We start from the raw sequence: 72,089 nt of genomic DNA, 5'->3' as shown, positions 1-72,089 counted from the left end.
AGCTACAGTTATTTGTTTGTTTGTTTGTTCAGAGCATCTCAAGGAGTATTTCCTTGGTCTCCACCTTGAACCAACTTTCTGGAAACTTTTTTTCTGCTGGTTTGACAGCCTTTATCTCTTACGAACACTCGTCACGCAATTATCATTAGGTCGTACTTCTGTACAATGATCAACTTTATCATTTTCATTGCTGTACGAATATATGCTTATCCAAATGTTACAGCCAAGTGATCCCAGATGATACAGAATAAAAGCAAAGAATATTCCTTCTCCTTCTCTGTTTCCCCATGCCTGATTCTTCTCAGATATTAATTCTAGAGAGAGTTAAATTAATTAGGAGTCAGTCCTCCATTTTCACAAAAAAACTTTTTGATCTAGGTACACATGGGATTGTATCAGGCCATTTTCTGCTACTGCAATAAAATATTAAAAGCTGCTTAACCTTTAAAAAGTAAGAGCGTTTGAGTTCATATTTCTGGCCCAAAGTTAAGGGCTTTTATCTTAGTGGTGGCATTCCTGTGTCTTCTGCTGCCCCTCTCTCTCTTTTTATAAGATCTCCAGCATTCAGTCACAGAGACATAACCTTAATGGTAACTTACTCATTCCACCCCAAGGGCCGCATTTGTGAATACCATAGTTGAATTCAGTCGTCATCCTCTCAATATGTCCCAAATAGGAATTAAATTGCCACATGTGAACATTTGGGAAGCATCACCCCGTTGGAACTCTTCTGGGGCTCCCATTCTATGGCAAAGTAGTACCTGGTCTCCAAAACTTGAAACCTTGATGGAACCCACATACCCTGTCTCCCCTGTGCTTTATGTACCTGGAGACTCAGTCATTTCTGAGCCTTCAATGCTTTCCCCAGAATTGCCTGCCACACTTTGTTTGCAACATTATAGGCTTTTTTTTTTTCTAGTCTGTTTTTCCAAACTATTCCAAGTGATGCCTGTTACTCAAAGCAAAGCTCTCCCATGTCTAGACATTCTTACAGTAATAGTCCCATCCCATGCTTTTCTGTTTCTGTATCATCCTTTCTAAATCTAGTCAACTTGATTCTCTGGCACCCCAAGGACATCACGTGGTGTGAGGAGAGAATGCAAGGTGACTTCTGCTTTTCTTTTTACTACTCCATTGATAATCCAACATATTGATAATCCCCACACGGTAACTTCACCCTTTCTAATCATTTCCCAGATAACCCATCTCCAAACTACATGGTGAGATTAGGTTTCTCCCCTCTCAATACCTCACAGTGGGGTTTATCAGCAACACAGGCAAATCATATCCAAGACATTGAAAGAGCCCTGGTCTCAGCATTGCACCAACACCACTGCTTTTTCATCCTACTGTAGAATTTACTGGGCCTTTCATATTGATACCTAGAAGCCCAGTATGCTCTATTCAATGATAGTCTTCAGAGTTATTACTCATTGATTTAGAATGCTCATGTTTGTAACTCATGTAGATTAGCTTCAATTTGACTGCTAAAACAGTGCTACAAGTTAGTATTCCTGTTCCTTGTCATACTGTATTCTATACTGTGAATACAAAGTATTCCTGGAACTCTGTCATTTGCAAAGCAGTCTGAAAAACAGACTATCAGAATAAAAGGCTAAGCGTGGCTGAACTGATTTCTGTTCTCTGTACTCACATTTTTTTGAAAACTGCTATTCACTCCCCGTGTGGCCATGACTGCAGGAGGTGAACTGATGCGAAGCCAGGAGTCAGGAGACTCTTCCAGGTCTGCAACTTGGATGAAGGATCCCAAGGCTTTGGGCCGTCCTTGACTGTTTTCCCAGGCCACAGGCAGGGAGCTGGATGGGAAGTGGAGCTACTGATGTTGTGCACCACTGCTGATTTGGGATTGTGATGTGTGCAAGGCGAGGACTCCAGTTATTATACTACCGTGTCAGGCCCTTGCTTTTATTTTTTATCCATTTATTTGAATATAATTTATCAATCTGGGTTTTTTTTGCCTAATATACATAACTTTTATACAAATTGTGTCTTGTAAAAGCATGGAAGCATCTTATTCTTGGGGGGGTGTTGTTCTGCATATTATTTCATCTATAATGTGGTTTGCTCTTCACTCATTTAACTTTGTGTGGTAACGCCTTTAGTATTTTATATCCATGACTTCTGCTTGTTAAGGCTTTAAATTCTTGATGCTCTTAGAATTATCTTTTTCAGCACTACAGTTCTCACTCACATGCCATTGGTTTTGCAGATGGTGTAATGTAGACATTTGCTTTTTTTCTAAGGATCCCTGTCCTCACATACTGAAGAAGTCCCATATTACTTTCCCTTGGCTGCACCTGTCACTCAGGGATTCCTGGAGTTCTGCGATATAAATATATATATATATATATATTTTTATATGCAGACAAGATGTGTATCCACAGGAAAAAGAATTACAGTTGTCACTGGCTAAGTGTGAGCAGAAAAGTGGCCTTGAAACTAGAGAATGGCAGAGGAGACAAATCCTTTCATTCCCCAGAAGCAACACAATTAGCGATGCAAATGAGAGATGGCTTTGTCGATTAATCCATCCCTATGTGCTGCATATGTAGCTCAGAATGTTTCTTGTAATAAAATGTGGACTTTTTTATCTGTTTGTCCCAGTGACAAATTCAATTCTTAAATATCCATGTAGATTTCCTAATTGTAATGGTTGATGATTTGTGCCACTACATGTAAGGGGTGCATGTACCTGGCTACCCCCATTTGCTCTTTTATATTTTATTTGTGATTGGGTGTTTATGTCCTTATCTGGTGGACACAGGTTGTGTGTGCAGAACTGGTCAACCCTCTCCTTTGTGGATGCACCTTAGATCCTTTCCCTAGAGGTAAACAGAGTGGGATTAACCAGAACAGCGTGCACCTGCCCTTTCCTGCATGCAAACCAGCATTCGAGGGCAATAGCTCTCTAGCTTGCAGTGGCTGATGGGGTTTAAGCCCAGGGTTACACTGCAAGGAGTATTCAGGGAAGCTTGTGTGTCAAATGCCAGCTTATTTGTGAAAAAAAAAAGGGTCCCTGCTTTCCTTTCGTCTACTAACAAGGAAGTGTTCCCCTGGGCACAGAACAACCTGCACAGGTTGTGCAGGTTCTTAGTGATGTTGCATGGTTCTGAACTGCTGTCTCGGGTCTTTGGCTGGGCTGTGCCACTCTGACCCAACCGACAGTGAGAAGATGCGGCTTCACGTATTGCACCATTGGCTTTGTTTCCAAGTCATCTGTCTCAATAATCTCTCTCTCTTTGGCAGGCATGAAGTTAGTCAGCACCTTTATTGGGTTTCCACAGCGTGTGTAGACACTTGAAGTGATGTATGAGAATCAACCACGGCATGCTTCTGCGAGGGAGGTACTGAATAAATTATTCTTTAATTAAAGCTTAAATCAAGGCTGATCATAAAATTCGTGTCTGCAGAGTTGGATGGTTTCCTCCTGAGCCAATTCGTCTGTAACTGTACACCACCACGGACAGCTCTCCTCATTGGCATGCCGGTGACTGTAAAAGGTGACTAGCCCAGTCTACGGACCACTGTAAATCAAGGACAGTGACAGCTCATCAGGCGGAGGCCTCTGCAACAGTTCCCAACACCGGCCGGCACGAAAAGACATTGTGTCCTTGCTAAAAGCATTATGCATGAAGTCTGGGCAGTGTCACCTCAGGCGCCTAAATGACAACCTGAGATCCGGTGGCTTTTGCATGAATGGATGGCACTGATGCAGAATCAAGATGGAAAAGGACCTGAATCTGGAGTAACAGATATAAACTTGAACCCAAACTTTACCAAATGTTTGCAGTTTGATCTTTCTGGAAAACCATGGGTTCTAACTTTAAATACATGTTTATATATTTATATATATTTATATATATCTTATAGGACCCTGGCATGTGCAAGGCGAGGACTTCAGCCACCAGACACCACACTGGGCCCTGCTTTCTAACTTTTAAAAACAGAATGTTAGCAGAAGGTAAGTAAGTCAAACGCATGGGAAATTTGTGGTTCGGTGAAAGCCATGGTGATAATGGCTTTCACTACTATTATATTATTTATTGTTAAAATATTCTTATGGTTTAAAATTAAAACAACGCTTTATTATGTCAAAGGCTTCATATTTGTGGATTTGACCCTAATAGGGGAATAGATCCTAAAGTCACTTCAACAAATAATGTGTTTCATAAAACACATTTTAGCATTTTCTGTTATTTTATTGCTCCTACATATTACCTTAAGCATAACTGTGGGCCCAGCATGGTAGCCTAGTAGCTAAAAACCCTCTCCTTGAATGTACCTTGATTCCAGATGGGCACTGGTTCTAATCCTAGCAGCTCCGCTTCCCATCCAGCTCCCTGCCTGTGGCCTGGGATAGCAGTCAAGGACGGCCTTGGGACCCTGCACCCGCGTGGGAGACCCGGAAGAAGCTCCTGGCTCTTGGCTTCAGAATGACTCAGCTGCAGCCATTGTGGTCACTTGGGGAGTGAATCATTGGACGGAAAATCTTCCTTTCTGTCCCTCCTCTTTCCATCTGACTTTGCAATAATAAGGCCTTGTTGGGGCTTTTAACTGACCGGATCTTTACTCTGTTAGACCTATCTTCAGACCATAGAAGGTCTCCCCAAGAGGCCACTGAACTTATCTAGACAATAAGATGCTGAACTTTATGCTAGGCATGTGTTTGCAAGCAATGAATCTCAACTGAACTTGAACTATGGTTATGCAACAAGGTGGAGGAATCCATCATGGGGGGAGGGGTATGGGAGGGGTGGGGGGAATCCCCAGCGCCTATAAAACTGTACTACATAATACAATGTAAGCAACAATAAAAAAAAATAATAAGAATAAATTTTTTAAACAAAGATTACATAAACGCTATTATTTGTTTTTTAATTTAAGATGCAGAGAGTGGAAAAGGGATGAGAAGCAGACAGAAGAAACAGGGATTATGTACCCATCATTGGCTAACTCACCGATGTTCACCTCGGCTGAGACTGGGCTGAAGTGAAGATGAGAGCTTGGAGTCAATTCACTTCTCCTTTTGCTTAGTTGCCACAATTGCCTTTCTTTCTTTCTTTCTTTCTTTCTCTCTCTCTCTCTCTTTCTCTCTTTCTTTCTTTCTTTCTTTCTTTCTTTCTTTCTTTCTTTCTTTCTTTCTTTCTATCTTTCTTTCTCTCTCTCTCTCTCTCTCTCTTTCTTTCTCTCTCTTTCTCTTTCTTTCTTTCTTTCTTTCTTTCTTTCTTTCTTTCTTTCTTTCTTTCTTTCTTTCTTTCTTTCAATAAACAATTCATTTACAAAAAGAGTTCCTCAGAAATGGTGGTCATGGGAGTTGGAGATCCTCCAATTGTTAATTCACTCACCGAATGGCTTTAATGCCCAGAGCTGAGCTAGGTTGAAACCAGGAGTCTAGAACTCTGAACTTCCTGTGTAGGTGCAGGGTCCCAAATCCTTGGGTCATTAGCTGTTTCTTTCCCAGACATGTTAATAGCAAGCTAGGTCAGCAGTGGAACATCTGGGACTAAAACTGATGTTGAGGTGAAATACCGTTCTTCCCATGTAAGGCTCACTTGTATCATCAGCCTCAGAGTTCACTTATTGTGTATGGGAACATATATTTTTACTTTTACTTCGTTTCTAATTTTTAACTATTTCCCATAATATCATGTAAATCATGAGATCGCCATGGTGATGGTATGGTGACAAGTTTTGCCTATAGCAACAGCATCCTTTATGGGAGCAACTTCATGTCCCACTGCTCCACCTTTGATCCAGCTTTCTGCCAATGACCTGGACAATGGAGGGGGGCCCAGCTTCTCGGTCCCCGCACCTATCACGGAGACCCAGAAGGAGCTGCTGTCTCCTGGTATTGGTTCAACTCAGCTCTGGTATTGTAGCTATCCGGGGAGGGAAACAGTGAATGGAAGACTTCTTCGATTTTTCCCCCCTCTTTGTAAATCTGCCTTTCAAATAAAAATAAGTCAATACATAGTTTAAAAATTTTAAGACCCTTACCTTTTACCCCACGTAAGAAAGGAACTTAAAATGGATTTGAAATTTGAATGTTAGATCTCAAAGCATGAACAATTGGAGACTAACCATGGAGAAACACCAGAAGGCATTGGAGGAGGCAACACTTTCTTTTTCCTTTTTAGGTAAAATCCCAAAAGTATAAAAAATGAATCCAAAAATAAGCAATCACATTTTTATCAAGCTAAGGAATTCTGCATGAAATAAAACAATCTACTGGGTGAAGAAGCAACTAATAGAACCAGTGAAAGTATTTCAGACTGCACAGCTCATAGAAGATTAATAAACAGAATGCCTCAGGTCCTAAAAAAAAATTCAACAGCAACGAAATAAGTAATCTAGTTAATGAAAGGACAAAGGGCCTTTGTAAACTTTTTTCTTTTTCAAAAGGAAAAATAGAAATGAGTAATGATCACGTGCAAAAAATAAAACTCAGGGTCATTAGTCATGAAGGAAAAGGAAGTAAAAGCCACAATAGGGCACAACCTCACACCTGTTATAACGGTTGGTGTCAGAAATTCAAATTATTAATGCTGGTGACAGTGGAGAAGAGAGAATGCGAAAACGCTGCTTCTGGAATGCTCATGAGTGCGATCATCATGGAAAGCGGAATGGGAAGTCTCCAAACACTAAAGCTAGGTCCACCATACCGGATTAAGTATAGGTAGCATGTGTTCGCAATGAAATCAGGTTCAGCTATAAGAAAGAATGAGATCCTGACATCTGGAACAAAATAGCTGGACTCGGAGACCACAATGCTCAGTCAAATAGGCCTTACCCAGAAAGACAAGTATTGCATGCTTTCTCTCACATAGAGTGTAAGAACGCAGATGCCAAAGTAGTCATTATAATGCTTGTCGGTGTTGTTTTTTTTACTGAATTAAATCACTTACATTATAACATACGCATGTTTCTCCACTTGATCGTATTAGTCTTGAAGTCTAGGTTATGCGACAGTAATTACTGTCATTGTCCCTGCCGACTTCAGATTTATATTTACATAATGTGTATTCAGTTCTCAGACTTTCCGATGTTTTTAGATAGCTCTGTCCTTTAGGTATAGTGTACACTTGCTCTTGCCAAGTGAGCCCTTCTGAAAATCTCTTTAAATAAGAAGTATTTCCTTAAGTATTAGGTTATAGGTTTCTAAGGAATGCATTTTGATATGTGAAAAGTGCAATCTGACTATACCGCCTTATTCTGCGGATAGAGTAGATGATTTTTTTAGTTCTTACTGTTGACATGAGGGACAAGGATGAAGACTCGATCTGCCCTGTATTGCTGACAAATTGTGGTCCTTCTCACACGTCCCTGTGTCTGAGTGGACCCATCCCCGCTGCATCCCAGGGTCTTCTCCCTCCTTCATATCAAGTCCATTGTCACAAGTTAATCAAAATGATCACAAAGTCATTTCCAACCTGGAATTAAACATCAATTTCACCAAGTGTCTGTTATTTTCTGTACTTAGAAATTTCTCCTGATATACTGTTTTGCCTAAATCTTTATAATCCTACAGATATCCTAGATAACATCTTAAGGTGAAGAATGTATGTCCCTATCTTCTATCTGCAAAAAGATTCTGGTAAGAGGAACGAAACATGCACACGTGTCTAATGTGTGAAAACATCTATCTTTTCTGTAAGGATGGGAGTTGACAATGGCCGTTGTGTAGTCGGGGACATCACCACCAGAGTTTTGGGATTTTTGTGGAAGGTAAGAACGACTCACACTGTCCACATGCGGGCACCAAGGCTGTCTGGGGCTGCCCAGGCTGCTCACGGAGAAGTTTTACAGCCCTGCACACTGTCACCCTCTAGAATCCCAGTCACTGAAAACCACTGAAAAGCGATCTACCAGCCTGGTGTTGTATTGTAGCAGTTTAAACTGTTGCCTGTGGCTGCGTCCCAGCTGTTCCTCTTCTAATCCAGCTGCACATGGGGAAACAGAAGAGGGTGGCCCAGGTAACCCATCCCTTCCAGGTGGCCCAGATACGCTGTCTCTCTCACCTCTATAAAAGATTCAAGTGCAATTCCTGGCTCCTGGGTACCACCTGGTCCAGCCCCTGCTGTTGTGGCCATCTGGGAGATAAACCAGCATATAGAAGTGCTCTGTCTGTCTGTCTGTTTGTCTCTCTCTCTTTCTCTAATTTTGCTTTTCAAATAAATAAATAGACCTATGAAAGAAAAAAAAGTGCGAAAAGAAAAATAATCTGCCCCATAACACACTCTGTAGAATCTAACAAATGTATTTGAGGTTCATAATAAACCTCACATTAACTTGCCAGCCTAATTCAACAGAAACAGTGATAATGAGCCAGATGAGTTCTGCATAAACTAAGCTTCTCTGAAAATATGAACAGTGATGTCCCTGTTAAGTGTCTTCTCTAACAATCATGTTTTCCAGCTTTCCTTCTCACATGAATGGAAGTAAATGTTATTTAAAGAATTCTGCTTTCTGTGTCCTTCCGCTGTAGTAGAAATGCGACTTCGGTTCTCCAGGACAAAAGGGTTATTAGAATAACAACAGCCTGTACATTTTCTGAAATGTCAGGATATTCTGAACTGATCTCTCATCATACCAGAATGTCTGGGGTGATGAGGTCAAGTCATGGGAATATTCAAATTCATCCCATTTTGCAGCAAAAGGGAACTATCAGCCTTGCATTTCCATCATCATTATTTTGCCCTTTTTCAGAAAAAAATAATACATGTTTGCTCGTAGGTAAAGTAACTTTTACAATAAAAACAATCAATCCCTCATTATGTATGTCATCTGGACTTTTTTTGTTTTTACATATTGTAAAGGTGCATCTGCTGATCTCAGACCGATGTGTACAAATTGCAGTTAATTTAGAAGCTCAGGTAAGCACAGAGTTGAGAGGAGACCTCTCAGAATATAACTCCGCCCACATCCAAGCTTCTCTTCCTTCCAGGCGGTAGCAATGAATGCATTCCCAACACAAAGAATCCTGCTCACTGCTGCAGAGTACGGGACCATCAGATGTCACCAGCATGGAGAGGGTAGCACTGATTTTTTTCCCCCCTTCCTATAAAGGGAACTTTGCCTTGTAGAAAGAAGCTGAAAGAGACCTGGGATTCTGTGAATTCTGTGAAGCTCCGGATGCAGAGAGAGGACACTGAGATATTTGGAGAGTGTGCCACTTGCCCTGGGCATGAAAAGAACCACGAGCACAAGTCCCCCACATTTGCAATAAGCATCCAATTTCTGGTGCAACTCTGAGCAGGTAGAAGCAGAGTCCAATGCCAGTCATATTTTAAAAGATTGCATCTTGGATGTCCAAGAATGAGTGGCTGTACTTGGCAGAGAAACACTTGCTATGATTCTTGCAGAAGAAAAAAGTGAGATGTCTCTTCCCCTTCGTGTCAGGGAGTAGGATCGGAAAGTGGGCTAAGAGCTGCAGGATGCAGCATGTCACAGCGTAGAGTGACAATACTGGATGAAGGATGCTGCTCGCCAGCCAACTGGGAGGAGGAGGCAGAGAGAACTTTTTCACAAAAAGAGAATGTCACGCCTTGACACTGACGGTGTCAGTTTCCAGAGAGCAGATGGGTCTCCTGATATTTGGTGTCTAGTGGGGACATGAGATCCATTGCCGCATACTCACCGCCCCTGTTCCGTAGCACACAGCTCACCCACTGACTCATCCCTCCTACTGTAAATTCAAGGGAGTCCACTGAAATGTGAGTTTGCAGATGCAGTTTGACAACAAGGAGCAGTCACCTGTTCCCCACCTCTGTGTACAGAGGAGAGAAAGAAATGAAACGGATGTCCATCCCACCACCTGCTGTACCTGAACCTCCTCTTCCTAATCAGAGGCCCATTTGGACATGCGTTCCTCTCAACCATATGAGCAATATTCAAAATGAAATTGATAAATAATAAAGCAACAGGAAAATAAAGGGGGAAGTCGGAAGTAAAATATAAGTTAATTGGTGTGCCAGCTGAAATCCATGCATTATCTTTTTTTGTAATACACATCTCCATGAACTTTGTGAAGATCCCAAATTTATCTTTCAAACTTTTAGGCTCCTTCTGCCACCTGTTGTGGGGATTAGAGACGACACAGAGAAGTCAACCTTAAGGAACCTGGCCTGTCACCATGTTCCTCCTCTGTCGCTACAGCAAGGGTCACTGTAGGCGACCCTTTCCAGTTAGCCACACAAAGAGCTCACAGCAAGACAAGCAGCACCAAATGGTGACAGCCTGATTCTTGACAGCAAAATCTGTCCAAGCAGAACGGGCAGAAGAATCTTCCAACACCCTCCAGGAGTGCACCACTGCTCCGGACAGCCTTGCCAGCCCTCAGAAACCGCAAGCCTCAAAGGAGAGCACATGAGTGGAAGCTCCTGAACTGCTCTTCCAAGGAGGGCCTCTGGTCCGGAAAACCTCAGTGAATCTTGGGGCTCATTGCAGGTGCCTTGTAAAATCCCCACTTGCAACAGAGCAGAGAGCAGCCTACTGTCATAAACCAAAACGAAAGCTCGCCTGTTCCGAGTGCTTCCTGTTTGCAACGTCTCATTGCTTGGAAGAACAGAGAAAGGCAGGAGTAGATTTGCTCAGAACAAGTGGACATTCTCACTCAGGGTGGAGGTGGTCTAGACCTACCCTACCTGCAGGCAGCCAAATAGGCTGAGGTCTTCTCCCAGAGCATGAGAATCACACCCTTAGGGGTCCACTTGAGCAGAATCTACAGGGAGTCTCATAAAGTTCATCAAGAACCAAAACAACTCAAACAGCTATGATACAACTTTGGGTATTTCACTGTCACTGACTGCGTGTCCCTCAAAATTCCTGTTGAAATCCTAACCTCCAAAATGATGCCGTTAGTAAATAGGGACTTGGTTGGTGATTAGTTCACTCAGGCCAAGTCTTCATGAGTTGCATTTGTGCCCAAAAGCTTCCTGCTCCTTCCAACAAGTGAGGACACAACAGGAAATCAAGTCTGCTGGCAGGTGCACCTTCCCCAGAATGCAACAAGTTAGCTCCCCAACCCCAGCCAGCCACTGTGCCCTAGCTGTGAGGACCTTCCCTTCCCTTCTTCCCTTCTCTCCCCTTCCCTTCCTTTCCTTCCTCTTTCTTCCCCTCCGCTCCCTCCCTCTCTCCCTCCCTCCTTCCCTCTCTCCCTCTCTCTCTCTTTCTCTTTCTTTCTTTCTTTCTTTCTTTCTTTCTTTCTTTCTTTCTTTCTTTCTTTCTTTCTTTCTTTCTTTCTTTCTTTCTTTCTTTCTTTCTTTCTTTCTTTCTATCACTCTGAGCTTTGGTGTAGCCACTCCTGGAGTATAGCAGGCTCACTGTGCTATTTTTACCTAAAATTTCTGAAATAGCTCTTATCTTCCATTAAATTACTGAACTACAGCATCCCTCCAATAAAATAGATGAATAGGTGAACGAGAGAAACAAACACACACATGCAATAAATGTGAGTAGAAAGGGTCAAAGACAATCATCTTTACTTTGTTGTAAGAATAAACACTAAATCTTATACTGATCTTATTTTGAGAAGATAAGCCTAAAAGACAGCCTCAGAGGCCCAGTGTGATGGCCTAGTGGCTAAATCCTTGCCTTGCAACTGCTAGAATCCCATATAGGTGTTGGTTTCTATCCTGGCTGTTCCACTTCCCGTCCAGCTCCCTGCTTGTGGCCTGGGAAAGCCTTGGGACCCTGAACCCACGTGGTTCAGGAAGAAGCTCCTGGCTTTAGAACAGCTCAGCCCTGGCCATTGTGGCCATTTGGGGAGTGAGTCAGCAAATGAAGATTTTTCTCTCTGTCTCTCCCTCTCTCTGTAAATCTGCCTTTCCAATAAAATAAAATAAAATAAGATAAAATAAAATAAAATGATAAAGTAAAATAGAATACATTTTTAAAAAGAGAGAGATCCATTGAAAAATTTATATTAAGTCCAGGGAAAACATATTATATCAAGAACGAATCCATTGCAATGAAAGCTACACATGCAAAGTTTTCAGCAGATTCTTTGTGGAGAAGGAGCATGTGTTGCATCTGTCGGTCATCAGATTTACGGAGCACGGAGTCGGTAAGACAGGATAGCACAGAGAGGTGAAAAGCTCATTGGGAAGCAAGTAGAAATAGAAACAAACACACTGGCTTAACATAAAATGTGCTATAGAATTATGTATGCATAATTATATGCATACATATGTAATTATAAACAAGGCATATTAAAGAGAAAAAGATCATTCAAAAAGCAAATTAGTAACATAGTGGACATTTGTGTGTGTGTGTGAGTGTATGCTGGGCATGCCAAAATGCACCTTTTAAAGGTAGAAGTGGCTCAAAAAAGGAGGGAAATAAAATGCTGCTCCCCGTAAGAAAGCTGGAGAAGCAATTATATTTCACCTGTTCTCTCTGGAAAGAGGCAGTGGAGGCCTGTGGCTGAGGTTGGCCATGTGGATTCACAGCACTGGGTTTTGAATCCTGTGATAATTGTTGCACTGGTGGGAGTGAACCAGCAGGGGGAGGATTTCTCCCTCTTTCTCATCTCCCTTCCTCTCTTGCTGTCTGCCTTTCAAACAACTAAATCTTCAAAGGGAGAATCCATACTTTGGGAAGATGAGCCAGTTATCCCTCACCCACCAAAAAGAGGGAAAAAAAAAAAGGAAAGAAAGAAGCTGCTTTGGGTGGTTTTAATGCTTTAAAAAAAAAGTTGAAAAGCATAATTTGCACACCTGTGGCTAATAGTGAGCATACTGGACAAGCTCTGGATAAGGCATGCTCACTGGGGGGGTTATCTGTGGGATTTCTCAGAGCTGTGAGATACCAGCATGAAAGGTGTTCTCCAGGAGGATGGCAAAGTGTACCCTTGATGTCTAGAGCTATTGTAGCAGGGAGATGTGTTTCAATGCACCTGTTCATGTTACTGCCACCTAACACACTAGTGAATGCTAAAATAGCTGTGTTCTTCTGCAAAGTCATGGTTACCAAGATTGAGCAAGCAATCCTTTATGCACCATCCACTCTCCCCTCAAACTCACACCCACACGTACACATCCAAAGTGCGTACCACAGCAGGAAAACCACAGTGACGTTACATTTTTCTGGAACACCATTGAGCCTTCACTCACGAGAGAGTCATGTGAGGACAGTCTCATGTTTGGCGGGCCTGAGAACAATTTAATAAACAATGGATGTCTTACGCCTGTTTTGTTTATCTGTGAAAAACATTTATATGTCGTACTTGATAATCCATGAAAAACATGGTGTGGTTGAACCAAGCAATACTGTAGAGTGTAATACACACTCTGGTGATAGGGAACTTGGGAAACCTTTGATTTGTCAACAAGAGAGACAGCCATGTGCCCTTTCTGTTTTATGTGAACTTAAGAAAACTCTACAACAGCTTTTATTCACAAAGCCATGGCTGGGATGTTGACCAGGGAAATGGCATGCATAATTCATAGCTTGTGTGTGTAAAGATCACCAGAACTCCTAGAAGACAGCTTTGGCATTGAAGCTCCTGTGTGGGTTTGCTAAGGGCAAGTGTCTGAAGTGACACGGCTCAGTGTGTTAAAAGCTGCTCAGGTGCAGTCTCCTGAGACTGCTTAAATAAGGGAAGAGCCCGAGTCTGTACACAACCTTCAAAACTTTCACATTTTAGTGACATTTTAAAGCACCTTAAATGGTGTGAAATACACAGGGCTCTTAAACGGATGGAGCAAACAAGCTGCCAAGTTCTGGAATGTCAGTGTGTAAGCAGATGGCTGCAGAGCGACATCGGGGGGTTGTTGCTCTGGTCTTCGTTGGCATTTGTTGTTATAGACCCCGACCATATGCAGTGGTCGTTCCCAGATCCATTTGTATCTTCTTTTAGCGAGATAGGACAGTCGTGGCAGACGTGTGTAGTGAAATCATTCCACCAGAGTCATGGCTGATTGTAACAAGGTTAGGCAGAACTGGATGTTGTCCACCAAACTGAAAGTTTACTGCATCCAGTGCTAGAAGAAGTGAAGTGTGCATAAATAATTCCTTTTCTGTGTTTGAAATAGATCTAATTAGATACTTTGATTTCACTTCTTGTTCTTACTTGGCTAATAATGTTACTAAATTTGTACAATTATATAGCACTGGGACAAAGTCTTTTAACCCAGACGCCTGAGACCAGAAATATTTTAGAACTTGTATACATATTATATAATTGTATGTATATTTATATCATGTCATAAACACATGTTTTATATATATATGTTGGTATATCTGAATAGTGGTAACATACTATATACATGATATGTTTGTTATGTGTTTCCAGTTATTAAACAATAAAATATAAACATATAAATTTGCTTGCATGAGAAAACTTAAGGTTTCGTTATTTCACATCAGCTGACTAATGAGTTCAGGGAGGGTGAGCTGAGTCTATTGCTAATTTTTCTTAAAAAAAGAAAAAAGAACTACTAGCTGTCTGAACTTTACCGACTGCAGATTTTTGTATAAATGATTGTGGGATGATATTGCCCTTTGGAATGTTCTTTGATATTCAAGAGCGTGCACACGGTCCTTGTTTTATGCAGCAGCTGTGTTACTAAGAAAGAGTGTGTATATATAAAACTCGGTTCTTCTGCATTGAAATGTCAACTCCTCCTTCTCATTTGTAACCAGCACCAACCAACCTCTCTTGAGGCGGTAGGGATTCTGTCTCAGAGAGGAATAGAACTAGAAGTCTATCCTAGAGGGCAGAATGTGTGTCCCATGGATGTGCACAGGTGCCGAAGGTGCTGGACTCCGGAGCTGTAGTGTGAGAGTAGCAGTCGGTGCCTCCGGATGTCCACAAAGCATGTGCAACCGAAAGAAAGGGCTTGTTTCATCCAAAAATATTTCTAAATAATAAATAGCTCTGAATAAACACATGGACAGTTGCAAAAGATGGCCTGTTTTAGGATTTTTTTGGAAGAAGTAGGCAATGCCAAGGAGAAATTTTAAGAAGAAAAGAAAAATTGAAATAGGGGAATGTAAGAATGTAGTCACAGCATAGTAGACCTCAGCAGCATCACCCGTGACCCAAAGTCCAAAGACGACGTTTTCAATACAAAGGCCTCTGTTTCTCCAAAGGAATGGAGGCACTTGAGTCAGACCCCTCCATATAGACACATACACACAAATGATATAAATCATTTATTATTATATGCATGTGTGTGTCCATGTATGTATATGTGCGTATAGCTATATATGCAAACATACACATACATATGATAACAGTAATACTATATTATATGACAATATAGCATAATATAGAAATGTATAACATATGATCAAATATATGATCATATATAATAAGATAGTATAACAATATATGGAAATAAAATATCAAAATAGGCAAATATAAAAACAATAAACATATATATGTATATTATATATTATCTTATATATAATACAATATATAATCAATCAGGGGTGGAAATTTGGGGGGGCAGGAATCCCAGACCCTTCGTAACTGAATTATAAAATTTTAAAAATAAGAAGATGGTCCAGGTTTGGGACCCCCGTTGCCCTCAAGGGAGACCCTGGTGAAGCTTCTGGCTTCAGCCTTGGCTCTGCACAGATCTTTGGGACCACTGGGACGAGATGGGGAAAAGACAGTGGATGGGAGATTCTCTGTGTCCCCTTCCTTTATTTTGACTTTCCAAAAAAGTATTAAGTTGGAGCTTTAACATTGCACAGTACAGGACAATGAAGACTATTTCTAAAATGTTTTAATGGATTTATTTGAGACACAGAACCAGAGATTCCCCCAGCCCTGGTTCACTCTACAAGTACCCATAACCATCAGGGCTTTGCCATGTCAGATCCTTTTGTCGCATACTCCAAGTGGGAAACATGGAGTAAGTAAGCATGAGGGCCTCAGGACATGTCCTCCGCCCTCCGGTCTACAAGACTCACGGATCAGAGGTAGGGTTGGATGTGCGTGAATTAGCAACTTTAATTGAAGTTAAGATACTAGGTAGCATTTAAGTTTGTTGTGTGAATAGGAATAAAACATTGAAAGACAAAAAATTTAGTATAACTATATATATAAATAAAATATAAAAACAGTGAAGTATGAAAGAAATACAATATGGATATATTATATAAGGCCATATAATTATATATAATACAATATAGACATATATAATCATACATAATTCTATGTAACACATATGTCTTGATATATACTATAATAATATGACATGGTGTATATTATATATCATATTATATAGTGTATAATATATGATACTATATGCAATATGCATATAACATGTTTATATTATTATATATGTATATATATATTTAAAGAAGGTTGAACTGATGAAAATAAAATTATGCCATTCAAAATAAAGACACTTTTCATCACATTTATGTAATTAGAAAGTGGCCTGGGATAAAACAACAACAAACTTTGACCATTTTTCATGCTTTTTAAAAACTTATGGGCTCAGTGGCTAAATTCTTATCTTCCCACCCTAGATCCCGCATGGGCACTGGTTTGTGTCGCAGCTGCTCCACTTTCCACCCAGCTCCCTGCTGGTGACCTGAGAAAGCAGTAGCGGATTCCCCAAAGCCTTGGGACCCTGCACCCACATGGGAGACCTGGAAGAAACTTCTGGCTCCTGGATTCAAGCCGGCTCAACTCTGGACATCACAGCCACTTGGGGAGTGAACCAGTCGATGGAGGATCTTTCTCTCTGTATCTTCTTCTCTCTATAAATCTGACTTTCCAAAAAAAAAAAATAAATAAACACTTTCTTTTGTCTTTAATGTGTGTAGTGGAGCCAGCCCTCCAGCTTCCCATGTGAGAATCAGTTCATAGCCTGCTTTGAACCCAGCTTCCTGCTCTTTGTCTGGGAAGATCAGTAGGAGACCCAGGAACTTCATAGTCATTTAGAGAGCTGCCTGATCCAGCTCTGGCAATTACAGCCATATCTTTCTCTGCTTCTCTCGCTCTCTCTTCTTGTCTCTCCCTCTTTGCATCACTCTCCATCTTTCTCCTTTTGAAATTCTGACATTCAAAATAAACAAACCTTTGGCAACAAAGCAAAACCTACTGTCCTGTAGACATGATCCCTGAGTGCATACCCAAGAGCTGTCTTTTCACAAAGCACTCACGGATCAAGCTGTGATCCCAGCACTGGGGAACTGGCAATACCATGAATTGCGGAATGCCTGCGAGTCAGAGAGAGCTTTGTATTTCTATTCTTTCCACTGTTGAACGTGTCTGCACTTCGTCTGCCCTGTCCCATCACTATAACGTTGGGAGAGGTATGCTGTGGGTGACCTGATTGTGGAACTAATAGGATGAGAAGGACCTACACTGAAAATGTCATCTGTAGATAAGTCACATTCAGATCTTGGAAGACTGGGTGTGGAGCCTGCATCCTGACCCTTCTCAGGGTGCTGCAGGCAGGAAATGGATATTAAACAAAGGAATGGTGTAAATCATTTTGATCAGAAAAGCCTTCTGTTAGATGTTAAAATATGGCCACAAATTCATGCAAATTGGTACACACAGCCATGGAGTATAAATGAGCAAAACCACAACTTGGGGTTGAGTCTATTACCCAACTCCTTCAGTGAGGTTGGATTCGTGACTTAATGCTTATCACTAAAATTAAATGAAACAGTATACAACCTCTGAGACTAGACCTCAAGAGGCTTTCAAGCTTCGTTTCTTGATTTCTTCGTCTGAGGTCATAACACGTCCATGGGCAGAAGCCATTCCAGCCAACAGGAATCTGAAAAGCTGCTGAGAAGAGAACATCTGAGAACCAGCAACGATGTTTGGGATCTTTCCAGACAGTGGAGAAATGACCAGTGGAGCCACCCATCCAACTGAACTCCTAGCCTTAAGAATGACAGATGCAGGAAGCAGCCTTGGCATGAGAGAAAGATGTGCGATGCTGATGTACTACACCATGGCTATGGAATACTGATGAAGTCCAATCAGCACTGATCATTTTCTGAGTAATACCATTTCAAAACTGTCCTCAAGTTTATATGTGATCATTTCTGCCAAGTGTTTAAAAAACAAAGCCTCAACAAATGAATTCCCATTTTCATGCAGCTTCCAGCTCCTCTCATTGTTAACTAAATTTCATATAAGAAAGATTCCCAATACAAACACTGAGCGGGAAAAAAAAAAAGTGACACCTAAGGTCAGAAATGCTGCTTTATTTTCCTGGTCACTTCCCTGGGAAGATATAAAAGCACAAGCTAGAATGTGGAGAACGGGGACTCATGTGGTAACCTAGTGGCTAAATCCTCACTTTGTACGCACTGGCATTCCAAACGGGTAATGGTTTGTGTCCTGCCTGCTCCACTTCCCATCCAGCTCCCTGCTTGTGGCCTGGGAAAGCTGTCAAGGATGGCCCAAAATCTTGGGACCCTGCACCCGCGTGGGAGACCCAGAGAAAGCTCCTGGCTCCTGGGCTTTGGATTGGTTTATCTCAGCTCCAGCCATTTTTGCCTTCTCTCTGTAAATCTGTCTTTCTGATAAATTAATAAAATATTTTTTCATTGTTATTATTTCATGACACAGTGTTATAGGCTTTCGGATTTTCTATACCATCCTCACCAAGTCCCTTCCTCCTACTGATCTCCCCTATATTTTTACAATAGTGTAGTTATTAGTAAATGCCCATATGTCCGTCACTGTGGGCATGGACAATGGCAGAGTCCAGTATCCTATTGATAAAATATATTTACAGTTTCACTGGGAGTCCATCGTTGATCTGGAAGTAGAGATGCATACTGCATTGTATCATCACTGGATATAACTGTCTCCATTACATAGTTACTATACATCCCATTAAATGGACAGCCACAAAACAAAATGAACAACAGGAAGAAAAATAGAAATTTACAATGCCATGAAGTTAAATAACATGCTGCTGAATGACTAATGTGTCACTGAAGAAATGAAAATCAATCTTGAAGAAAATGATGCTACTTTATGATGCATGAGTCAGTGAAGAATTTAATGAGTACAAGATAACTGTTTTGAAGAAATGAAAATTAAAAAAAGTCAAAAACCGTAAGATATAGTTTCCAATGAGCTAATGATCTTTGTTGGTGAGATAAAATTCTTAAAAAAAAAAAAAAAAGAAAGAAAGAAAGAAAAAAAAAAGAGGGCCCAGTGCGGTGGCCTAGTGACTAAAGTCCTTATCTTGCATACACCAGGATCCCATATGGGCGCCGCTTCTAATCCTGGCAGCTCCACTTCCCATCCAGCTCCCTGCTTGTGGCCTGGGAAAGCAGTTGAGGACAGCCCAAAGCTTTGGGACCCTGCACCTGCATGGGAGACCTGGAAGAAGCTCCTGGCTCCTGGCTTCGGATAAGCTCAGCTCCAGCCATTGTGGTCACTTGGGGAGTGAATCATTGGACAGAATATCTTCCTCTCTGCTACTCCTCCTCTCTTTCTATCTGACTTTCCAATAAATAAATAAATCTTAAAAAAAAAAAACAATATGAAGAACACTTGTGAGATTCCCCATCAGTCAAGGAGAGTTGAGCATTTTAAACACAGGTAAGTGTTACAAAGTCAAGAATATCAGTCACGGTAGTGATGGTCTCATTAAACTCAATTCCTGCTGAGATGAAAACCTCTGTTGACATAAAGCTCGGCCTAAGTGTTCCACAGATTACAAGTTTTGCTGTTTAAGCTGATAAATGTGTTTGTAGAAAATACAGATTTCACAAGAGCACTTTTTATGCTCTTTTAAGATAAATCAGTCAAAATATAGAAAAAAAACCCCATCAAATCCAGCACGAATCCCAAAGAAGCAGAGTGGTAACTTTAAATCACTGTGTTAATAAGTGCCCCCAAAATGTTACAAGTTCTGTCCACTAATGTTTAGGATTATGCTCAACCTTTCAAGGAATAAATTCTAATTTTGGTATATATCTCATGATCTTGCTTTGCAATAGAAACTGTACAGAGAATGACAGATATTTGCAAAATATGGCATCCCTGGATGTCACACTGCTTCTCTGCACAGTTTTAATCAACTATTGCATGCTTTTATTTGCTATGCAATTTTAAAAATTGTATTCATTGAAACTTAGTCCCAAGCAGTGGTGACACTCAAAGCCTACTTCAAATATAGCAAACAAACCCCCAAGAATCTGAACAAAATACCAAAAAAAAAAAAATGGCAAAAACTGGAACTATTTCTTTATTTACTTATTGGAAAGTCAGGTTTACAGAGAGACGAAGAAACAGAGAGAAATATCTTCAATCTACTGGTTCACTTTCCAAGTGGCTGCAATGGTTGCTGCGGAGCCAAAGTGAAGCCAGGAACCAGGAACTTCTTCCAAGTCTCCAATGGGGGTGCATGATCCCAAGGCTTTGGGCTATCCTCTACTACTTTCCAATCACAAGCAGGAAGGGAAGTGAGGTAGCCGAGATAGAAACCAGAGTCAATATGGGATCCCACCAGCTGAAAGGTGAGGACTTTAGGCACTAGGCTACTATACCCGGGACCAAGCATTTTGGTAGGAATACCAAGACTTGTCTTGTTTAAAGAGTTTAAATTCTTGACATCTGGCCGGCGTGATAACATAGCAGTTAAAGTCCTCGCTTTGAACATGCTGAGATCCCACATGGGTGCCGGATCTAATCCCGGCTTCTTCTCTTCCCATCCAGCTCCCTACTTGTGGCCTGGGGAAGCAGTCGAGGATGGCCCAAGGCCTATGGACCCTGCACACGTGTGGGAGACCAGGAGGAAGTTCCTGGCTCCTGGCTCTTGATCGGCATAGTACCGGCCATTGCACTCACTTGGGGAGTGAATCATTGGATGGAAGATCTCCCTCTCTGTTCTTCTCTCTATATATCTGACTTTGCAATTAAAAAAAAAATCGTAAAAAAATTGATAAATCCTTGGCATGTCAGACTTGGATGGATTCCAACAAAGTAGAAATAATCTCCAGGAAGACTATCTGTATCTTGCCATTTAAAATATGCCTTATTTAGAAAAATAGTAAAAATGAAGAAGATGAAACGAATGGTAATGGAAAACTAAACACAGATTGGTCCCTTGGACCTTAATGAGCACGTCAGCCAATTTGAGTCATTTGAAACACTGAGAAAGCCTCTGGGTACCAATTGTGAGCAAGATATAAAATTAAAATAGATAAATACGTACATACATACATACATAAACAAACAAAATAAAGTGATAAGCACTCCAAGAAAAAGAAAGGGGAAAAGATCCAAGTAGATTGGTTCTTTTGGATGCTGAAAATAGTAGGTCCATCTAAATCAAAGTCCATGATGATTTACATTTTCATTGTGAGGTCACATCACCCCCAAAATTCTACGTGTCCTGGAAACCACACAAGTTATGTCTTGGAGTTCTCCTTGTGCAGGGTCATCGCTCTGTCTGCTCAGAGATTAGAAGAGAGCAAGACACAGAAGGACTGAGTGTGATGACAGTTGACTGCCTCCCTCCCCAGTCCTAAAGTGACGAGGAACTTGACGGTTAGAGAACTGTGGATCCATTCAGGTTGATTTTCTTTTATCATTTGTGCATTGTGATAAGATTCAATTTAAGGATGGCTTTGAATACTCCAGAATATTGTCTTTGTTTGAAGTTTTCCTGCTAACTTAAGAAGTGATGTTTGCTTTTATACCCTGAGTTTTTGTAATGTTAATTATTTTATGTTTTAATGTAAACTGCATATAAATCAAATTCCATGTGTTTCACATATAGACATTTAAGCACAGAATCAATATCCCCTACTCAGCCCTTGCTCCCTTATTCCTTATATTCTCCCTCCTTTATTTTATTTTGTTTCATTTCACAGCAATTTCGATTTACTTTGATTTATTTTGATTTATTTTGCAATCACGAGCTGAACCCTCCACTAGATAAAAAATTCAACAAGCAATAAGTAGGAACAAGCCATTGGAGTGTGAACATCAGCTAAAAATTTTAATAAAATCTGAAAATATAGATTTCATTCCTCTAGCACATATTTTTGCCTTTTGTATAGTTGCTACAACAAATTTCAAAAGAACATGTCTGTCTCTTAGAAACTGATTTATTTTCAGTAAACATGAAGATCTTCAGTTGCAGCAATCTTTGCAAAAGACAGAAATGTTAAATTGTGGCTTGTGGTGGCCAAGAACTGTTTTATCACATATGTAGAATTTTTTATGCAGTCCAGTTCATGGGCACCTGAGTTGATTCCTTTTTGGGGCTGGGAAGATAACACTTTCATAGCCTGATTTCCCCTGTTTCCCAAGAATGGAATGACTGAATCACATGGTAGAATCACTTTCAGATAATTAAGGAATCTCCATTCTGTCTTTTATAATCATTGTGTTAGTTTATATTCCCATCAAAAATGTTTCAGGGTAGGTTTATCGTCACATACTCACCTGTATTTATTTGTGAAATTTTGGGCGACAGGCACTCTAACTGAAGGATCATAAAGCCAGTTCATTGTACTGTTCACCTGCATTTCTGGGTGCCCAGTGAACCCGAGCATCCTTTCATGCTTGTGGATCTTTGGCATTTTATCCTCTGAAAGATGAAATGTCTGTCCGTAGCCTTAGTCCATTTCCTAACCAAAATTGTTTTAGGTTGTTGGCCCCTTCCCTACTTTGGATATCAATCCTTTCTAACGTTTTCTTAAAAAGATTTCTTACAGAGAAATACTGGGCAAGTATTTTCTTCCCCGTGTCGGTTGCCTTTTCGCTCTCTTGAGCGCTTTATTTGTCGTGCTAATGCTTCGTACCTTGATGCAATCCCATGTGTCTATTTTTGCCTTTGTTGCCTTGTTCTTTGTGAGGTCATATCAAACACTCTTTGCCTAGTTCAACTTTCTTCCTTGTTTCCCTTTGTTTTTCTCAAGTTAAATTCTAGCTTAAGGTTCTAGGTGCGATCCATGATCCATTCCAAATTGACTTTTGAATACAGCGTAAGGTAGGGACTGGGCTCATATTTTTGCATGTGGAGATCCGATTTTTCCAACACCGTCTTTTAAAGACTGTCTTCCCCGGCGAGCAGTTTCAGTTATTTGTCAAAAGTTATTTGACGACAGATGTAAGGAGTGTAAGCCTGGCTTGCCCAGTCTGCTCTGCCAGTCCACATGCCTAACTTTGTGCCAATGCTTATTGGCTTTGATTATTACTGATCTGTAATATGACTTGAAATCTGGCATTGTGCTGTCTCCAGGTTTGTCCTTATCGAGATTGTTTTAATGATTTGGGTCTCCTGTGATTCCATACAGATGTAACTGTCTTCCTCTCACATCTGAGAGGAGTATCTTTGGCATCCTGATGGGTAACACACTGAATCTCTCTTTGGGTAGGCTGGACATTTGAAAATCAGCTATGTTAATCCAATCGCATTGATTTTTTCAAAAAAATCTTTTTTGTGTCTACATTTTAAGTTTTCTTTCTTCCTTAATGTTTTCAAATTTTTATTGTAGAGAACTTTCATGTCCTTGGTTAGATGACTCCAAGGTATTTTTATTTTTACAGCTGTCATGAATGCCTCTAATCTTGTAATTTCTTTTTCAGCCAGGGCATCTTTGAGTGCATACAATGCAATTGTGTGTGTGTGTGTGTGTGTGTGTGTGTGTGTGTGTGTGTGTGGTTCTGATTTGCACTGTCTACTGTAATATCTCTTTGTATCACTACTTTTCTTAATCCAGTTTTTCTCTTTTGGTTAGCTGAGATAATGACTTAAAATATCATTTTTTTCCCCAAAAATACTTCATTTCACTGATCTTATGTGCTATTTTGTTTCTATAAGTTTTATTCTTTCTTTATTCCTACTATTTTTTGTTTTGTTTTGTTAGTTCTTACTTTCTTAAGTCCTTCTGTTGGAGATATATTGTTAGATTATTTGATGCCTAGAATCCTGTAAATGAGGTTTTGGATAAGATGTCTCATTAGGAGACTTCAGGAAAAATCTTCCTCTTAGTTCAGACTGTAATAATAATAATGGTAACGATAACAATGAAAATAAAATTCTTCACACATATTAAAAGACTTAAGTTCTTTTGTCTCTGAGAGGCAGAAGGTGAGTGAGTGAGAAAGAAGGAGTTCATTTGTAGATTTCCTTATCAAATGCCTACAACAGGTGGAGAAGGATACGAGCCAACACTACAATCTCAGACTCACTGGAGGTCTCCCGTACAGGTGGGCAGAAAGCCATTTACATGAGCCGTGCCTCCCCACTGCCTCTTGGCTGCACTACAGCGGGAATCTGCGTTAGGAACTACAGCCTGATATCCATCCCATGTTACCCCTAGGCAGGATGTGGGCTTTTCCATGAAGTCTTGGCCCCTATGCTAAATGGTCACTCGCAGCTCCTCTTCTTAAGAGGGGGCATATTTGCAAGAATCCATGGAGGTGTTTTACAAAAACAACAAATATTCCGGCTTGGAGGAGTAAGAGTTAGTGATGCTTTGTAAAATTCTCAGGAAGTTAATGGAAAAAAGTACATTGTGAAAAACGTTTGCAAAATTCCAATGTTTGTACCACAATGGACTTATATATTGACTTAATTTTGTCACAAGTGTGTAGTAAAGCATTCTCATTCATTGGGAGAATTCGGTGTCAATGCGGGAAATGAGGAGGATCTGAGAAACCGTTTGGGGTAACAATACTTGTACAACCAGAGGGTGTAAGCTCCAGCATTTGCATGTACAGGGTAGCGTATGCCATTCTCAGATCTAAAGGGCAACAGGTGATTTGATTTTTCCCTCACTCAAATTTTCATTGACAGAATTGACTTATATGTAACCAAGGAATCAATATTACTGAGTTTTTTTTTTAAGATTTATTTTTATTATGTTTTTATTGGAAAGGCGGATATACAGAGAGGAGAGACAAAGAGGGAGATCTTCCGTCCGATGATTCACTCCCCAAGTGAGCGCAACAGGCCTATACTATGCCGATCCAAAGCCAGGAGCCTCTTCCGGGTCTCCCACGCGGGTGCAGGGTCCCAAAGCCTTGGGCCATCCTCAACTGCTTTCCTGGGCCACAGGCAGGGAGCTGGAAGGGAAGCGGGGCTGCAGGAATAGAACCGGCGCCCATATGGGATCCCGGGCGTGCAAGGCGAGGACTTAACCACTTGCACCACCGCGCCGGGCCCAATATCACTGAGTTTTATGGACTTGTTCAAACCAGGCAAGTTGACCCAGGGCTAATTTAACAAGCATCCATACAGAACAGACAAAAATAGAGGCTTCCAAAACCCAGGTGCTTCTCTCCTCCCATCAGATGGGGACCTGCGCAATGGGAATTGGGTCAAAGATGGCTGCTTCTACCGTAGTCCCATCCCCAGCTCCTCACTTCTTACATGGTATCTATCCAGTGTCTACTCTCATCCCTTCCTATCTGTGCATCACCATGTGAGCAATGGCCTCAGAAGTGATGTGTTACTGAAAGTTCTGCCAACTTCTGATTATCTCCAGATAAAGAATTGTACCTTTTGTCTGCTTTGCCCTAATAAAATTGGGTCCTGCAAATATTTCTGCTGGTCAGTAACATTACGAAGTCCTGTAAGAGGCAGTGTGAGACGGTGACATCATGGCACGACTTTGCGCATCAGAGGACCTGTTGGAGTCTTTCTGCTCCCCATCTAATCCAAAACCCTGTGAATGCACCTGGGCAGGCATGGGAGGATGGCTCAAGGCCTGGGATCCAGTTTCTGATCTTTGAGGCCAGGATGGAGCCCCATGCTCTAGACATTGACCGGCTGTGTAAGTAATGAACCAGCTGATGGAAGATTCATATTTCACTGTCTTTCCCACTCTCTGCTTTTGAGTAAATAAACAAAGCTTCATAAAGAAAGTGTGACCGGGAAGTGGTTGCTGCTTCTGACTTCAGTGCTATCTCGCGTGCTGTGTTTCTCTCCTGTGTGGTTTCCTTTCCTAACTTTCTGTATTATCTTAGCTCTTGACACAAGGCATCAGAATGCATGCTGGAGCCCCAGTTAGTGGAGGCCTCTGTCTTAATCTAAGACATGATTCCTTGCACAAAGATAACAGCACCAAGATCTTAAATAAGAACACCTGTTGTAACAGAGGCTACATGTTTGGTAAAATGTGTGTGCCTTTTTAAAAACTTGGTTTTAAAACATAAGGTTAAAGACACTGTTCTCTCCTTAGGGCCAATCTAGTTAACTATTATATGTTTATTTTAGAAGTAGAGACACAGTTCTCACATCTGATGGTTAATTCTCCAGATGCCTTTAACAAAGTCCTGGCCAAGGCTAGGCAAAGTCCTGGCAACGTGAGGATTTGGAAACATCATTCGAGTCTCTCCTGTAAATGGCAAGAACTAAATTCGCCTGAACTCTCCCTACTGCATCCCCATGGAAGCCGGGAAATGAACACAAATACCCCAATTTGAGTTATAGGCACCTTAACCAACTAAATGCCCCTCCGACTGTATTTTCTTAAAATTACAAAGTGATAGCATCTGTCAAATTAATGATACTCTTTTAAGGCAAGAAGGCAAAAAGAAAAAATGTTTATCTCTAAATTATGTCATTTCAGTATGGGACATGAGACTTTGAATCAATTGGATGCAACTAAATCAGACTCATGTAAAGTTCCTGGGGGAAATAGATTGCTGGAGAGAGCTTACATCCATGATACGCACCCTGTGATCTGGTGTGGACGTCTTGTCATATTCTGAGAATGGGCTCCCTATGGAAACACCGAGAAACTGGAACAAACACAGAGAGAATCTGCAGATTTGCTAGGCTGTGGACCATCGTGACCAAAGTGCAGTGCCCAGGGATTAGTAACAAAGAAGCATGGTCCAGTAACCCCCAAGAGAGCAACATACTTCTGTTTTATGATGTACTCATTTTTACTTGAGAGGCAGGATTACAAAGAGAAGGAGAAACAGAGATCTGCTGGTTTTATCCCCAAATGTCCACACTGGCCTGAGTTGAGCCTATCCAAAGCCAGGATCCAGGTGGGTGCTGGGGTCTATGCATGGACCATCTGCCACTGCTTTCCCAGGTCAGGGAGATGGTTCAGAAAGTAGAGCAACCGGGACTCAAACCAGCACACATATGGGATGCCGATATTATAGGAGGAGGCTTAGCCTGATAAGCCACTACACCAGCCACTACATCTTTTTTTTTTTTTAAACAAGGCACAATACTCAACTACAAGGAGAGAATCAAACCTCTCTTCAATCAAGAGGTTTGATTTCCCGAAAGATTTAGCTTGAACGAGAGATTGAGAGAGTGTGTATGTCATTTGAAGAGACTCAGTTTGCCAGAAAGGCATCTTCCCAGATATTACAGGAAATATCCATTTGCATCATCCCTAAAATCACTGTCATTAGATCAGCTACTGCCAGAGACTTTGCAGTTCAACGAATTATGATCACCATGTAGTCTCTGCTGACCATCAAGAGAAATGGATGTGTCATGTTTTCAACAGTCGGACATTGTCCTTTCGTTACCCTGAGGTCTTGCAAGTCCTGCTGAAATCCATCAGTTCCCTGGTGGACTCTGGTGTCATACTGCCCAGCCAAGACAAGATGGCCTCATAGAAATGTGCGGGATTGTTGAAACACCTTCCCTAGAGGACCATCAACATCTGAGTTGAAATGAGTGATCTCTGGGCTGTCTTGCGGAGTGAAGAGAACGTGTGTTCTCTCTGCAGAATCAGTTCCTGGATGTTGCTCCAAGGAAACTTTGGCACCTGAAGCTCATTAGTTATTAGAATGACTAATAAGTGCACCGTATCAACAGAAGAGACCTGAGGAAGTATTGCATTTTGTCTCCCTTAGACTAACTTCTTTATACCTTTGGAGTCCAAATAGATGCATGGTCTTCAACAAAGTTCACAGAAAAGTATCGTATTATACAAATGTTATACACAGATCTCAAGATGCTTTGGCACTAAAGTAAATGTAGGTTTTATTCCGAATTTTTGTTAATGTATCTGAAGTACTTTCACACCATATTGCTCAGGTTTCTGGTAATCACTGGAGGGATACTCCGCTTCCTACTAAATCAGACACTACAGTGAAACCTAGAAATGCTGATGTATAACCTATTGGGGGGTCCAGAGCAAAGAAAGAATAATTAGTGTGGGATCCTGCAGAAAACTGACACGTGTCTATGGAGTAACTACGGTCAATGAGGAGCTGGATTTCCAAGACAGGAGAGAAGAAATCTGTGCGTCCATATAAGGAAAATTCCCGGTGCCTTAGCATTCCACACTCCTTGGTGTCACATCAATCCAAACAGAAGCATCTTTCCCAACTCTCAGAAATATTTTAACAGCTCCACATTGAGGTTGTGAATTCATTTGACACCGTAAGGCTGAATCTCACACACATAGATTTTGGTTTTGATTTGCATCCAGATGATCTGAGGGGTTGCAAGAAATAAGAGAACATTCACGTTGTTATAAGACAACTTGAGTTAATTATGACTTCAGTGTAACACTCTGCGATTGTGTTTTCTGCAGATTGATGGAAATCTACCCCAGCATCATGGCATCTAGAAGACGACAAAAAGGAAAGTTAGGAAGGTTACATCTGGGAATGTTGAGGTGGGAATCCCTGAGCTCTGCTCAGTCCTGGGATGCTGAAGCACTTCTCAGCTGGTGTTTGTGCCTCTGCAAATGTTAGACTCACTCCAGACTGGATCAGTGTTGGCAGGAAGGACTGACTGCAGCTGTGTTGGAAAATGCGGAGTGGAGAGCAGGCATGGGGAGTGTCAATCTCTGTTCTCTCACTTGCTCAACAACTTCCCTCCATAGTTCCTATTGGAAGAAACGGCAGCATCCAGCTGACAAAACAGCAATAGTTTGTACAGTGCCGTTAACAATATCACACAATAGCAGATACATGAATTTGGAGTTGAAAAAAAAAATGTCTTCAGGACTGGCCAAGGAAAGAGTAGCCCAAGGGGGGTCTTTAAAGTTCTCATGGAAATGCTTGTTATAAAGAAATGGGGTTTCCTAATATCTTCGCACAAAAGAAAGCCATCTGCTTATTTTCTACGTCTTTTGAAGTACTTTGCATAACCTCTCAGGAGTGTATCCCTCCCAGATGAGCACCTCAAACGTAGCTGGTGGACAATGATGCACAGGCCTAAAGGCAGGGCTAAGGGCACAGACTGCCCATTGTCCCAACATGCTGAGCCAGCTTACAGACAAGTAACCTCTCCCATTGCTGAGCTGGATGCTCTTTATAGCTCCTGCCCAGGATCAATTCTAGCAGGCATTCCTCCTCTCTGTTGATGCAAGGTGTGTGCTTATTTATGTTTTTATTTTCTGGACTTGCTTCTGGATGGGAGATTATGTCTATCTCCTTCCTACCACAGCAGAGGAAGATGAGGCAGTTTCTCAAGACAACAGGCACATCCAGAACCAAGGAACTTAAACTCAGAGCTGAAGGTAGGACTTTGGACTGTGGGTGTGCTTGAATGACAAGGAGGGAACATTGCTGTCTTTGTTAACCAGATCTTCACTAGCGGTGCTCGGAGGGATAGGAGAGGGCAGAGAACGGAGCTGTCCACCAGCACATGCTCTCTCTCCTTGTCACTGCACAGTATGGAGAGACACAGCAAACCCTCCATCCCCACGCATTCAACATACATGGATGTAACCAACCATGCTTAAAAATGTGTGGACAAAATCGAGAAAGTTAAACAAAGAAGCAGGAGCATTTGAATTGGCCACCCGAATGGGAGCACACTTAGCTCCTGCACGCGTCTGAGACCTTCTCCTTCCCTGTAGGACTTCAGCTGTGGACAGCCCACTCCTTGTCCCCTAGTTAGGCATAGGAGGACTGCGTTTTCCTGGCCTGTACACAGGTCATCATCCCCTGGATCACACAGCCAAGCAACTACTTACATGGCACTGACTATACTTAATGTAAGCAACAGAGAAGAACAAGTATGTGGAAAGATTATGCAGGCTATATGTAAATTATCATTTGTGTAAGAGTTGAGCTTCCATAGAGGTCCTGGAACCATCGCCTATGGATGACAAAGACCACGCACATAAAGCAGCAACCAGGCTGACATGATGGGTAGCATCTCCCTACCTGACCCCATTTTTAGGTAAAATCAGAAGAATTATATCATGGAAAAAAAGCAAAGAAAAGGTGCAGAAATGTCATTACTCCAATATGGATAGAAATATACTGAAAAAAAAGAGGACATATGGAAATTATTTTAAGCAGAAAGAAAAAAAATTGCATGCCCTTTTAGCAGAAGGCACAGTTTTGGAAAATTCAGCTCTAGGATAGAACAGATCATAAGCAAAAGCTATTTTGCTCTTTAAGGAAAATAATTAAAGTATTAATACAATAAGATAACAGATAGAAGTAATAGTATAAATTAAGAAAGTGCATCTAGAGTAGATACGGAGTCTCATTTATGGATAATGTGAGAATCACAAACGGCAATAAAACCAATGAGTTGACTCTGGGAAGATGAACAGGTTAAAATTATGAAGTTAAAGTTTCTCCAACAGAGAACACAACAAATGGACAGAATTCTTTGAAAAAGAATTATTCATGTAGTTGTATGAAAGGCGGAGCAGGAGACAGTGAGGCCAAGAATCTCATCTGGATACCCAAGCAGGTGACAGAAGCCCGAGTCGCTAGACCGTCATCTATTTTCTTTCCAGGAGCATGGTGGCGGGGGGCGGCTACGATAGAAAATCAGAACTTTGACGTGTGATGTTGGCATCGGAAGGGCTGCTTTGTCCACTGGCCACAGTGCCAGCTGCTGTAGAAGAAAGTTTTCTAAGAGGGAATCCAATCAACGAATGCCTTGGCCAAAATTCTTATATACAAACATTCGCTAGTTTGTCTTCATGGGAGGTTTTAAGTAACGAGTCTGAGGCTATCTTGTTGGTAACTTGTGTGGTTTTTTTTTGAAAGATTTATTTATTAATTTTTAAAATTACAAAATCGGATATTCAGAAAGGAGGAGACAGAGAAGAAGATCTTCTATCTTCTGATTCACTCCCCCAAGCAGCCACAATGGCTGGAGCTGTGCTGATCTGAAGTCAGGAGCCAGGAGCTTCTTCCAGGTCTCCCACGCGGATGCAGGGTCCTGAGGCTTTGGGCTGTCCTCTGCTACTTTCCCAGGCCACAAGCAGGGAGCTGGATGGGAAGCAGGGCTGCTGAGATTAGAACCGGTGCCCATATGGGATCCTGGTGCTTGCAAGGTGAGGACTTCAGCCACTAGGCCATTGCACTGGGCTCGAGTGACTTGCGTTTTTAGGCAAAAATGAATGTCGTAGAAAAAATTGATACTTAACCAAACCGGTGAAGAACAAAGTGTGTTTTCAGACTTTTATTCAGCAATCTCATACTCACTTTTGAGAATAAAATGGACTTATGTCTGCATGATTGAACAGAAATCGATGGTGACGTTAGAAATTAATGTCTAGTTAAGTCATCGTACACATGAATTCAAAGGAGAAACACCTAAGCGTAAGCTTATTGAAACGGATTTGTTGTAGAGAACATTTAAAAATCACTTCAATTTTGGTTTAAAGACCGAAATTTGCTATGAGAAAAAAAAGTCTTTGCATTAAAAAAAAAAAAATGAATCCAGGGACAAGTATGTGGCATAGCTAGCGAGTTGTCATTGGGCTGCCCATAGCCCTACGGAGTCACTTGCTTGGAGTCCTCGCTGTCCCGAGCTTCCACCTAGCTCCCTCCAGATGCAAGCTTTGGGAAGCAGGAGCAGCTGGCTGGTGCCCTAGGGTCCCTCCCACCTGCTTGGAAAACCCACAGGGAGTTTCCAGTGCCCAGCTGCCTGCTGGCCCAGTCCTGTCTTGGGGAAGCCTGTGGTGAGGGAATCAGTGAGAGGGGAGATTTCACTTCTTCTTCTTTTGTGTCTCTGCCTTTCAAATAAATGGAAAATAAATAAACAAGAAAGTTTAGAAACTCTGCAATATAATTTGAACAAACTAGGAAATCATATCCACTTATCTGCAGTCAAATGTTACCGTTCTTAAAATAACAGTCATATGACATAAAATAGCATAATAATTATGGTCGTGTAAAAATAGTGTTCCACTCGATGCCAATAAGACCAGGAGGTGTGGGGGCAGATCAAATGGCAAGAACTGAAAATGTGTTAATTTTCTCCTATTTCATGAGGGGGAGTCCAGCTCTCATGTTCTATTCCCTAAACCAATAAACACGAGGACATATTTCCATTTTTGGTTACCAAAAAGAAACATCTATTTTAATCTCAGTAAAAAAGGTAGATCATTTGGTTATATATTTGGCAGAAACAGTGTGAAGTATCTTGTTTTTAGAAATATTTATTTTTACTGTAAAGGCAAATTTTTGCAGAAACAAGGATAGAGAGAGAAGAGCTTCTGTCTGCTGATTTACTCCCCAAAGGGCAGCACTCACCCGAGCTGAGCTTATCTGAAGTCAGGAGTCAGGAGCCCCTCCCAGGGACCCCACATAGGTGCAGGGTCACTAAAAATGAGAGCTATCCTGTGTTGCCTTCCCAGGCCATAAGCAGGAAGCTGATCGGAAGTGGAGTAGCTGGGACGTGAACTGGTGCCCATAAGAGATGCTGGCATGTGCAGGTGGAGGATTAACCCGTTGAGCCACAGCACCAGCCCCGCAAAGGTTCTTCTCGTACAGGTAAGAATGGACAAACCTAATGACAAGAGTCCCTATCTTGATTTATGTCTTTCATCCCTTGTTCACTCGATAACAATGAAATGGAAACTTCCCCTTTCGCACAGCTTCTTGTGGAGTTCTCTCTGTCCGGACTCACTTGTGAACGAACTGCAAACGGAGAGGTGCTACTCTTAGGTCATCACAGTGTTTTCAAGGTCCTCTCCTACTTCTTGATAGACTGCGTTAATTCTACAGCTCTATGCACTTACAGATAAACTGATCTCAGATTACAGAAATTGCAAGACGCTAAGCAAAAGCACAAACATGAAGCGCCTAGCTTCCTGCACTGTTGAACATGGCTTCGTCTTCGGATTTTTAAGTCAACGCGGTGGATGCCAGCATCCTATCTTGGCCACTTCAACAAAGACACAGACAGCCCTTACTTTTTAAACATTCGGTTTCATTTGCTGGCTTTGATCAACAATTCATTTTCACCTTTCTCTGCTTGTCTGAGTCAGTGTCGGACTTTCCTGGGTGTTACTGTTGGGTTTTCTGCCCCAAACTGGAGTGTGTGTGACTTCGGACTTCTGCATCCTAAACTTGAAGTAGTCTATATTTCTGCAACTTTTGCTGTAAAGAATTCTGATCTCAAAAAAATTGACGGGAAAATGGAGAGGAGTATTGAGGATGGGGAAAGAATGGAGATATGGGGCATGGACTTTAAGGTTTCCGAGAGTTACATCATCCTAAAATTACAGACACAGGGTGCACACCCAGGAGTAGTAAATCTTTCTCATTTCTAACCACTTTTTAAAATAAAAATTTTATTTATTTTAATTGGAAAGGCAGATATACAGAGAGGAGGAAGATCTTCCGTCTGATGATTCACTCCCCAAGCATCCACAACAGCTGGAGTTGAGCCCATCTGAAGCCAGGAACCTGAATATTCATCCAGGTCTCCCACACAGGTGCAGGGACCCAAGGCTTTGGGTTGTTCTCCACTGCTTTCCCAGGCCACAAGTAGGGAGCTAGATGGGAAGTGGGGCCGCCGGGATTAGAACTGGCGCCCTATGGGATCCCGGGCTCATGCAAGGCAAGGACTTTAGCCGCGAGGCTATTGCACTAGGCCCTCTCTAATTACTTTTTGTGACAGTAGAAATTAGTTAAAGGTCCCATTATTTCATTTCAGTTCCTCAACTGAACATATGGAACCACAAATTAATTCTAACACTATGGATTTATAAAAGCTGTGCAGCACCTATAAATCCCAACTTTGCATGTTATAACATATGGAAAATAACGTACAGCAAGAAATAATAACTATCGAAGTGAGGCTGAAGTTTTACCACAGATATATTTTGTTGAAGTTTTTTTTTTTCATTTAATATATATTGTAAACAATATAATATCTGGGGCCCGGCGTGGTGGCGCTGTGGTTAAGGTCCTCGCCTTGCACGCCCAGGATCCCATATGGGCGCCGGGTTCTAATCCCGGCAGCCCCGCTTCTCATCCAGCTCCCTGCCTGTGGCCTGGGAAAGCAGTCGAAGACGGCCCAAAGCTTTGGGAACCTGCACCCGCGTGGGAGACCCGGAAGAGGCTCCTGGCTTCGGATCAGCCTAGCATTGGCCTTTGAGCTCACTTGGGGAGTGAATCATCGGACGGAAGATCTTCCTCTCTGTCTCTCCTCTCTGTATATCCGCCTTTCCAATAAAAATAAAAACAAAACTTAAAAAATATATAATATCTAAAATCTGTACTTCTGAATCTGAACAACTGACAATGTATTTAATTTTGCAATTTTGGGGGGGTATTTTTCTTGTTATATGCTTAGATTACATAGCAATTAAAATGTTAGGCTGCATTTTACTATATAATATTTTGTTTTAGTTTTGCATGGGATAGAAATAAATATTTTTCCTTTGAATAGTTTTAGAATTAATGCTCGCTTCCATGATCAAACTTTTTGTTACATTTTGTCACACATTAGTCTGATGAATTATTTTTATACTTTTTACTATGTCGGTAATCAGTTAATGCATTTCAAAATGCTTTTGGTAACAGGTGAATACTGTGGGATTTTTTATTTAACAATTGATTTGAAGTTATTTTACTGTATCTTTTTGTTTTTTACCCACATTCTGTTGTGATGTTCTCTTTTCAAAAAGTCCTATTGAGGGTGTAGTGGTTACAGTTCTCACTTTGAACAAGCCGGGATTCCACATGGGCGCCAGTTCTAATCCCGGCAGCCCCACTTCCCATCCAGCTCCCTGCTTGTGGCCTGGGAAAGCAGTCGAGGACGGCCCAAAGCCTTGGGATCCTGCAACTGCGTGGGGGACATGGAAGAAGCTCCTGGCTCCTGGCATCGGATAAGCTCAGCTCCGGTCATTGCGGTCACTTGGGGAGTGAATCATCGGACGGAAGATCTTCCTCTCTGTGTCTCCTCCTCCCTAAATATCTGACTTTCCAATAGAAATAATCAAATCTTTAAAAATACATAATAAATAAAATCTTAAAAAAAAGAATCCTATTGCAAGACACATTGTTTTATTCGTGGCAACTAAATCTAAATTACATTTTAAGATTTTTAAGTAGTGAAAAACACATAAAAATAGTGATTTCTTTTGAAAGTTTTCACGTATATCAGAAAGAAACAGGCAGAGAATGATAAAGGTCTCTGAGTCGCTACTTCATTCCCCCAGTGTTCAAAGCAAGCAGTCTCAGCCACACTGAAGCCAGACCTAGGGGCTCAGTCTGGGCCTCCTGCCAGGGACCTGAGCCATCACTGGTTGTCGCATCGGTAAGAAGCTGGATGAAGCAGAGGAAGTGGGCTTTCAACTTGACACTCTGTCACAGAAGGTGGGACATAACAAGGTGTGGTAATCCTGCTGTTGAATTCTCACCCCAGTGAACTGCGTTGACATGTACAATTCACTAGTATTTAGTGGGTACTTCATGCTGTTACATCCTCATTTCAGTCTAGTTCTAAAAACTTCTCATCACACCAACAGGGAACCAATGCTTAATAAGCAGTCTCTTGTCGTTGTTCTTATCTTCACGTTCTGTCATCCACCTGTATGGTTTATATCTCTGGGTGTGTTACCAAGTGCTGATATTCAGGGTAAATTGAAAATACAAAATTCATATGTGATATTTTGTGTCTGAATTTTTGAAAAATCATTTTTTTTAAAGATTTATTTTTATTATTTTTTCATTGGAAAGGCGGATATACAGAGAGGAGAGACAGAGAGGAAGATCTTCCGTCCGATGATTCACTCCCCGAGTGAGCGCAACGGGCTGATACTATGCCGATCCGAAGCCAGGAGCCTCTTCCGGGTCTCCCACGCGGGTGCAGGTTCCCAAAGCTTTGGGCCGTCCTCGACTGCTTTCCCGGGCCACAGGCAGGGAGCAGGAAGGGAAGCAGGGCTGCTGGGATTAGAACCGGCGCCCATATGGGATTCCAGGCGTGCAAGGCGAGGACCTTAACCACTTGCGCCACCGCGCCGGGCCCTGAAAAATCATTTTTGAGGTTCATCTATGACAATGCGGCGATCATTTTCCTTTTCATGCCTGAATAATATTCCCTTGTTTCTATGTATCATAATTTCCTAATCTATCCACAAAATTCACGGTCATTTGAACAATATTCCCTAAGGGGAAATAGAAAATAGTGTTACTTTAAACAGGTGTGCATCTGTCGTTTGTGAGTACCCATTCTCTATTCTTTTCAACATATGTTCAGGAGTAACATTTCCAGACAATTCGTAGTTTGGAAAACTTCCAACTCTTTTTTTTGCAGAAGTGGAATCAATTTGCATCGTTACTAGCGATCTGATTCTGGTGTCACAGTAGCTGCTTGTCTTGGGGCTATATTTTACTACTGGCCCAAAGGGTTAAGGTGCTGGTCTCTCAGAGCACCTGTTCACGCCTTGGCTGTTCTGTTTCTGATCCAGTTTTCCTCTAACATGCCCAGGAAAGTAGCACATGATGACCAAAATATTCAAAGTCTCCATATGGCAGAAGCAGGTAGAGTTTCTGGCTTCTTATTTTAGCCTGGATTAATATAATCCATTGTATTTATTCAGAGACTGCATCAACGAATGAAAGAATTTTTCTACTTGTTTGTTCCCCTCTCTCTGATCCTCTGTCTTTCAAGCAAAATAAATCTTAAAATATATTAAATCTTCCAAGTCTGAAACATGAGGTTTGTCTTTTATTTATATCCCTTGGAAATTTTAGCAGCAGCTTCTCATTTTCACTGTAGAAGTCTTTGTGCACTTGTTTATATTGACTCAGAAGCATTTTAGTCTTTGAATGCCACAAGAAATGCAAAGCTTCCTGAATTTGTTTCCTAGGTATAGCATTTATTTTATGACTTTTAAAGTTATTTTCTTTTTTATACACCTTATTTTCTGCTTCTAGCATCAGCTTACCTTTCTTTCATGTAGTGGGTCTTCCTAGGACCGTCAATCAAACGGTGATCTGCCGTAGGAAAAGCAAGGAACTTTTGCCAAATACTGTTCTCAGAACAGCTTCAAAGCTGTCTCCTCTTTAGGGCCACTCAAGGTTGTGGGTTTTCCTTCAGGCCCCTTTGACACACATGCTTCCTTCAACTTTTCAGAACGTTTCCGTCTTGAAAGAGTGGTGCAGGGTACATATTTTTTTGTTTTCTTTTCTTTTGCATTACTTGAGGTGAACATGCGCAGTGCTCCCATGCACGAACAACAACTCCTTTTTGAAACCATGTTCATCTGGATTGCTTTATTGCTTTTCAGGATGAGTTGATTGCTTCCCCTGGAGTAAACCAGATCTGTTTCCTTACTAACCTGTGTATTCTGTCCCATGTTTAAATATATTTAATAGATTGAAGCAGTGGGGTTTTTTTCAGCAAGTATCACCCTCCATATTTGTAATGTTCTGATTCAATCAATATCATTTTCTCCTTTTGCAGCAACCCAGAGGCTGACAATCTTTTTTTCAAAATAAACATAGTTCTTACAAGTGAATTAGTGACTTCTCTTACTCTCGATGATTTAAACAGTTGATTTTCTTTCTAAATCCCTTCTTTCAGCTTTTCTGCATTTTTAATTTAGAGTTAATAAATTTGCATGCACTAATAATAATAACACCAGGACAGCCTAAATCATTTAGTGTTAGCCAAAACTAGATTTTGCAGTTTTTATGCTGTATCAGGACCAGAAAAAATTCACGATGCAATCAAGATAATTGACTACTCCTTGACTTTCAGTGTGATTGCATCCCGATAAAACCATCCAACACTGAAAATATTTTACGAATAATCCAAAGACTCTCCTGAGCATCGTAGAATATCAATGATGTCCCACTGTGATGGCGGAACTGACCAGACCTGTGACTACAAGCAGTGCCCAACATCAGAAGAGAATATTGCATCGTAGGTTGGGAAGGTCAAGTCTTCAAGTGCATGCTTTAAAGAATGTGGATCTCTTTTATGTCACACTAAACCGAAAAACTCTAACTTGAGGACCATCTGCAGAATGTGTATGTATACACCTTTTTATTGTTGTTGTTGTATTTGCCTGCCTTGGAGCTATAGTTCTAGTTAGACATTCATTTATCATACATTTCTTTGAAAATCTTGCTCATTTGGTTCCATCCCTTTAATTGATTGCTCATCCTTGGTAGTGTTGGCATCAATAACCCGTTCCTGTCGGTTGTTTTGTTACGTGACACATATTTGCCACACTTGGGCTAGCATTTAACTTACAAAGAATGGGATGTTTTTGCTTTTTTGTTATTGTGGTACAAATCCTAGAAGCATCTGTGTGTTGGTTTCTATGCACCCATGGTATTCTCTAGAATGGATGCCAGCTCTGTGGCTGCAGGAAACGACCAGTGGCTCGTGAAGTTAGTACACAATTTTATAGTCCTCACACATGCACAGCACTGTGATGATCTACTTTATTTGGGTGTTTTTGGCAAGGGCTCAGTGGCTGAATGACAAAATTGTCAACTTTTAAGTACTGGGATACAATATGGGATCGGTTCATGTCCCAGTGGCCCTGCTTCCCATCTATCTTCTTGCTTGTGATCTGGGAAATCAGTAGTAGAACATGAGCCAAAGCCTTGAGACCCTGCGCCCACATGGGAAGCCTGAAAGAGCTGCTGGCTTCTGAAGGTTCGGCTCTGGCTGTTATGGTCATTTGGGGATTAAACCTGCAGATTCAAGATCTTTCTGTTTCCCCTTCTCTCTGTAAATCTGATCTGCCTTAAAAAAAAAAACTTAAAAAAAACATTTGCTTTCATGCAAAAATGCAATGGCATTGTTATTTAACAGCAAATAAGTAACACGAAAGGACTTTTAGTATGCTATGAGGAACAGACACGGAAGGCTTTATCAACTAGAGGTGCAAATACTCCTTGAAGACAAGCAGCATGTTAAAGCCAGTTTGAATCAGCACAACTGGAGACTGAGAATAACAAAACCTCAGGAAATGAGTTTCTCAAGGAATCATGATAGAAGAAACGCAATTCTAAATGGAAGATTCAAGGTACCCAAGTAGGGAGTGATTCAGAAAGGGGAAGATTAACTTACATGAAGTAAATCATCGAAACTAATGCCATGTGGAATTTGAAGTGAGATATAGTTAAAGTACTAACATAATAGTATGCAATAGAAGGCAATAAAGAATTCCTTCGTCTTTGAGGAAGAAGTTGACAATGCTAGTTAATTACACAGATCATTTACATGTGCAAACTTTCTAAACTATGAAAAGCACTGCATGTATGCAGTGCACAATTTCCAAATTAGTGCAGACAAAAAAATACAGTGATAAAACATTCGACACCAAAGGATTCTAGAAAGGCAGCAAAAAGGAACAAGGTAGCATTGAGATAAATATAGAAAAAAAGTTATGTTTCCCTTAAAAACTTATCTGAAATGGCTTTTAAGGATATTTATGCAGTAAATAACAAACGTATGTCAGATGTTAACTATATTTTATTTAGAAGATAATTATTTGAAAATAAATAAAAATTTTGAAATAAAAATGTAAAAGACAAGTTTTATAAATATTAACCAGAATAAGCCTGTACTGCTTTATTAATACGAACAAAAGGAATTTTCCCAATGTAAAATTTAGTAGTAGCGGCAAAAACTATCACTTCTTTATAACTAAAACAAACACTTAAATATCTTATTCCAATGTTTAGTAAAGCTAGAAGAAACAACAAATGAATGTGTTATCATAATGTAGTTGATTCCTATCCCTCTTTCAGTAAAACAGAACAAGCAGATAAAATTCTATCCAGCTCAGCCTGTTTCCTAGCCCAGTACCCATGAGTGTCAGAAGGTTCCGTGGTCATGCTGAGCTCAGCCCTTCACTACTCCCAGCTCTTGAGAAAACGAATGGATATTGCAGTTCCATATATCCTCCACAGAATCTGTCCCCAGTCCTGGTTCTCTAGTGTACTGGTTATTGCTATGGCCCAGCCTACCGTTATCCCTCTTTCTTCCGACACTCACTGTGGTTACTATGATCTAGTCCAATCAGCTAAGTCCGCAGCCCTAGCTTTATTGTGCACTCACTGGTCAATGTGATCAGCAGTGGTCCATGCTAAGTAGCCCAGCTCAGGTCTCCCACATGAGCTGGTGCATCTGTCTGACCCAATAAGGTCTTCCAACTCCTTCCCCCTCCTACTGCCCCTCTAAACTCTCATCTCAGCCCCTTCACTAACCCTCAAATATAGTGGCCTTGTCTAGGGAAGTCCCTCAGAAGTTAACAAACTCCCTCAGTAGTTCTCCCTCCCAATATCTCCTTACCCCCTTCCTTGAGCAATCCACAGCCTCTGTACCAGGGAGCACACGGGTTCTCCAGCTGAATATTTTGAAGTCCAGTCTTTCAGTGGGGTGGGGTGCTGGCCGAAGCTTTGGCCACCCACTAGATCCCATTCTCCTGGCACATGTCTTGACCTGGGACCCAAACCCAAGCCTGGTCTACCAGAACAGCATACCAACCTAAGTCTCTGCCTTTGTTTTTCCCCACCCTACCCTGGAGCAAGCACATTGTGAGTTCCCCAGGCTGGCTCTGCCTGTCTGTGTTGTGAGCCCCCAGCTCCTGGCTCCATCTTTCATCCCTCCTTCAAGTTCACACACCCAGGCCTGCCAGTTCTGGCTTAAAAGTTGGCAGCCACTAGATCCTGCACAAGAATATGATGTTTTGTTAAATGACTTACTCCCCCAAATAGGCTTTCTCTCAAGCCTCTCTTTATTTATTTATTTTGTTTTTCTTTTGTACTTTATGTGTGTGAATAATAGCTTTCCTCATTTTTGGAAAATCAGAATTCAGTAATATTAAGTAGGATTTCATGATTATTTATCAAACTTTCTTTTTTGAAAGATTTTTGGGGGTCAGGGAAGGCAGGTTCACAGAAAGGAAATACAGAAAGAAAGGCCCTATAAAAAGACAAAAAAAAAAGAGGTAATTTTATATTACTTGCTTGATTTTGTCACTTCAGTTGATTTATACTCATAACTCCAGTGTATTTCCCATATACTCGACTTTTAAAATACCTGGATCCAAGTCCATTATGAAATTTGAAACAGATAATGAAAGAAAAGAAAAACATACCCTATTACAACTTTATTTCTGACAAATGTAGCTTATTTGCAAATGCAAATCAATCCAGAAAGTAGAATTTTCTAGAAAGAACAAGCTTTGACTCTTAGTAGAAAAGAGTTGAAAATCCAATGCTGAAAACTTGTAAGTGAACTAAAATTAACTATCTCTGGTCATATACATGTATTAGATTTCACAATTTCCAATTTTAGGATGCTAGGTTATATGGTTGAAGCAAATGATGTGAAATTTTGAGACAAAAGGGGGTTAATACTGACATGTGATGACCCTCGAAAGTGAACAAAATCTCTCCCGGGAGCTCTCCACTAAGCAACATCTCTGGAACCTTGTCATGGCAAGAGGCAAGAGCCGCGTTGAACCCAGTATTCTGACAGTGTGGAATGCTCTCATTGCTTTGGGTGATAGGACATGTGCAAAGCTCCAAACAAGTGAAAAGGGGCCATCCCACCATGGGGGAAGGGGCAGAACTGGGGTGCTCTTCACACACCTCCTTTCTCTAACATGGGAGTCAAAATAAAAATGAACTCACTGTGTTTCGGTACAAACTAGAATCCAAGGAGAGCTCTCACCAGCACAACCTTGTGAAGAGCAGTTCAACGCTTGGTGTCAACACACAATGTATGCCAAAGAAAAGATATCTGGTTTTCCTAGTTTGCATAATATGCACCGAGAATACATTCTAAGGCTTGCATGATCCTGGGAGTTTTCAGGCATACATCTTTGTCTCCCAGTCCTCAAAATTAAAATGTCTGCATTTTCATCTATAAACCGAAAACCGATTCATTTAGCAAATAATGAAATTTTATATAGATCTTACAAATAGAGCAACACCTCAAAAACGTGAAGCCGCACGATCTCATTTAGGAATGAACAAAATATTTTAATATGTGTATGGAACACAAGCAAACGCGATGCTTTTCAGTGTCAGTTTTTGTAAGGGAAAGACCATAATGAGCTACACTTCATAGCTGGCTGCATGACTGCTGAAAAGTCAAAAACAGAAGAGAAGGGATGCTGGCAAGCTGTGAAGAAATGACAATCCTGGTAATTTTCTGGAGAATGTGTATAATGATAACCTCCTCTGGAAAATAGATTGAATTTGTTGCAAAATATTAAAGTTACAGTTACAGTAAGGCTTGACAATTCCACTCGCAGCAGTGAGTCTATCCTAAAGATGCAAACTATGTGGTTATGCAAAACTATGCAAGGATTTACAGCTATTGTCATAAAACTAAGGAGGAACATGTGAAATGTTGTCAAGAATAAATGGATAAATAAGGTGCACTTCTTGGCCTAGGAGTGGGTCATCAACGAGATTACATGTTGCTGTATTTTGTGACACCAAGAAGCTTCAAAATCATTGTGGGGGCAAATGTTCTGTGCAGAGGTTATGACCCTGCTTGTGTTGCCTGCTTCCCATACAGCATGCTTGGGCTAAATTCAGCTCTGCTCATGATGATAGCTTCCTGCAGACGGGTACCCTGGGAGGCAGCAGGGAACAGCTTGAGTGGTTGAGTCCCCATTTTGGCTATCTGAATTTGATTTTTCAGCCCTGGATTTGTGTATTTTATGGGAGCTAACTAATAAGGAGGCTTGCATGCTCTCTCTTATTTATCAATTATCTATTGATTTATCTAACAATTATCTATTATCTATCTATCTATCTTATCTATCTATCTATCTATCTATCTATCTATCTATCTATCTATCCATCTAATCTAGCTCCCTAATCTATAATTTGTCTCACTATCTCTCTATAGTTTCTGCCTTTTGAATAATATTTTAAAAAGTTGTGGTAACTGAGTTAATTATAATAGTCCACATATGTCATGACCTAATTTATATGAAATCTTTAGAATTGGACCCAGCATGGTGGCCTACTGGCTAAAGTCCTTGCCTTGAACGTGTCGGGATCCCATACGGGTGCCAGTTTTAATTCCAGCAGCTCCATTTCCCATCCATCTTCCTGCTTGTGGCCTGGGAAAGCAGTCAAGGATGGCCCAAAGCCTTGGGACCCTGCACTCGCGTGGGAGACCTGGAGGAAGTTCCTGGCTCCTGGCTTCGGATCGGCACAGCACCGGCCATTGTGGCCACTTGGAGAGTGAATCATCGGATGGAAGATCTTCCTCTGTGTCTTTCCTCCTCTTTGTATATCTGACCTTGTAATGAAAATAAATAAATCTTTTTTAAAAAGTGATCTTTAGAATCAACAAATTTATGAAAAAACACAACAAATTTGCTATAACCCTGATGCAGGACTTGAAGTGAGATAGGGCATTGTGTGTGTGTGTGTGTGTGTTCTAAGATTTCTTTGTTTACTTGAAAGTCAGGATTGCAATCAGAGAATGAGCATAGAGCAAGACACAAAGAAAAATCTTCTATTCACTAGTTTAGTATCCCAGTGGCTGCAGTGGTGAGACGATGCCAGGATGAGACCAAAAGCTTTATCCTAGTTTCCCAGGCAGGTATCATGGGTCCAACACTTGAATGTTGTTTTTAGAAGACCATAGGTAGTGAGGTGGATTGGATGTGGAGCAGAAGGGCCATGAACTGGCACCCATAGGAGATGTGGTGCTGCAGGCAGTGGCTTTAACAATGTTGGCTCCTGGGGGTTGTGCTTTGCAGTAACATAAATGTTCTAAAATTCTACAGTCATGAAATCTACCTCAATCTACAACTATGCAAGAAAACATTGGGGCCCCACAGCATGGCCTAGCAGCTTAACGCGCTTGAGGTCCCATATGGGCACCAGTTCTGATCCCAGCAGCTCCACTTCCCATCCGCCTCCCTGCTTGTGGCCTGCGAAGGAAGTTGAGGATGGCTCAATGCTTTGGGACCCTGTACCCACGTGGGTGACCTGGAGGAGGTTCCTGGCTCCTGGCTCCAGATTGGCACAGCACCGGCCATTGTGGCCACTTGGGAGTAAATCATTGGACGGAGGATCTTCCTCTCTCTCGCTCCTCCTCTATGTTTATCTGACTTTGTGATAAAAATAAATAAATCTTAAAAAAGGAAAACATTGGATTTAATATTTAAAATAGGTGAATTGAATGACATAAAATATATGAATAAAACTACTACATCAAAGTTCTCTTTCTAATGGGAGGAGACAATTTTCTCTATAATTTATCACTAAAACTCTTCATTCAAAACTATCTTACTGAATCCACAACACTGTGATACCGATCATAAACCCAATTATTTGTCACAAATTATATAATTTCTACCTAAATGGGCCTCTTCAAAATGATCAAACGTGAGAGAAAGTTTAAATGAAATCTGATTTTATCTACATAATATTATTAGCTTGATTTTTAAATAGCATATCACGATTGAGCAAAATCACCTTTTCCTAGCATGCTAATCAGAAATAATTTAGAATTGTGAATAGAAGACCCGGAGAGATTGAAGAACCTATCTTCAATATTTAGGGGCACCTGCTGTGATTTGCAGAATTCTGGAAGTGAGCAAAGAGCTTAATACCCCTCTAATCGGTCTGCAGTTTCTCTGCATTAAGAAAGTTATCTCCAGAAACAATGTTTCTATCTTCTCCCCAACCCTTCATCAAAGGCGATACAAAGTTCTCCTAAAACCAATCAGCTGGGGCACTTCAGATAACATAAAGCAAGGCTGTGTTTAGCTTACTAGCAGGGAGTCTTATGTTCCCTCATGGGGATGCTTGGATGAGATTTCAGCTCTGGCTCCTGACCCCAGCTCCTGGGAATGCAGACCCTAGAGGACAGGGGCTGGGACTCAGGCAGCAGAATTTCTGCTACCATCCTGGCCAACTAGGACTGCATTCAGTTTCTCAGCTCCCCCTTGACCTCGTCCCAGCCGCTGGGAAGCTGAGAGTGTTTGGGGAATCAAAGGGCAGACCAGGTTTCTCTCTGTCTCTCAAAGAAACAAATGCAAACGTTTAAGGAAAAAGAAGCAATACCTCCAAATGTGGACCAATTTGAGCATTTAGCACCCGTTTTTCATAGTTGTCCACTTGAGAACTACACATGAAAGTTTACATAGCAAGGATAATTGTTGGAAACAGTTATTCTTTGAACTTACCATTTATCTTCTTTTGTCTTTTTAAAAACTTATTTCAAATTTAACCCACAGATCCTAAATGTTTGCATATTTTTAGTGTAGATGTTGCTTCTACATTTGCAACAAGTATTACAAAACATTTGAATTTACCTTGACATATGCCCAATACACAGATTTTATATTTGAAAAAAAAATCTGACCTTAGTTTAAGAGTTACCTTATAACAAACTAAGTTTTTAAAATCTTTTTGGTGGAAAGTTTCAACATTTCCATAGATCCAGTCTTTACCACAATCCATGCCATCATTACAATCAAGAGCAAACACGATGTTTTCATTTCCCAAACACTTCTTTCTTTACCCTGCAATAACGTTATAATCTCTCTCTTAACTACTCAAATCCACTGGGTGTTCTCCATTCCTGCAGTCTTATCTTGCAGAAAATGTGTCATCGGCAGAACTTTTTGAGGCTGACTGACTTCACTCCATGTAGCATCTCTGACATCCATTCCAGCTGTTGTTATTCTCAGGAGTTAATTTTGTGTTTCATTTCTTCGCAGCAGCACTTCAATATAGACAGATTACACTCAGTTTCATTGAATTCAAACTTTGCGTAATCATGAATACAGCAGCTCTTTGTTTTTTTTTTTCTGTGTGTGTTTTTTTAAATGTGAATGTAAATTATCATTATCCTTAGGTAGATACTCTAGAGTAGGTTGTCAGGTTATATAGAAACTATACACCAAACATTAGACAGAAAGACCATCTATTGTCTGGAGTTTGTGTCATATTTTTTTTTATTCTTCTCGGTAATGTATTAAACTTACAATGAATCCTCATACTTTCCTCAGTCTGTTTCCTCAACTCCCTGCCATTCCTCTTCTTTTTCCTGCTCTCTCCTCTCTCTATCTCTCTGTCTTTTCTTTCCTTCCTCGGCACTTTATTTGGTTATATGTAAGCTAATTGTCATGCATCAAACTTGATAGCATATGTATTTTATCAGGTATGGCGTGAACATGGCTCCCGTTCTCAGGCCACAGGTTTCTGCAATTGTCAAATGATGTTTCACTCTTCCCATGCAATGGTTTTGTGGTGTTAGATTAAAAACACACAGAAGTTTACGAAAAAGGATAAAACACACAAACACACACACACACACACACACACGTGTATTATTTTTTCCATCTTTGTCAATTCTTGCTTTCAGGCAATGAAAACCTCAGTGGTAACATTTAAACATATCTAGTGAGAGTACACGATTGGGGAGATGGAAAGAGGATATTTCAAGGTAATTTGTCATATTTTGTTAGGCTTTTTATATAATCCATAATGAATAAATAATTTTAACATGTAGAATATACACGAGAAATTATAATTTATAATTGTGAAGGGTTTGCAAATTTCAGGAACTGAAAATAAGAGTAATAAATCTATACATGTATTTAAACAATAAACAAGTACATAAATACACTTAAGGGGTCATAATTAACATATATATAATGATTTTCAGGAAAACACTACAAAAAGAAAGCCATATTTTATTGCAAAACATTTTTGAAATCCACACATACTCAAACCTTCACAAAGTTCTTAGAGATTCATATCAGGAAAAATTACACTGTATATTTTGTTTAAATGCACCAAAATAAACTTAATAATCCATATTCCATGAACTTTGCAAAGTATCTTTGTAAGCATTCTGGCAACATTTGTCCATAGGTTCCATGGACAGCTGTGTGTATGCACACATTTCTATAAAAAAAATATAACTCTGCTTTTCCTCCCTCTTTATAAAAGCAGAACTCCTAGGAGAAGGGGCAGGGGAGATAATAATTTTGTTTTATTTTCACTTGAGGTGATGATGAAGCAAAAACTGAAGCACTCCATGCTACTATTTTGACCTGCGGAGCAAGCTCTAAATTGTAATAGAGAAAATAGAAGCATTAAAAATAATATACTCCACAAATGATCATTTAAGGGTCACACGGGGAGCCTAGTGTGAACAGAAATATTTTACTGAGTGCAGTGGACTTTGTGTGGTAAATATCTCACCCAGAACTTTTAAATCTTGCTTTTCTATGTTTCAGAAATTTTGTTACTTACAGAGAAAATGTTATTAGAAAAAAAAATTGTCACTTTTCTAAACGGGATTTCAAAATTCACTACCATTTCCACTCGGCATCACAATTTTCTCAACTTGCCATTTGCCACATTACAAGGCTGATTTTCATGTTTGCTTAGAAATGATGGCCATTCCGGTTACAAAAGGTTAAGAATGTTTATCAGACTATGAGATTTTATTGTCATCTCTTCCTAGGAACTCTGCAGTCATGGGTTCCAATATTTTGTGGGCAAACTTTCTTTTTTCTTTTCTTGTTTTCTCTCCCATAACAGAAGAGGCAATTAAATAATGTCCTGTGTTATTTTAGACAAATGCAATGCAAGGTCTATGTAGAGATTGCAGAATTTGTAGAAGACAGGTTTGGCTTTGCTATGAACCACACACTGGATGCACAGGGTCATCTGTTTCCACTGTGAGCCATCGTTGCCAGTGACAGGGAGGAATATGAGACCGGAGTCTCCACAGGCCTGTTTGAAGTGTGGACACAGTCTTGTTTTCCCATATCATTGGGGGGTTCAGCATGCTCTCCAGGCATGCAGTGGTCACGGCCATCATAATGCAGTCAGAGATGCCCTTGACTAGGGCTTTGGCGGACCAAGGGGTGCTTTTTCAAAGTTGCTTGGAGTCACATGACTGCTAAAAGATGAACAGCATTCTTAAGTTGATGAGGGGAGGTGGTGATGGACCTTGGATTCACAGCATCAATTATCGTTATAGTTCCCTGGGCTCCTGACTCCTCAAGAAAGCAAGTGGGGTTAGAGAAGCAGGTAGAGAGTTGCAAATGGCCTTTAAGTCCTGGTGTTCTGGTCCCATGGGAGGTTTTTATTTTGATAAGATTTTATTCCTTTGTACATATTCAGGACAAAGCGTATTATCCTCCAAGTGTGTGGGGGGATGGGGAATTGCATTAAAGAAGCAAGAAAAGTGAACTCAGCTTCAGGCGGGAACCCAGTCTTGTCCTGCGTGAAACTGTAGCTGAACCCAACCGCACAAATTTTCAGGGAGGTGGGCAAACGTTATATCTCAGAATGTCTCCATAACAGTCTATTAGCCATGCATGTTATCTTATAAAACAAAGCAATGAAGCAGCAAAATCCTGGATTTCAAGATAGAAGGAATGCTGTGAGGTCTATTTCTGCTAAATTGGCACCAGTATAGGAATGCACTTAATTGCCAATGAAAATGCTAATTAAAATATTAGTAACCGGACAGTGCATGGTAGCCTAGCAGCTAAAGTCCTAGCCTTGCACATGCCAGGATCGCATATGGACGCTGGTTCTAATCCTGGTGGCCCCACTTCCCATCCAGCTCCCTGCCTGTGGCCTATTTTTCTAGGCCACAAGCCTTTGGACCTCGTACCCATGTGGAAGACCTGGAAAATGCTCCAGGCTCCTTGCTTGGGAACAACATAGCCCCAACCCTTGCTGCAGCTTGGGGAGTGAATCATCAGACGCAAGATCTTCCTCTCTGTCTCTCCTCCTCTTTGGATATCTGACTTGCCAATAAAAAATAAATAAATCTTTAAAGAAAATGAGCAATCAAGTGGGCATTCGGCCTAACTGGATAACCATGTGTCACATTGGGGTGCCTGTGTTTGAATCCCGGCTCTGGGCCCTGATTCCAGCTTCCTGCCCTCAGAGGTTTTGCTGATACCTAAAGTGACTAGGTTCTGGCCAGCCACGTGTGACACCAGATGAAAGAGTCAATGTCATATTTTCCCCAAGCTCAGTTCCATCCATTGTGGGCATTGTTGGAGGAAAGTTGCAAATAAGAAATCTCTCTATATCCTCACCCTCCTATCTCTCACTCATCGCCTTTTATTTTCTTCTTAAATAATCAATAAATTAATGTAGTAACATCTACCACCCAGATTTTGAGAAAACAAAATAAAATGATGTGAGAGCATGAATGTTTTGATTGACTGAATGTTATTTTAAGTCTACAAAAGCCTTAGTTGCCTGTTAAATCACAGCTGTCTATATGTAAATGACTAATTTGTGTTTGTGCGATATCTATGATTCTAGAGTTTTATACTCTGGTCAGTTGGTGATATGAGACTCTTTCAGGCACTTTGTAAATTCTACTTCCTCAGGACTTGATGGTGATGTTGGCTGTGGGGAATCAGTCCCATGCGTGGGATGCAGAACCATATCAATACAAAAGCCAGACTTTGAAAACATTTATTTCTTATCATGCATAGAGTCCATTTTCTCAGCTTAGTCTCCTTAAGCCTGTTCATGTCCCAAAGCCCGTAGGAGGGTGAATCCACCCACACTGTACTTGATCAAAGCATTGCAAATCTCAGCTATGCCTTCTTTTCAAAGCTTTCTGACCCAAGAAAAGCTCAGAGCTAAATAATTTCAAACATTTTAGAATTTGAAAATGTCTTTATCCAACCTGCATGACAAATAGACTATGAAAAGTAAACACGTACCCATGTGAGCAATGTTTAAATGCATAAATGTTGGGGGCTGAGGTTCCAAAATGTTCTAGCTGGTCCGGTCAAGACATCTACAAAAGTTATAAAATCAAGAGGCTGGTGGTCAGGGCAGAAAAAGTTGCCGGTGACCATGTGCTGAGCAATCCTGACAAAGAACCCTGCTACTTTCCTGAAAATTATCCATGTATCTGTAACAAGTACATAGAAGAAACACTAAGTATGCAAATGAACTCCCAAGCCTTACAATTACATTTCATACTTTTCTTTTCAGTAGAATAATGGAAGAAATGGAACAGAGACACGAAAACAAAATCTAATATTCTCTAGGACAAAAAAAAAACTTGAAAATTTATCTACTGGAGCATTCAAGTATTGCCTAAGAATATGAGACTCTCAGGAAAACAAATGAATCCTATGTTATGGCCTGATATTAATCACTGCTTTCCTATAAATTTCAGATTAAAAATACCTTCCCTCATGAAAGTTGTTTAAAATCCTGGAAGACACAAGAATGGCTAATATTTGTATTTGTAGACAATGAGAACATCTACTTAAGATACACCGCAATGGTAAAGTGAGAACATCTAGAGTTTCCCCAGCTACTAAAAATAATAATGTCAGCCTATTATTATCCCGTACTCAAAGTATGCCAGTAACCACCACGATCGCAGAACTCATACTAGCTTCAAGCCACAAGATCTGTCTTCTTACCACACTAACAGTGATGTTTTTAACCATATTACGCTTTTGGCTTCAGTTGTCTAGAAATGCAAAACAAAATATATTTGCACATTTGCTATATGATTTTTATTGACTTGCCCACATTCTTTTTCCAGTTCAAGTTAACAAAATGTATCTTTTTGTTATAAAACATTCTTAATGTATTTTTTTGGTGGATTTGAAGGGCAGAGTGGGTGAGATAGTACGAGAGGGAGGAAGATAATAGCTAGCAAATGCCCACCACAGCCAAGGATGATCGGTTCGAAACCAGGAACCCAGAAATACACCAGGACCTTCTATACGTGTGGCAGGAGAGTAAGCGGCAGAGCCATTACCTGCTGCCTTGCAGAGGGTCTTAGCAGGAAGCTGGATCCAAATCGGAGGATGCAAAATTTGAATTCAGTTCTCTGACACGGGATGGACACCCCAAACAGGGTCTCAAATTACTATTCCACATAGCCGCCCTTTAAAAAAACACTTTTCCATTCATGTACTTCAGATGTATACATATATACATGTATACACGTCTGTAAATATGGCATATATGTACATACATATATGTGTTCACATGAGCAGGAAGCTGGAATGAGGAGCAGGACTGGACATCAACCCAGGCATCCTTGTGGAACGCTGCGTGTCTGAAGCAGCATCTCAGCTGTGATGCCCTGTGCCTTCCTCTGCTGCTTACTGCATGTTGTTTTGTTTTGAACTATCTGGCTTTTGCATTTTAGAAATTTCATGGAAAGCATTTTGGATTCTGTTCATGGCTTTCAGAAAGTTTAAGAACTTTCAGGAAGATTTCCCTATGAATAGATGTCAGAAACTTTTGACACCACTAGAAACTTTTTAATTCCATCATTTACGAATTTCTAAAATATTCTTTCTTTCTCTCAGACACAGGTGTGCGTGTGCGTGCACACACACACACACATTTTATTACTTCTCTTTCCTAATAACATGGTGTTGTTTCAAATTCACCCACTTTATTCTTACTCTCAATTTGGTCTCTACTGTGTAAGTCTTCCTTGGTAGCATACATACTCATTTGGTTATCTGTTACAACATAAGCTCATGGCCTAGGAAACTTCATTCTTATTTTTTCTGCAATGCTGCTATGCTTATTCTCATTTGCTCTTCATTTAAATGCTAGCAAAACTGTCTGCTTCCCTTGCCCTGACTTGGTCCAGCAAGAGGCTTTGCTTTCCATCCAGCATATCAGGGTGTAACTGGGGTTCACGTACTGATCACAGATCAGTACCCAGAGCTAAGTCCACACCATGTGCATGTTTTTGTTGTTGTCCCCAATTTTTTTTCGGGGGGGTGAGGGGAAGAGGAAATCAGATTTACAGAGAAAAGCAGAGAAGGATAAATATCTTCCAATCACTGATTCATTCTCCAAGTGGCCACAAAGGCAGGAGCTGAATCGATCCTGTATCCACGAGCCAGGTACCGGGTCCCAAGGCTTTGGGCCATCCTCTACTGTTTTCCCAGGGCACAATCAGGAGCTGGAAGGGATGTGGAGCCACCAGAACATGAACCGAAGCCCTGATGGGATCTCTGCACGTGCAAGGTGAGGACTTCAGCCACTAGGCTGCGGTGCTGGGATGTTTTGTTTTGCTGCCATACTGTAGCCTGCAACCAAACTTTGCTCTTGAATTAATTTATAACTTAAAAATCATTAAAAAAAAATCTTGTGAAATAAGGATTCCAAACTTCTTTTGAAGAATAGGAAAGTGTGCAGCGAAGTGCTCTGTGGGAATACTATCCAGGGCTGAGTGGAGGCTGCGGCTTAGAAGCACAGCACGGTCTCCAGAGCATCCAACCCCCTTATGTTTTTCCTGCTACAGTCAATATTGCTCAAATTCGCTGTACTGCCCATCTCCTTCTGAACTTCCGAGTTTAGCATGCACCTCAGCAGTTGTGTCTGTGGGATATTTAAGGAAACAGCATCTAAACCCTGAAAACATTTATGACATTACTGACATATACATGGGATTTTTGAATGTGAAATATAGCACCCATTTAAAGCTGTAATTTCTGTTTTACTTTTGTAAGAAAAAAAAGAAAAATGGTTAAATATATTCACATACACACGCTAACAATATATGAAGAATTAACTTTGGTCTGTGGTAAACAACAAAATCAATTAGAAAGTATTTTAAAATTTACTTGTTTATGCAGATATTATCTTGGTTGTGGCAATTTCAGTTTATGTCTTGGCAAGATCATTTGCTGATTGAAGCAGTCCTGCACAGCTTTGAATTTCTCAGTTTGAAAATTTTGAGGCCTCTGGGACTTGTTCTAGAATATGGGACTCGTGAGTTATTTGGCTAAATGAAATCTCCTATCTGGTTTCATATTTTATTTCTCAGCTCTACGTCCATAGAAGATTTTTAGTGAAAGACACGGACCTAAGATTATTAAGCATTTCTCTAAAGCATATCTTGTTTCACACGTATTATTGCCACCTCATCTTTTGCGCTGTCTCATTACTTTCTATTGCTCTTGAAATTTTTATCTCTTTTCACTGATGTTAAATGAATTGCTCTTGAATCTCCTTAATTGGAGAGACTGACTATTATTCCTTAGGTATTATGAAAGCAAAAAGCAAAATTGGTCTATTCCCTGTAGGTGATGACAGTAAGAATAAATCGAATTAAGTTGCTCTAGGATAAACTGAGATGTTTATTCTATCTTTGAAATGTGAGTGTTTAAATACATTGTGATTATTAAATGGAATAGAACTCACATTCAATGCGTTACAAGTAATCAGATCCTGAAAAAAGATCTCCAGCTAGATTTAAACTGGATATTAAACCTGTTAAGAGACAATCAAAGTCTGTCATTTTGCCTTCTATTCGGGAACTCTGTCTTCAGTAAGAATCAAGGGTCCCCACGTGTCTAATAATTCTAATGCTTGTGTTATACCACAGTTATTTTGCATCCAGACTTCATTTTTATTCAAGTATTTCAAACATTTGAAGGAATGCATTATGTCCGCTCCATAGGCTTTGTCTAAAATCATACAAAGGAATGGAATTGCTGAGGTGTGTGTGTGTGTGTGTGTGTGTGTGTGTGTGTGTGTGTGTGTGTGTGTGGTGTATATGTAAATCCAACTCGATAGAACACAAATTTCCATGGCATGATATGTCAGTCATCTACTCTAAGCCACTATCCAAATAGGATGTGATGTTTTTTAAACAGTGTTGAGTGCCTCCTAGTCTCTGGACAGCTTTAGTTCAGGTTTAATTGAGCTGTGTGTTCCTCTGCTTTGGGGTGTCACAGGCTTTGTGCAAGGTGTCAGCAGGGTCTGTGGTTTCTCCTCAAGATTTGACTCGGGAACATCTTCCTTCACACTCATTGCTGTGGTCACCAGCACGGAGTCCATTTCTGAAAAGTTGTTGAGTGGGAGTAGTGTGGGAGGAGCATCGGCAAAGATACGGATGTGGAAACACTGAAGTATGTATAGATGCATCCAAGTTTAAGGAAAATCCCAAATTTCTTGGTTACTAGAGAGTTGAGTGCATAGTAGGAACTGACAGAGAAGATGCGATGATCCCAGAATTCAGAGCCTGAGCAGGTGTGGGTGCCCATGTGTGGGAATGGGCGGTTGGGTGGGCTGTGGATCACTTGTGCAGTAGGGTTCATCTCACTTAGGGGCAGGGACACTTTTTTCTGTCCAGGGACATTGTGATATCTGCAGCATCCTCCAAGGGCCAAAGAAAAATATCAGTGTTGGGAAAAGGAACAGAATGGAGAGCAAACAGGGTGTAAAGTCACAGTTCAATCTTATTTTTTCATGAGAGAAATAATTAATCTAGAAAGGCTGACCACTTGCTGGTTTGTGGATAGAAAAAACACTTGGGCAGGACCTTTAATAGAAGGACGGTCTTGGGATAGTCAAAGGGGTGAGACCATTCAGAGGAATAGAAAAGTGAGGACTTGTCATGAGCTTTTCAATGTTGGGCAGTCTTGGTTACTTGAGTTTGCAAACTTATTTGTTATTTTGTTGTCTTTCATATTCTGGCAGAGTATTCAAATCAGCCAATTTACATTTCGGGATAAAAGCAGTCAATTTTAAGCAAAATTCACCCAACAAAGCCTATAGCCTCTCTGAATTCATGCTGGCTTCTATATAATTTTCAATGTAATTTCAGGCACATCATTATATATAGATGAGTGAGACCAAAGTCCAAAGATGTGAATAGACGGTGTTTTCTGCCAAGGATACCATTTTCCTGTCATAGGTAAGACTTGAACCAGGTGAATCTCCTGTGAAGTAGAGGCTCTTGTCTCATGGTGGCTCCTGTAGGCAGAGGGCTGAGCAACCCACAGCAGGTGTGCAGGTTTCGGGGTCCTTAGTCATGTGATCTGAGTGAAAACAATGGGCTTAACTTTAAAAGATGATGTGCTTATTTGTTCCAGGCTGACACAAGCCGTTCACTTGAAACAAGATCAACACATCCTAGGATTTAATTAGTATATGGGCAATGAAAGTGGTAAAATCTCTGAATATTAAAGATTTCAAATAAAGGGCACTTCAAATGCTGCAAAAGAGACATAATCTTGATGTATGATTGTATAAAACCCTTGGCAATGCCTTCCAATAGAAATCTACTATTACTACTAATCAACTGCACATAACCTCTTGGTTTCTTTCTATGTGTGAGTTTGTAGAGATTCAGGGTGATTGGAGGAAGCTAAAACAAAAACGCAAATAAAACAAGGCAAGATATAGAATCTCATAGATTTGGGCTCAGAAAAGCCATTGAGTTTTATTTCTAGTTTTTTTGTGCTTGCTGGGTGTTTGAATTCTGCCTTTTATCTTTTTAACAACACTAGACCAACATTGATCACTTGAACATGCCTACAGTGATGGCCACTGTTTAGGTTGGTTTTTATCCATGTGGAACTGTGCAAAGTCCTTTGCCCAGTTTGAAGCACTGACCACCTGTTCTAAGAGAATTGGTCTTCATTTCCTTACTTCTCTGTCCTTTTATGTTCAGCAGATCGTTGCTGACTCCCGGCCTGTGTGTTGGGAAGCTGAACTCATCAGTCTTGCCTCTTGGAAATCCCATGATCAAGGATCTGCTGCGAATATCTCAGACGAAGAGGCGGAGCATGGCGATTTCACCAAACTTTGCACACCGTTGCTTCCAGCTCATTGGATAACAGGAGAGCGGAGGAGTGAAGCTTTCTGTGCTAATTTGCTGGAATGACACTTTAATGGTACTACAAACTGTTTCACATCTTGGGTGAGCAGCCAACAGGAAAACAAATCCATCAAGTTCTTGAGCTCTTGGCCCTAAACTATCTAGAGAAGAGAGCAAGCCTATCTAGAAAATCAGTGGGGGAAAAAAAAAGATTTGAAATTTATATTTAAATATGCTCTGTGATCTTTCATCTACATACAATTAGTGAGCAGAGAATGAAGGTTTCCAAAAGTCAAAAGACTCTCTCACACATGCAAAATTCCACTTTTCTAATAATTAGTTTTCCAAAAAAGAATGATTAAATAAAATTAGCATAAGAGGATGAAAATTGAGACTTGATGACTTCCAAAAAGTTTGAAGAATATAGTCTCCCTCTTCTCTGTTATTTTGAGAAGCAGAGAAAAGCTAAAAGAGAGTCCCCTCCCCCTCCCTGCTTGCAATCTAGGGTAGCTCAAAAAAAGGAGCCAGGAATTCTAGTTAGATTTTCCACATAGGTGGTGGAACTCAAGTTCTTAAGCCTTTATACTCCCTCCCAGTGTACACAGCCACATGGAACTGGATGTTGAAGCAGAGGCTGGAGCAAACCCACACACTCCTATCTGTCACATACGTACCACTCTTAGGCCAAATAATTATTCCGTTCTCCGTAGTTTTCAAAGGTTGTGACAGACTATCAAAAATCATATTTCATAATTAAAAATGATTTGCATAAAGTAGACATGGTTCAAACTTGATTTTACTTCAACTACATTCAGAAAGGAATGCTGACCTCGCCTGCCTTGGTGAGCAGGTTAACATGTATTGAAGTTTCTCATAGAGTCTTATCAGAAAGTTTAGGTCTGGTCCTATGGAAACCTTACTGGCATCCCTTTTGCCTTTTTGTCCATTTTTATTCTCCACAGTGTTTCATGCTAGATCAGGATTGCACTTCTCTGCCATCTCATGGCTTATTGGCTCTTAATTCATTCAGGATGAAAATGTTCTGGAAGGATCATGATGGTATCATGACCCCCATAGGATTGTGCTGTGTCAAACCCAACTTCATAAGGACATGCTCTCCTTATGAAGACAGACTTGGGGTTATCTGAGTATGTCTTACTCCCCACAAACTCTGGGTAACCAGCAAGGAAACATGGGTAATTCTAACAAAGGAAGATTTCAGAGCAGGTGGCTTACCTCTTTCATGTTCAGTTTATTTTCACATGATGGGGAGACTACAAGCTCATCTCAGAAATCCCTAGGTGGTATGGAGGTGCAGTCTCCTGTTCAAAGGGCACAGGTCTGGTGACAAGTGACAGTTCCATTCTCATTCTCTGATGGCCGAGGGAATGCTGAACCTTGGCAATGAGGGCTTAGCATAAGGAATAGAGTGAAGACATCAAATTAACCCAGATGGATCTCTCCAGTAGCACTCATCAAGGAAAACTCATCACAATTATATACTCCCTGGTTTCAGAAGCAGACACATGCTAAATGTGTTAGAAAAATAACTTGAGTTTCATCTCATCAGACTTCTATCTTAAACTGTCCTCTCTGGTTATGGATCCTGCATGAACTGCTCCTGTGGAGCAGGTTAAATGGGAAAAAAATGATGGGGACAATCTCCTGAAGCATGCTTTCCAAAGAAAAAGTATTACTAAGGGGAGCAAAAATTATAAACCTGCCAAGATGCATTGATGCATTGTGAAGTTGTTAAAATTATGTCACCGAGGTTTGTGGATGGATGCTTAGTGCACAAGTCATTTTCCCTTTACAAGGCATAGGAGCTGATTAAAAAAAAAAAGAGTACTCATTTTCATTTTATTCAAAAGTCAGATACACAAACAAAAACATCTTGCATATGTTAGTTACTCCATAACATATGCACAGCAGCCAGGGCTGGGCTATGTCCCGGTGAGTAGCTAGGAACTCAATCCAGGTCTGTTTGCGGGTGTCAGGGACCCGATGACTTGGGCTGTCACCTGTTGCTTCCTGACATGTGCATCAGCAGAAACCTGGGATGGGGAGCAGTGACAGAACCCAAATCCCCAGCAGCATTTCAACCCCTCACCAAGCAACTGCCCGCCACATTCAAAGTAATCAAGTGATAGCTGGATTTAGGGGAACTTGGTTTGGATTCCATGAGTGTGACTTTCATAATGATTTACGTTCTTCCTCATGCGATTGATCATGCTTTGGACCTCTTGAGATTGACAATGATTTGGCCTCCTGCTTTTACGTAATAAAACATGTCTGATTGGAGATTGATATAAGGTAGTGAGATGATGACTTAACTTATTGAAGAACAAAATATTATCTACTAGTTCTGGAAGTCCAATGTTAGGATGTCCATGGTTAGTGTTCCTGGAGGCCTCTCTTGTGGGGCTGACAAGAGGCTGGCTTCTCAGTGTGTCTTCTCAAGGCACTGCAAGTCCAAGGTCAGGATATCACTTGGTTTATGTTCTCAGAGGCCTCTCCTATTGCCTGGCAGGTGGCTGGCAGGAGACTGGCTTCTCAGTGGTCTCTAATAGCTTTCTCTTTTTCTGTACACAAGCTGGTGTCTGCTTTTCTGGTGAGGACTCAAGTTGCTACTGTCTGAGTCATGACATCATAATCTTTTAGAACTGTTTGTAGATAGAGTTCTTCAAAATGTTGGAGTAATTCATTCTAGTGCTACAGGCTACAAAAGCTCTTAAAAACATTTTCAGGTACTCTACATTATAACTGATCTTTAAGAAGTATGTCAGAAAGATCAAGATGGTAGAATAGGGTAAGGACACTTTAAACAGACAAACATTAGCCAGTGTGAAGCAGAGAGGGTGGCACTTTCCAGGAAATAGAAGAGGACAGAATGACACCAGAGGGGCACCTTGAAAGTTACAGACATGGGAAAGCAGCAGATACAACGGCGTGATGTTACACTGATGGATACCCCAGTGGCATTCAGCAAGTGGCGATTTGAATGCCACTAGCAGCCAGAACTCCACCAGCAACCAGGTGGGAAGGGGCAAGCACCAGGAGATCAGGAGGTGAACTCAGACAAAGAACTGTCTGTCCTGATGGTCTGTTTGATTTGACCATAAGTAGAGACAGAGAAGCTTGTCTCAAACAGGCGGTGTGGGAACAAGATGCATTTCACAGCCACATCAGGCCCCTAAAGCTGAACTGGGCACCATTTTGCACAGGAAATCAAAGGCTATGGGACGGGACTATGCATGCACTGAGCTGGGAGTGAACTCATTTCTGGCTCAGTGAACTGCAGCAATGTGGCATCCTACAGGTTCCACCCATGATAGATCAGGGTAACCCTTACACCTGATGGCCATCGGACCAAGAGCTCTAGTGATGGCACATCAGGCACCACTTTGTACAGTGTAGCAAAGGCTTTAAGACTGCAGGGACAACAGTGAGCTGCACATACACTGAGCTAGGAGTGAACTCACTTTCAGCTCAGTACATTGCACTGGTGCCAGAGTGAAAATGATACCAACTTTACTGTACTGGTCAAAATATGTCCATGTGGCCTTTAGGCCTGGTGGCCAACAGGTTCCAGCAAGATCAGCACCACCAACAGCCTAGCTAGATAGGACACCTGGTGTCTCTCTCATCTTGGTAACTCTTAGAAATGGAAGTGGGAGAAAGGTTGTACAGAAAAGGTACAACCACAGCTCAATATCACAGGAGGTGGAGAGTGGTGAGCCAGGAGCTGGGGCTGTGGATAACAGGGTAGAAGTTGAATATAAGAACCTAGACCTGGAAATCGATGGAGGGAGAGGCACAAGTGACTGCAAACAAAGAGCCATATACCACTGCAATAAGTAAAATTTAATTGTAGCAGGTTTCTAAGCTGTCACTCACAGGCTACTCTCAGAAGTACAATGACTGAGAGTGAGAGAAGATACAAAGGCAAAACAAATATTACCTAAGACTCCCCTGCAAGGGGCAAAAGTCTTTGCCAACTTCAGAGTTAACTAAGCAATACATTGAGGAAATGGGGGATACAGAATTCAAAACACTTATTATAAAGCTTACCAACAAAGAGAAGCACATAATACAGGAAATCAAGGAAGTTAAGGAATATATCACACTGGAAATGAGTCAAATGAAAGCTAATATATCAAAAATTAAGAATATAGTGGAGCAAATTAAAAATACAGTGGAGAGTCTCCAAAATAGCATGAAGGAGGCAGAAGAAAAAATCTCAAAATCAGAAGATATTTCCTCTCACTAGGAAGAAATAAACAAAAAGCTGGAAGCTGAGCTGGGTCAAGGTAAAAAAAAAAAAGTATTCAAGAATTGACACTATTAAAAGGCCAAATGTTAGAGTTATAGGAGTCCCAGAAGGTGCAGAAAGAGAAGCTTGGTTTAAAAATACATTCAATGAGATAATAAAGGACAATTTCCCTGGTCTAGAGAAAGAATTGGGAAACAACATCCAGAAAGGGCACAGAACTCACAACAGAGTTGACCAAAAGTGAAATTCACCATGACACATGATAATCAAGCTTTCTTCAATTGAATAAAAGGGAAAGATCTTTAAATGAACACGTGAACAAATCAGTTGATGCATAAGTGAATGCCAGTTAAATTCGCAAGAGACCTCTCCTAGGACACTCTACAGGCCAGAAGAGAATGGAGCAACATATGCCAGATTCTAAAGGCAAAAAATTTGTTGGCCCAGGATAAAGTACCTAGCAAAGCTCTCCTTTGTCTTTGAAAATGAAATGAAATTCCTCTACATTAAAGAAAAGTGCAAAGAATATACCTCTTCCAAACCTGCCCTACAAAATAATAATTAAAGATGCTCTCTTGACAGAGAATAACACCCACTAAAATCAAAGGCAAAATGTGAAGAACATCCCAGTAAAATAACTATAGAAGACTAAGTCAATGAACAAACCCATTGCTAAAATGACAGGACCAAATTACCACCCATTTATATTAATCCCGAGTGTAGATGGCTTAAACTCATCAATCAAATGTCATAGATTAGTAGACTACATTAAAAATCCAAAACCCAACCATTTATTGCCTTCAGGAGACATATCTCACCAACAAAGATCAGCAGAAACTATATCTCATGAATTTTGATTTTTTGTTTCATCTCCTCAAAACTTTCTCATTAACTTCTTCACTGACTCATACATCATGCAGTAGTACAATTTTCTTCATGAAGGTTCTTTATTTCCTATTTCATTTCTTCAGTGACACATTAGTTAATTCGATAGCATGTTGTTTAACTTCATGGCAATGTAAATTTCTATTTTTCTTCCTGCTGTTCATGTTTTATTGTGGCTTTTCATTTAAGGGGATGTATAGTAACTGCATAATGGAGACTATCATACCCAGATGTTAGGATACAATGCATATATATTTCTACTTTAAGATCAAAGGACAATAGGCTGCTGGCCTCTGTCATCGTCCTGCAGTGATGGACATATGACCATTTATGATGAACTATACTATAGTAATAATATAGAGGAAAATAATGGAGAATGGGAGGGGGCAAGGGAAATCCCAGAGCCTATGGAACGATTTCATAGATTGGTAACAATAATAAAAAAATAAGTAAAATAAAATTTAAAAAGACTGAATATTGCCTAGGCGAAAGGGAGGACAGTTTGAAACAGGATGCAGTCTACCTGTTAGTGGCAAAGGGGCAAGGGTCATCAATAAAACATGTGTTCTTCTAGCAAGAAAAAAAAAGAAAAGTATGTCAAGATGCCCTGGGATACCACACAAGGCTGTTCTTGATGATCTGAAATGGCTTTTTGAGCAGTCACCCCTTCCCAGCTGTGTATTTCTGTGGACCACATTTTACTTACACATATAAACCAGAATAGCAAACGACAGGGGTCTGAATGGTCACTGTGGATGTGATCACAGACCAGCTCTAATGAGCCAGACGTTCAAGGGACCCTGAAAGGTAAGCCAGTCACCCCCTTTCATAAAGTATTGTTTCCCAAGATAACCTCCTTTTGAGAGTATTGTCATCAGTGTACGTATGGTTCCCAGTACTAAGTAACTAGTAGAATTTCCTGAACTTTAATGCGCAGGAGTACTGATGATAGAGCTTACTCATAGAAGCCCTCCTCACAGTCTTCAAAACACTTGTAGCATAAAGTGATCTTGAGCGGCTGACATTACAACAAAGCTGCCACCTGTGATGCCAGCATTGCACATGGAGAGTAGTCGGTGTCCTGGCCACTCCGTGTCCAATGCCATCCCCTGTTTTTGTGCCAACAGAAAGTAGCAGAAGATGGCCTGTGCCACCCATGTGACACACCAAGAAACTTTCAGTTTTTTTCTTTGGCCTGGCCCATCCCTGACGGCTACAGGCAGGCAGATGAAAATTCCCTTTGTCTCTGTCTTTCTCTTTCTTTTTAGCTCCTATTTTCCAAATAAACACATAGACATTAAATATATATATCAACCCCTTCCCCCCAAAACAAACCTAGGGAAATAGCTAAGAAATACAATGTACAATGGCTCTCTCCTCTTCGGCAGTGTCTTCTCTTAAACAGTCCTGGAGGGAGCTGTTCCTATGTGTTCTTCTCGCCCGAATCCTATGTGAACATGCTGTTTCATCCCTTTGTCAATTACATTGCTAGCTCTCTGGCAGCAAAGCTTCTCCTGAGCTCATTGAGTACAGTCTTTCCCCAAGGTTCCTGGTACTGTGCCTGTCTTGAGGCTTAGCCTATGGAAGATTTGTTCAACTCACTTCAATGTGGCTACTTCTACACGTTTTCAGATATTTTAACATCTTGTAGACATCACCTCAGAGCATTAGGTTCACACTGGGAGCAACTGCCTTTTAACATCAAACCTTAACGCTCCTTTGTGCCGCTTTCACAAACCAGACCTAGGCCATCCCTTTCACAAGCATTTGTTCGAGATAAGGTTGATAGCTGTAGGGTTGGCTGCTTTTGTGTTGCTCAGGCACAACATCATAATTCAAGCAGAGCTATCTCCCTTTCTGTCAGCTCCCGCCTGTAAGGTGGAATTGTAAAAACTGTCCAGTGGCCAATGTCGATACAAACATGGTTCACAAGAATCACTCATGTGCATACACCCAACTGGGATCTAAAGAGGCACCATCGTTAGACAATCTGGCCCTGCAGCAGAAGGAAGGCATGGGCGAGGAGGGCAGTGTTCTCATGGCATTCAACACTATGAAAATCACAAGACAAATGGCTCTATTTTCCATCTGTGCTCAGCATTAGAGGGAAGGAGGAACCCGACAAAAAAGTTATTTTTGTTATTGTTTTTTTTTTTTTTTTTTTTTGCTTTATGTCTTGTCTATGACTTTCTTGCTTAAATAGGACTCTGTCACTACATTCATTCCATGCTTGAGTGCCCAGGGCAACTGTTTTCCAAAGTCTATTCAAACAACAGACTTGGCTAAAAGGAGATAGAGTGGGGATTTGCCAAGTATCACTTTTGTGCAGAGCTCTTGTTTACATGGTAGAAAATGGTGGTGAGGCAGGCAGGGCTAGACGGTGGCACCTGCCAGCATGTGTTTGGGCTGGATAATGAGGCTGATTGGGTTGAACTGGACTTCAATGACCATTGACAGGTGTTAGAGCTGAATGGCATGTGGGACAGACTGGACCAGTCTGCTATACATACTGGCAAGTACTGGAGTCAGGGCAGGGGGCAGAACTGGTAGGGGTTATTGCAGGTCACTCCAGCCAGGCTGCAGCTCACACTGGTTTGCATGAGGGCCGAGTGAAAGCAGGGTACATCCATGAGGCTTTGGGAAGGTGATGTGTGTTCGTTATTTAAAACAGAGTTCTAGTTATACGTTATTACACGCAGCTAATTCCCACAGCCTGGTTCTTTGGCGTGAGCTGAAAACACCAGACGCAACGAGTTATCTTAGGAGGTTTATTCCAGTGGGCAGGAATGGGGTGGAGGTGGTGGGGAGGCAAGGAGGAAAGGGAGGAAGAAAAATGGGGGGAGGCCGGAAGGATAAGGGAGAGACAGAACCACACCTGGGGCCTTTATGCCAATCAGGTGAGCCTGCAAGGTGTGGGGGCGAGGACCGGGAGGGATTGAGGATAGGCCCCAAGGGACTGGTGCCTGAGACTGTCGCAGGTGATTGCCTAAGAATGATTGGTAAGTGGGCAGAGTTGGGGAAGGGGCTGGGAGACGGGGGTGGGGTGGGGTTTGGGATTCTCAGGTGAAATGCTGGGTTACTTCTGATTGGTGGATGGCTGGACTGGAGCGAATTTTGTGAGCTTTGAGGAAGAAGAAATGGCACTGGGTCCAGGGTGGGATATTAACTCCTTACAGTGGGGAGTTCCTCGGTCATGTACAGATAATATGGACTGGAGACCCTATGTGAACCTTCCAGTGACTTCACAATAACAAGAGCCCTTTTAAAGCTGAAGTTCAATGTTTTGGTGCAAATGCACAAAAGAATACTTGTTGCACCAATAGCATTTTCTCAGTGTTTTTGTTGTTTTGTTGTTACTAATTGGCTACTCCCTAAGTGTTCAGGCCCATGTGAAGAATATGAGAATGTAGAACCGCAATACTTTAGAAGCTAAAAGCCTAAATATCTCGTCTCATCATTTAGGATGTCTTCTTTTTGAAAGTTAACAAATAAGCATGTAAGCAAACAAAACAGAAAGTGGAGAAGTTGGAACTGCTGTGCACGGTCAGGGAGGATGTAAAATAATAGCGCTCGGTTGGGAAACAGTAAGATGATGCCCTCCAACACCAGAGATGGTGATTGCAGGCTCCAGCAATTGCACTCCCCAAGCAGCCCAACGGCTAGAGCTGAGCCAATCTGAAGCTAGGAGTCAGGAGCCTCTTCCAGGTCTCCTACGTGGGTGCAGGGTCCCAAGGCTTTGGGCCATCTTCGACTGTATTCCCAGGCCGAAAGCAGGGAGCTGGATGGGAAGTGGAGGCACTGGGATTAGAACTGGCGCCCATGTGGGAAAGTGACATGTTCAAGCAAGGACTTTAAGCTCTAAGCTATCGCGCCTGGTCCTGCTGAACATCCTTAACATGCAAATGCGCTTGTTTATACCAAATGTTATTTCTTCACCCATTGTGTAAATGGTCTAAGGATTCTGTATTGTGCCTGTTCATGCAGGTTCAAATAGTTGCCTCACAGGGTACCCAATTTGGACACTTACCTTTTTTTTTTTTTAAAGAATTATTTTATTTTCATTACAAAGTCAGATATACAGAGAAGAGGAGATACAGAGACAGAGGAAGATCTTCCGTCCGATGATTCACTCCCCAAGTGACCGCAATGGCTGGTGCTGCACAGATCCGGAGCCAGGAGCCAGGAACTTTTTCTAGGTCTCCCACATGGGTGCAGGGTCCTAAGTCTTTAGGCCATCCTTGACTACTTTCCCAAGCCACAAGCAGGGAGCTGGATGGGAAGTGGAGCAGCCAGGATTAGAACCGGTGCCCATATGGGATCCCAGCACGTTCAAGGCGAGGACTTTTAGCTGCTAGGCCAATGCCGCCGGTCCCTGCGCACTTATCTCTTATGATCTTTTTGTTTATTTAGCTTTTCTATAAAAATGCACATCTATTACTCTCTGTGAGGTCAGTAATTTGTAGACAAAGATTTTGAAATTCTTGTCATCAGTGACTCTGCAAGTCTTGTAACACACACAAGGCAGCAACCCTTGCAGCACGTCCCCTCCAGCTGCTTGTTCGTTCCTCTCCCTTTGGCTGGGTGTTTCATACAAGTCCAGGCTTTCTCTCAGCATGCTGAGTGTCTTGCTCTCCTTTCTTCTTGTTTGTGGGGATTCTGGAGAACAGGCGGATGTCAGTGTACAAACTTGTTCCCATAGAAGCAGACGTTTCTTGCCTCTGCTTTCTTTCGTCATATTTCTTTCTGTACTTTCACTTTTCTGCAGTTTGAGTTTAATATGTATAGATGTAGGAGTTGACTGTATGCCCTTTGCATGTATCTTGATGTTCTCTGTGGTTTTTGAGTATGCGATTGCTATCTGAATTGGATAAATTCATAGTTATTATTGTTTGGTTTCTGACTGTCTTCTGTCTCCTTCTCTACATCTCAACAAATACATATTAGTTATTCCTTTTCTTCCTTTGGTCATATAACTCTTGGCCATTTTGCTTATTTTTCAGTTATTTTCAAGTTTAATTTCCTGTGGATATATTGTGAATCTGGGGACGTCCTCATTTTGTTATGCCAAGTCTGCTAATGTGTCTCTCAAAAGCACTTTTTTTGTTTGTTTCTACGAAAGTACTTTTGGAGCTTAAATATTCCTTTATTTTTCTTTTTTGCTTGTTTTTTTGTCAGAATTTTCAACTCTATTTTTGATTTTCATGAACTTTTTTTTTTTTTTAACTAGACCTATCAGCAAATGCCTCACAGTTATTTTCAATTTGTGAGCAGAGTTCCCACGGGCCTGTTGGGTTAGTTTGGTCTTTCACATCATTTTTTGCTTGTTTGCTCACACTGTTACTAGGTAATCTGAAAGCTGAACATGCTGTGGTAGATCAAAGACTGATAGATATTGTGGCTTAGGTGTATGGGCAGGTCCTATAACGATGCGACAGTCTCTCGGGGAGTCTGTGTCATGTGGCTTGTTGCCCTCAGTTCTTTCCAAAGCTCTAGCTGGAACAGGTTGGAGAGAAACGCAGGAGTCCTTTTCTCCCACTGGGGTGGCTATGCTCTGACAACAGCCCAGAGGCTGATGGTACCCATACTGCTTCTCCCAAGGCAGGCCTTGTTGAGTAGAGTGAGAGGACCCCAACGTACTTTAAAATGATCGTTGTCCCTGTCTCTGTTCAGAAAGTGAAGAAATTGTTTTCTGACTTTTAGAATGCAAATCCAGGACTTTTGCTGTTCCAGTGAGTGTTTAACTCACAGATTCGTTCATCTCAAGTCTCCAGGCATGTGCCAATTAAAGTTCAGGCACTATCAAACTGTTTGCCACCTTTCCCTTACTGAGTCTTTATGTAATATAGCCCTGCTTTCTTTGCATTAAAGAGTCAGTGTGTTTCATGTGTGTGTGTTACCTTGTCAGGGACAGGGAGAAACTGCCCAGGTGCCTACAGAAAGGACTAAAATTCAACTCCAAGCATTGCCTATTTGTTGGCTCTGGAGCAGCAGGTACATAGCAGGTTCGGTAACAGAATCCAGGAGCACTGGAATGTGTGTGTTTGGAGGGTGGCCAAGAAGGGTGTTGCCGGAAGGAGGTTGAAACCAGGCTTTGGTTTAGAGTGATCAGGAGGTGGAATGGGGGTGGGGGGAGGGTTGGGCTTGCAAATCCATGAGGGTATATCAAGAGTTGCCTGCTAACATATGTAAGCCCCAAATCCAAAGTAAGTCACCACCTTTCCCAATTCTCTAACCAAGATTCTATCTTGTTCTCTGTATTAACTCATAAATGATTGAATTCTTAAAAAAAAAAAAAAACTTGGGCCCGGCGAGGTGGCACAGTGGTTAAGGTCCTTGCCTTCCACGCCCGGGATCCCATATGGGCGCCGGTTCTATCCCGGCAGCCCCACTTCCCTTCCAGCTCCCTGCCTGTGGCCTGGGAAAGCAGTCAAGGACGGCCCAAAGCTTTGGGACCCTGCACCCATGTGGGAGACCCAGCAAGAAGTTCCTGGCTCCTGGCTTCGGATCGGCATAGCATTGGCCATTGTGGTCACTTGGGGAGTGAATAATCGGACGGAAGATCTTCCTCTCTGTCTCTCCTCTCTGTATATCCGCCTTTCCAATAAAAAAATAATTAAAAAAAAAAAAAACCCTGGTAACAAAACCCCTTTCTGGAGCTGAACGTTTGTCTAACAAGCAATCTTTCCAGCCATGATCAGTATCCCTGAGTTGTATTCATGTCTTTGAGAGTGACCTTCCCCGTGCTCAGGGTTACTCAGCAGTGACTTTGGACTCAGAAGTTCTGAGACTCCCAGTAGCTACAGGCAAAGGCTGGGCTTGCAATTCACACTGATTGTGCCATATTTGTGGGAGCAAGTAGGGTTATGCATCAAGCAGGGCTGCTATAAGAAGCTGGCATTCAATTCTAGAATGAATGACATTTATATTAGGGAAGGACCTACAAGTTCAAACCTTAGCTCTCCCAGTTTGTTACTTTGTGTAAAGCAAATGAGAAATAACAACAGTAACTTTCTCTTTGGAGCCCATTTAATGGGAATGAGAAGAAAATATTTACTATTTGTTCCAAGAATGATGTATGTGTTGTGAATAAGATGTATACCAGGAACCAGACTCGCTTACTATCATTTGAAGTACAATGAACCAAAACAGCATCTGCCTTTCAGCCAGCTGTGGGTGTTAAGGCACATACATTCCTAATAAGCCATTTGTGAACTTGGTGAAAATGTCTTCAAGATGAGGGACCTTGTGCAGCGTGCTCTGTATTACACAGTGATGGATGACCACCAGGTTCCCAGCAAATAAATCAGCTCCAGCTACATGGAACGTGAACTTGAGATTCGTCAGCAGGAGTGGAAGAATCTTAATGATTCAGTTAGTGTGGCTAAGTGGAAATGTTCATTGCAGATGTGTGAGCCAAGAACGCGAGACAGGAGGCAAAGCGAGGCAGTCCTAGGCCAGCATATCTAAGTTGTCAACAAGCATATTTATATATTAGAAGTCTTTGGTATCTCTCCTCCAGCGAACAGCAGAAGCTGTGCATGCAAATGTCAAAGCATGCAAAATTCAAAAATAGCACTAACATCGTTGGGCACAGAAGGTTGGGAAAAGTCAGCAATGCTTCAGAGAAGTTGGAGCAGGGCACAGCAGCAACTTTGTAAAATTAACACGGAATTCTAACACAGAGAAAATTGTGTGCACATACTTATAACTTAGCACATGGCTGTAAATTTTACAGTCACTTTATAGGAGTGCCTCGGTATAGGCAAAGAATATTCCCAGCTCTTCCACTCCCCTGGCTACTCATTCAGGACCAATAATTATCTCCTCCCCGCGTGGCATCTTGCCCACTGCTGAAATCAACATTTTCACAAGCTGTTTCACAGGCTTAACCTCTTACGAATAGAATCATCTACAGATAAAATATTTATCTCTTCTATCCTCAAATTTTAGATGAATTTCTTCACAGTGCCTATGCTTACACATTTCTAATCAGTAATATTTTAATCCATCACTGCAGTCTCTCATGGCATATTTTACTTTAAAAATAATATTGTTTCTATCCACAACATATGAATAAAAATAGCGGCCAGTGTAGTAAACATCAGCACTTTGCTTATAAAAATTAAAATATCGGGCCCGGCACGATGGCACAAGTGGTTAAAGGTCCTCGCCTTGCACGCCCCGGGATCCCATATGGGCGCTGGTTCTAATCCTGGCAGCCCCGCTTCCCTTCCAGCTCCCTGCCTGTGGCCTGGGAAAGCATCGAGGACGGCCCAAAGCCTTGGGACCCTGCACCCGCGTGGGAGACCCGGAAGAGGCTCCTGGCTTCGGATCGGCATAGTATCGGCCCGTTGCGCTCACTTGGGGAGTGAATCATCGGACGGAAGATCTTCCTCTCTGTATATCCGCCTTTCAAAAAATAATAAAAATAAATCTTTAAAAAAATAATAAAACAAAAATTAAAAAAAATTAAAATATCGTTGTCTGACAGAAACAGAGCTTCTTGGACAAATGGCCAGTCCCTGATTTGGAGCAAGAGATGTGCTAGAGGATCCAGGAAGGCTTGTTGCACCTGAAAATCATGAGGCTGCATGAAAAGGGGAGTCCTCTCCTGCTCTGGGAGATTCTTACTCTAAATGAATTCAGCAACAAACGCAGGACAGAGCCAATGAGTGGCAGATGAATGCACACGGGGCTGAAGGTATTTATGGTTGAATGGTCAGTCTTCCTTGGGACCCACTTACTCCACAAAGAATCTCAGGCTGAAATGAGACGTTACGCCAACAGAGCTTTTCCTGATCCATGACCTTACTGATTTCTTGGAAGACTGTCAATTCCATTCACCCGACCAGAGCCTCCGACCATCCCGTGTTCTGTCCATCTGACCCGAGTCTCGGACTATTCCATGTCTCAAGTGCTCAGAGCCAGATGTGTAATGGAATTTGGATGATTTTGGGGTTCTACAGCATTTGTATGTGCGCAGGGATGCATTTTTAGAAGTAGTCTCAGGACTGAACGTCAAACTCCTTTATGTTTCACACATACCTCACGCACATGGCCCGAAAGTAACTTTATCCAACCTTCTTGGTATATCTGTGTTTTGCCTATATCCTGGACCAAGACGTTGGAATTTCATGTCCGTATTCAAGAAATCTCCGATTTTGAAACATTTATATGTATGTATGAATAGGAATACTCAATCGATATAAAACAGAGAAAATGACAGAAAACTACAGTAGAAAGTCCATTTCTGTTATTCCCACTGCTGATGAGAAAATTTGGGTTGTTAAGCTGAAAATCCATACAGTTTTTTTTTTAATTTGTGTTTTTATTTTAAAGATTTATTTATTTTCATTACAAAGTCAGATATACGGAGAGGAGTAGAGACAGAGAGGAAAGTCTTCCATCCAATGATTCATTTCCCAAGTGACTGCAATGACTGGTGCTGCATCGATCCGAAGCCAGGCGCCAGGAACCTCCTCCCGGTCTCCCACGCAGGTGCAGGGTCCCAAGGCTCTGGGCCATCCTCGACTGCTTTCCCAGGCCACAAGCAGGGAGCTGGATGGGAAGTGGGGCTGCCAGGATTAGAACCAGTGCCCATATGGGATCTCGGCGCATTCAAGGCGAGGAGTTTAAGCCGCTAGGCCATGCTGCCGAGCCCCTTAATTTGTGTTAACTGTGAGTGTGCTTTGTAGTGTGGTTATTCCTCCTTCCATTTTTCTTTTCAAATGATGCATTTTCTGTGTGCCTTTTGAAAATCTGTTTCCATGAATTTCAAAGCTTTTTTTTTTTTTACATTAAAAGCAACTTATGTATTCATTCTATTTTATGCAACCTTTTTGAAGAGTGCTTGTATGTCCAATATCATGATAGCCCTGGTAAAGTGCTTTGATGCATTCATGAGTCACGGGGTATAAGTAAAGCCTCCCGTACAATTCATTCCTCCTTAGCTACTGTGTCTTATCTCGCTCATTTTACTTCACGGCAAACCAACCCGAAAGCATTTTATTAGATTTATACTGTTTAGTGTTATCTTTGAAAACTGATTCTTTTGATCTTCACATATAGATATGATAGTCCTTATTACACAGTTATTGTACCGCCCTTAAATGAAAAGCCATAAAACAAAATCAACAACAGGAAGAAAGTTGAAAAATGTAATACTCCATGAACTTAAATATCATGCTATGGAATGATCAATGTGTCGCTGAAGAAAAATAAAATAAAATTCTTGGAGAAAATGATGCTACTGAACGACCTGCGTCAGGGAAGAATTTAATAAAAGAGAATAAACTATTTTAAAGAAATCAAAATAAAAACAAAAATATCAAAATCCAAGAGACGTAGCAAAAATGGTATTGAAGGAGCTATTGATCTTGTATTTTGCATGAAGGTTACCAGAGAAAAATATATGACATTTGTCCTTGGAGGACTAACTTATTTCACTGTGCTTAATGGTTTCTAGTTGGGATCATTTAGTTTCAAATGGTAGAATTTCATTCTTTCTAATGGCTGAATAGTATTCCATGAATTAGGTATACCACAGTTTCTTTATTCACTCCTCTTTCAACAAATGAGTTGCTTCCATGTCTTTGCTATTGTAGATTGTGCTGCTGTAAATACAGGATTACAGATCCCTTTTTCATATAATTTCCTTTGATTCTATTCCCAGCAGTGTAAAAAAAACTTCTGTATAGCAAAGGAAACAATCAACAAAGTAAAGCAGCAACCAACAGCATGGGAGAAAATCTTTGCACACAACACAACCTATAAGGTATTAATGTCTAGGATCTACAAAGAGTTCTAGAAACTCAACGACAGCAATATAAATAGCCCTATGAAGAAACGGTGAAGGAGATGAACAGATATTTTTCAAAAGAGCAAATTCAAATGGCTAATAGACATGTAAAAATGCACAGGTTCCCTAGCTGTCAGGGAAATATAAATGAAGACCACATTGAGGTTCCACTTAACTCCAGTGAGGCTGACCTACAATCAGAACTCTATTAACAACACCTGCCGGTGTGGATGCGGAAACGAGGTACTCTCCTTCATTGTTGGTGGGAGTGTAGGCTAGCACAACCCCTATGGGAACCAGTATGGAGAGTGTTAAGACAACTGAAAATTGATCTGCCATTTGATAACTTACTTTGTGTCAGTGCGTGGGGGAGTCATGTTGAGGGGTGTTTGGCTGGTGTGTGGGGGGGGGG

Source organism: Ochotona curzoniae, unplaced genomic scaffold (assembly GCF_017591425.1).
Source record: "Ochotona curzoniae isolate NIBS_2020 unplaced genomic scaffold, NIBS_Ocur_1.0 scaffold_274, whole genome shotgun sequence".
Lineage (NCBI taxonomy): Eukaryota > Metazoa > Chordata > Mammalia > Lagomorpha > Ochotonidae > Ochotona > Ochotona curzoniae.
This window is presented reverse-complemented; position numbering follows the sequence as displayed.